The sequence below is a fragment of the Patiria miniata genome, unplaced genomic scaffold (genome assembly GCF_015706575.1).
Source record: "Patiria miniata isolate m_02_andy unplaced genomic scaffold, ASM1570657v1 HiC_scaffold_13, whole genome shotgun sequence".
Lineage (NCBI taxonomy): Eukaryota > Metazoa > Echinodermata > Asteroidea > Valvatida > Asterinidae > Patiria > Patiria miniata.
The window spans coordinates 12,788,918-12,849,865 of NW_024037051.1; the positions used below are offsets into that span (position 1 = coordinate 12,788,918).

General features: G+C 39.8%; 2 protein-coding genes across 2 annotated transcripts; one reads left to right on the forward strand and one right to left on the reverse strand.

Annotated features, from left to right (window-relative positions):
- Positions 1-2,067: 2,067 nt before the first annotated feature.
- Positions 2,068-26,403, reverse strand: LOC119721333 (probable cytosolic oligopeptidase A). The gene is made up of 18 exons (XM_038191365.1): positions 26,218-26,403; positions 23,713-24,044; positions 22,992-23,200; positions 21,452-21,612; positions 20,235-20,351; positions 18,709-18,885; positions 17,321-17,455; positions 15,409-15,516; positions 14,401-14,497; positions 12,932-12,998; positions 12,061-12,144; positions 9,769-9,887; positions 7,988-8,192; positions 7,219-7,294; positions 6,082-6,148; positions 5,023-5,103; positions 4,638-4,717; positions 2,068-3,746 (listed from the first exon to the last, which is right to left on the reverse strand). The coding sequence occupies exons 1-18, from the start codon at positions 26,268-26,270 to the stop codon at positions 3,629-3,631; spliced, it is 2,286 nt and encodes a 761-aa protein (XP_038047293.1). The 5' UTR covers positions 26,271-26,403; the 3' UTR covers positions 2,068-3,628.
- Positions 26,404-28,152: 1,749 nt separating this feature from the next.
- LOC119721334 lies at positions 28,153-50,641 on the forward strand. Its single transcript, XM_038191367.1, has 3 exons — positions 28,153-28,401; positions 45,150-45,462; positions 46,964-50,641. Exons 1-3 carry the CDS (start codon positions 28,374-28,376, stop codon positions 47,166-47,168), a joined length of 546 nt encoding a protein of 181 aa, XP_038047295.1. The 5' UTR covers positions 28,153-28,373; the 3' UTR covers positions 47,169-50,641.
- Positions 50,642-60,948: the final 10,307 nt, after the last annotated feature.

The window sequence follows — 60,948 nt, forward strand, 5'->3', positions numbered from 1 at the left end:
AAAATTTAATTTTCTGCCAAAATTCCTCAAATTACTCAAAAATTAATTTGCAAGGGGTTAGCCTTGCATTTTTATGAAAATTTGGCAAAAATTTGATTTTCTTCCAAAATTCCTCGAATCATTAAAAAATAAATTTGCAAGGGGTTAGCCTTGCATTTTTATTAAAACCTGGCCAAAATTTGATTTTCTTTCAAAATCTCTCAAAATTTATTTGCAAGGGGTAAGCCTTGCATATTTATGAAAATGTGGCCACAATTTGATTTCCTTCCAAAAGACCTCAAATCACTCGCACATTTATTTGCAAGGGGTTAGCCTTGCATTTTTATGAAAATTTGGCCAAAATTTGATATTCTATCAAAATATCTAAAATTACTCAAGAATTAATTTGCAAGGGGTAAGCCTTGCATTTTTAAGGAAAATTTGGCCAAAATCTGATTTTCGGCCAAAATTCCTCAAATTACTCAAAAATTTATTTGCAAGGGGTTAGCCTTGCATTTTTATGAAAACTTGGCCAAAATTTGATTTTCTTTCAAAATATTTAAAATCACTCAAAAATTAATTTGCAAGAGGTTAGCCTTGCATTTTTATAAAAATTTGGCCAAAGTTTTATTTTCTTCCAAATTTTCTCAAATCACTAAAAAAAATTATTTGCAAGGGGTTAGCCTTGCATTTTAATGAAAATTAGATTTTCTTCCAAAATAGCTAAAATCAATGGAAAAAAACCTTCATTTGCAAGGGGTTAGCCTTGCATTTTTATGAAAAGTTGGCCAAAATGTGATTTTATTCCAAAAGACCTCAAATCACTCAAAAATATAATTTGCAATAGGTTAGCCTTGCATTTTAATGAAATTTTGCCAAAATTTAATTTTCTGCCAAAATTCCTCAAATTACTCAAAAATTAATTTGCAAGGGGTTAGCCTTGCATTTTTATGAAAATTTGGCCACCATTTGATTTCCTTCCAAAAGACCTCAAATCACTCGCACATTTATTTGCAAGGGGCTAGCCTTGCATTTTTATGAAAATTTGCCAAAATTTAATTTTCTGCCAAAATTCCTCAAATTACTCAAAAATTAATTTGCAAGGGGTTAGCCTTGCATTTCTATGAAAACTTGGCCAAAATTTGATTTTCTTTCAAAAGATCTAAAATCTCTCAAAAATGAGTGAGCCTTGTATTGTTATGAACATTTGGCCAAAAGTTGATTTTCTGCCAAAATATCTGAAACCTCTAAAAATTAATTTGCAAGGGGTTAGCCTTGTATTTTTATGGAAATTTGGCCAAAATTTGATTTTCTGCCAAAATTCCTCAAATATTAATTTGCAAGGGGTTAGCCTTGCATTTTAATAAAAATTTGATTTTCTTCCAAAATATCTAAAATAAAAGAAAAACTGCTGTTGGGAGCTGTAACATTGATGTAGACCTCTTGGCGAAAGGGTCTTGCTGGTTGAAGCGCTTTGGTTTCACTGTTCATTTATAATATACTTTGGATGGGCGCCCTCTGTTGTCCAAAATCTTTACTTATTGCTTTTAGATGTCACATGATAGTCTGGTGCCGACGATGATTTTTCGGTACTGTACATTATCATTGGTTATACTTAGTATTTTTTTAAGTTGCCATTGGCTATTTTTTTTTTCATCACGTCTGAAGATTTTAAGTACATTTAATGAAGCAATTGAACTGATGGTAGTGGTGCAATGGGAAAGAATGTAGTATCCAGACGCCACTTCTTTGGTTGTGTACAAAGTGTATGGCGAGTTGAGTGCATTTTCTAAGTATTTTCGAACAAAAATTGGAAATGTTTGTGAGTCCCAGATTCATGTCTTTTTTCAACATTTTTACAATGACTGATTCATTGATATTATGATGAAAAAAAATGGCGTCGGGATGCAACATTCTTTCCATGAAATATTGTACTTGAAGGTTAGCGTTTCCTGACGTCAAATTGCCTTCACATTTGCACCTCAAAGACACAAGGTGCAAAATATTGGACACTGTCACCACACACCTAAAAAAGTGAAAATCTCATAAAACAACCCGCGGAGAACAAAAACTGAAAAAGAAAAAGGCTGTTGTCAGTTTTTGAGAATTCTTTTAATTGAAAAATTCACTGTTGTTTACAAAAATCGTTAAATAAACTGATTGAGAAAATTACAATAAATTTTTCTTGTGCCTTTCTGCTTTTTGTTCTATTAACAAATGACATTTGCTGTTTGAAAAATTGACTATTACGTTTTTCACTGATTAACAGATTTGATACATGTACATGGAATAACATAAGGGCTGGGACAAATAACCGGGCCGATTTCACGAAACGCTGAGATATGTCTTAGGAAGTCTTGCTCGTCTTAACTCGCGACTCATCCTAGGATCAATGTCACTAAACTTAAGACGCGTTCAAACATGTCCTAACTTCCTTAGCAACGCGGCTGAACTCGTCTTAACTTAAGATCGGTCTGAGGTTCGTCTTATCTCATTAATGCCTGCGTTATTTTGTATATCGTCTGGAAATCAATGCAGTGTCTTCTCGTTAATGACGAGTATCAGCCTACAGTTATACATGTAGTTTTGAGGAAGAAAACCGCTGTAGAAACAGATTTGAAAAGATTTTTAATATGTGAGTAGTGTTAATAAAAATAGCTTATTTACAAAATATAATTATATGCCAACACCTACCGGTAGTCGACTTTTTAATATAGAGTGATGAAATGGGAGCAAGAATGACTCCATTGTATCTTGTGTAGAACTACCTTGCATGTGAATTTTAATTTTTCTGGGGAAAGTTTGTGTTATATGCGTGCGGGAAGTTGGTTTTTCAGGTTTCTTTTCAACGACTGTTGAAACATGAAGCAGCTATCAAATTGGTAGTTTTGATGCGTCTTGCTTAAGATGGGTGTAGAGAAATCGGTCTTAGGACGTGTCTTAGCTAAGATCAATCTTAAGAGCGGGGACTCGTCTTAAGTCCTAAGATGAGTCGTAAGATAAGACAAGTTTCGTGAAATCGGCTCCAGGCTCTGTATACCCGAACTAAATGATGGGGGCCATTCATTAGATCAGGTATCAATCAGTTTATCCCATTAGCAACTGTAGTACATTGTAATACATTGTGTTTATTCACTGAAGAATCCATAACGTCATTGAGTACTTAGGCGGTTTCCGGCCCAAGAGTGAGTAACACACGGCACGGTTTCGAGCGCTACAGTGACTAATGGATTAAAGTAAAATTTAACAAAACTGCTGTGTTAATCAAGAGAAAAAAAATTGCGTACAGTTCCCATCCAGTTTCAATTTATCAGACTGTCGTTGACGGGGATCAGCACTATAGGTGAGCGCAGACATCCGGGAGCTTCTAATATTGCCTTGTATATAGCTCCCAGACCTATTTACTTAAAACTCAATGGTTCTTGAGACTGGAGCACTGAATGGTTTACTCATTGCAACCAGTGAAAACTGGTGCACAAAATACACGTTTTCAATGGCTCATGTACATCTCCCTCACCTATACTTGCTGCCATCTGAAAGATGACTTACGCCCAACTTTACTTTATTATTGCACAATTGGAAATAATAAGTAACGTCTACTTGTATTAAATAAACCAATACCTTTAGTCATAGTTATATTTCTTTGGGTTCATACCAATCCGTACGTCTTGAGTAGGGGCTCTGGTGAGGCGTCACGACCTCTGAACTTTTTAAAGACGTCTTGTGGATGAGTGCCACCTCCCAGGGCCAAGATGGTGTCTCGGAATCTGGACAGGAAATAGCATCAGAAATTGGCTTTAAGAATTCTAAATTAAAAGATTTATTTATTATAAAATGCAGCAACCAAGTAGCCAGAAGTGGCCACTTGCCCATAGTGTCCCCAAAGGGCCAGTTTTTTCAAGCTTAAATCTTAGGGGGAAAGAAGCAACGGATGACGTTTTAAAATTGTGATCACACATGTCACCACAACATCAGAAAAATGTAAAAACATTGGAAAAATATAGTATTTCAGCTTATAAATAAAGTGTATTTAGACATAAATTAAATAGTGAGAAAGATGTGGTCACTAAATGGTGGAGGTTATTTTACTCGAGATATGGGCTCCGTGCACAAGTACCCCTTCAACGGCCAGAAAAGAAGAGTTGGGGAGACCTAGACTGGTTCCTGGTCCATCCACTGTGTATTTCGAATGATCCAAATTGGGGGTGAGGATTAATCTGCGATTCCATCGCAAGTTAAATTCAAACGTATTTGCGCGCCGACGACGCCTGACGCTCACGCACGAAGACGCTATGGCTTAGCTTTGTGCACATTCAGGATAAATAAGTCGTGCTTACTTCGCGCGCGAACCAGTCCAGTTTGCAAACGCAGTGTCCCGTCCAAGTGGCTCTCAAAAGTGTTAAAAACGCGCCCTCTTTTGATGGCGCACGGAACCCATAGTCGTTTCAAATAGACTTCTGATGGTTGACAATTCCAAATCACTTTAGCGTTATACTTCAGCACTGTAATTTGCTTTGAATTTAAAAGTGTCTTAAATCGCTTCATTTAACTGGGACAAAATGGTCACGAACTATAAGATGCAGAGCACAAATGTAGAAATTTCATACATTTTCATGATTTTTGTGTCTGTGGTGTAAGCAACTTTGTTAATTAAATACCTTCTTCCAACTTGGGCTACACTCTCCCTGTTATCCAGGCCAACTTCTTCAAAGGCACTGAAGGCATCCGCTGCCATTACCTACAATTAGCAAAAACATATTGTTTTCATTATAAATAATAAAAAAAAAAAACTATTTCAGCTATGGAATCACTGCATTGCGTTGCGTTATAAATTCAAAGAAAGAAATAAGAATGAAAAGTAATAAGGTGTTGTGAAGTCCTTTATTAAAGTGGCAAATTCTGAAAGTTAGAAGGCCCTTTATCCTTTTTTTAAAAACCTGATTAAGTTTCTGCTTTGATCGAAACGTCAACCCTAACTTTTACAAATTCACACGTTAAGTATAATGATCATCCACTGAGTCTGCAGTACATTCTGTGTCTTACCTCCGCCCATTTGTAGGAGTAGTACCCAGCAGCATAGCCTGAAGCAAAGATGTGCTGGAAAGCGCACGGGAACCTATCCTCCTGCAGGCAGAAAGAAAATAGAACATGCAGAAAATAATACAAAACATACTCAAGGTAAGGACCTTGAGTGACTCGCAATTTATATACAGAGCTTTCCAGTCCCACAATATACAAGTTGTTCTCCGGCATCATTTACCTAAGAACTTAACAACGCATTCTGACTTAAAGAGGTTGGGGAATGCTCGAAGACATTTCCGTCATTTTTCGGGTATATGTAGCCTAAGGTGTGATGAAATAAAAACGACTATTGTGTCTGTCATGAGAGCTGTTTTTCAGGTCCAGTTTCGACCTGAACGTGCAATTTGTGTAAAAGTAGTCGTTGGGGGCAGCAAACAAAACATAGTAAATCGTGACGTAATAAACAGGACTCGTTTATACTACGCTGCACGTTCGGGTCGAAACAGGACCTGAAAAACAGCTCTCAAAAGTACCTTTTGTACTCATTTCATGACAGACACAATAGTCGTTTTTATTTCATCACACCTTAGGCTACATATACGCGAAAAATGACGGAAATGTCTTCGGGCATTCCACAACCTCTTTCAACTAATTTTGCTCTTTAGTCCCTGCAGCGTCCAAAACCACCCTGCCTAGCGCCGAAATCACCCAAGCAAATGAAAGAGGGCTCCCTTTTACCTAGCAACGACGTCCCATGGGCGGGACATTTAGCTGGTTGATGCGCACCGTTCCTTGTGTGTGACGCATGTACACCAGGGGATTCGTACTATGTACACGCAGTGGTACATGGTACGGTTTCGCATCGCGGCAAAATTGCAGTCGGGCAAGATGGCGTCGGTCGGTCACCCCCAACTGTACCTTCTTTGCCGGTGAGGGGGTGCTTGTGAACAGAGCGGATAGACTGCTGGCCATAGCTAAGTAATTCAAAAGCAGGCAACATTTCACTTAGCAGACTTTGGAGGACTGTAACCCTTACTGATGAATTATTTAGGAATTGGGTTCCTGAAATTGAGTGTTTACCTGCAGTGGTTTCATGATTGTGTATTCATCAGCTACTCGTCTCATAACATCCATCCAATGATCAGTACTGCAATCACACACAAAAATACATGTTGATTCAAATTCCTTTTTAAAATAATGTACTGTCGACATGTAATACAGCACCAGGATAAGTTCTGTATAAATAGCTCCATTGATTAATAATACGGCATGCACTTTCCAATTCTCTAAAAATTAAATATGGGAAAATCAGGTGTGATTGACACATGTCTATTTTAAGATGGAAGCCCAGTAATTAAGTAAGGGAATCATGTTTGTGACTGGATCCTACTGGGTCATAAGGATTTTTTTATTTACTATATTTGATAAAGCAGTAGAAACAGACTTTGTCATTCATTTTGATATTTTTCTCAGTTTGATTCAATGTACGCAGGTACTATGTGAGTATAAATGCCGAATTTGAGCAAAAATGTTGAGAATTTCTGATTGATTTCCATAGGAAAGATTTGTAAAGAGGCCAGTTGCTCAAAAACAGGTGTTGGAGCTTCCATCTCATTTTATGGGGTTTGGTCCATAGAGCTATATTAAATTACTGATTGATATCTGCTGCGTGCATCCATATTTGTGCACAAACCTATGGAAATAATTTGCATATCTGCTTTTGCAGGTGCGTTACCAAAGTTGATACGCTAAAAACCAAAAAGGACGATCAGTAAATGAGCGTTTCATTTTGCTCTATGCAAACAGCACAGCGCATGCATGAGCCATAGGAGATGGTTTTTGCTGTGACACGCTTAAGTTGCTGTGACACGCTTAAGTTGACATGACACGCTTAAGTTGTTTACGCATGTTCTACTTGTGTGTTTAAAATTCAATCCATCTAATTTCATTGTGTTCTACAAACACGCACATGAATTCAAAATGTCTGAGCACAGGAGGACTTCAAAGCGTCTCCGTGTGCAAGAGTGAGAGGAGTTAGTGCCCTAGTAATAGCTCTATGGTTGGGTCTCATCTGTCGTATCAGGAAAAATGTTTGCTGATTCTTTCCTCAGCATGGTTTGAAAAAAAAATGTAATTTCATGATTCTCAGATTGGTAATAAACTTTCCATTTATCACAAAGTAGTCCTGTAAGATGTAAGTCAACACAGCCATCTCACCTTGTGTGTAGTTCTATATCCATGGCAGAGAAGTACAGTTGTCGCAGCATGGCAGAGCCGGCCATGTACTTACGAGCTAAAATACAAATTCAGAAAGAAATATCAATATTTAGTTTTGGATACAGCTAACGGAGTGGCTAAGGGATTGTACCCCACCCAACGTTTTGTAGAGATCTAAACTAGTGGGGCCAGGTGGAATTTCTGACATCTGCGCGACATCGCGTACCGAGCCAATCTCCATAAAAGGAGTTGCTTACGTCTTACTCACGAGCTGGACACTCCATTATATAGCTAGAGGGGTGTTGCGATAAACATAAAGTAAAATTAGATTTGAAGGTTTGCATGGTGGAAAGATACTAAGACAAGATAAGTTTGCGTAGCACCATGTGAATAAATCTCTTTTGTGAGTATGTGTGGTTCTGAAAAGAACCGGAGGGACTCAACGTTTCGAACAGTATGCTCTGCCCGTCGTCAGGAGAATAAGGGATTCCAACGATGATGCGATGTTTTAAGGATGGGTGCGGTGAGGCGTGAGAAGGATGCAAACTGGTGAAGCTCGAAACCGGTGAAGCTGAGAAGGATGCAAGTCAACTCATGAAAGTTTTGATTTTTTGACCAAAAAAGTATTTATGAATGGGGTTTCAGCTCGGGTAATTATCAGCATTCCAGACTCCAACCAGTCTGAAACAAAATGTTTAACACCTCCCAAGCACACGTTTACTCCCTTATTAAAATGGATATTTCCAAAACTAAACTTTTAAGCTGTTACCTTTGACAAGCTGATCAAACAGTGCGCCCGGCAGCATGTCCCCAGTCTGGTAATGCCCACTGACTGTCTTCATGGTGCCTGCATCATACATCCAATTCTCCATGAACTGAGAGGGTAACTCCACCGCGTCCCATTCCACGTTGTTGATCCCGGCCGCGCCGGCGTACGGGACCGTGGTCAACATGTGTTGTAGACCGTGACCAAACTGAAGGAAGAAACAAATGAAATTTTCAGTAATGATAAACCCTTCGTGAGGTTTGTATTTGGGATTTGATCTTCACCGACATGATTTCACAAGTACTGTTTAGACCGTGTTACATTTGTTTACATATTGGATGTTGTGGCCACATGATGGCAAATTTTAGCAAATCGTTCTCTTCTCTGCATGTATATATCTCTGAAAATATAAATGGTTTAAAGGTGTTGACATATATACTGTTAAAGAGACATTACGGCCTGAAATGTGCCCAATTGGGCTACAAAAGAACAAAACACATTTTAAATGAAATAATATTAATTGGAAAGAGTATTTAAATATGGGAATAAACATCCACACAACCATCCTTTATTCTTGCGAGAACAGTGCAACAACGAATTTCGGGGGTCACAATTTTGACTCTGAAAAATCGAGCTGTTGAGTGCTAGTTGTAAATCTTGCCGCATTCTGCGGGCATGTAAGAAACAACATTTGCGTATTGGTACCATGTGCATTATGTGACACAAACACGTGTACATTACATTGAATAGAGACTGCTTGAAATACGTATGCTCATGCCACAAAATGTCCGCCATGTCTGAAGTAAACAACCAGGTTTTTGTTGTCTTTTCTCGGGAACGTTAAGACATTAGGTTTGTTTCCTTTCAACCAGACCTTTGTAATAGGATAACTTAACAATCCAAAACATGATATTGTTGGGGATTTCAGGCCGTAATGCCCCCTTCAGTGTGGGCCAGATAACATGCAAAAGATGCTTTAATGTTCAGGATGCCTGTCGGTTGCCAGTCAGCATGACATCACTAGTAACATGGTCTACAAAGAATCTGCCACTGTCATGATGTTGTGGACAATTTGTTTGAAAAACTGACAATATCTGGCATTTGAATAGCACAGTTTACATGTGTGCCACAATTGACCTATCGCCGTTTGCGAGTTAGCTACGCCCCTTAGACAACCCTAAGGAGTTTTTGTACACTAAGTTTTGTTTGTCTCAGATTTTGCGCGTTCCGCGGCCATTTGTACATGTACATTCCGCGGCCATTTGTACATCATGTAATTGGACAATATTTTACAAGCTGTGTTGACGCGATTCTACCGCGATAGGTCAATAACTTTCAGTTTATTCCACGAATCCAAGGCCCAATGCCGTCGATCTGCCTACCATTACGAAAGACTCTTTAACACTGATGCAATGAAATTTGCACTGGTTCAATGGAAAGCATATTTCACATCTTTGCAAGGATTTCGGTTTGGACATTCATAGATCCCTTTTACCAAGGATTTGGTGGCAATAGCGTTGAGTACTTAATTTCTGTGCGGCTACTGAAAGTGCAGAACGGTGATCATTAGCCTAGAACTGTGTTTAGCAGTGCCATAAAATTGGGCACAGTGCATTTAGCTCATCTGGCTGTTAAACCTGGTCAAACGTTTTTTTGTGTGTTGAATGCTTCTCGGTTATGTTTTTTCTGGAACACTCGGTTAATATAAATATGACAACTACGTTTTGTTCCCCCCCCCCCACCCCATCCCCAAAGCCAAACCCTATGACTACTTTTCATATTACCTCATGGAACAGTGTTTCCACTTCCCGGAACGTCATAAGGGATGGTTTGTCCTTTAGGGGTGGAGTCTGGTTGCACACGAGGTAGGCGACGGGTTTGCGATTCAGAAGCTCACTCTTACCTGTGTGAGGTAGCAACACACAAAATATCTTAACATTAGTTAAGATACAATGCTTTGCAGGGGAGAAAATATATTGGAACAAGGTTGACACAATTTTATGAAGATCATCACAATATCTTTATCAGCATTTCAGATAATGTGGCTTGTTTGTTCTGTACTTTTTAAGAATTTTTTTTTAAGAAATGCTCTAATTCATACATATTTATTCCCATTCATAAATACCTTTTCGGTAAAAAAAAATCATATGATTCATTCAAAACATCCCGATTTTGTTCAACAAATTCACTTTATGCTTTTTGAAACATCCCTCTTGCAAAATAATGGAGTGTTCAGCTGGCGAGTAAGATGTAAACAACCCTTTTATGGAGATTGACGCGCGCGTATCATGTTCTGCGCGATGTCGCGCAGAACGCACCTGGCGAGTTGCGTTTTGAATTTAGAACTATAAAATTCTGACTCCCTGGTAGTGTTGCGCATGCCTACGTGAGGATTGTGAACGTTCAACCAATGAAACGGTAAGAGGCACTGGATTTTTAGGAGTCCACATTTTATTGTGACCCTGGAAAAGTGTTTAAGACCAGCTAGCCATGTCTCTATCATCCGTTTAAGACCGGCCACGTGACGGGCTCTCGACCAATAGGAATGCGTAAACTGTCTTAGGTATTTATGAATGATTATTACAGAACCGATAGTTGTCCATCATACAGTTTAATGTTCAGAAATGTAAAAAAAACTCTCACCAATAATTTCATCAGAACCACAGTTCTCTAAAGGATTCACAATCAATTACTTCACTTCAGAGAAATATTTTTAATTGTAATTGAGAAAAACCTGCGAACAGACTTCAAAACAGTATCGCAGTATCACACATGAGCCAGATTGGGAACAATAGTTCACCATAATTGAACTATTAACTTTACTAGAACGAAGGATGGTCGGCCTGCTCTAGTGGACTATTTGGAATCGGACCACTGAGCATGGTTGCATCACTGGTTACCAATAGCCATGTTCATCATAAAGCACAACGGGGAGCCAGGACCTAGAAGTTTTGTGATGACATTTTGACCATCGTTTGACTGGTGGTGTTTGCACGTTGCTATTAGTGTGCAGGTGTAAGTTACGTCACAAATCAACATCTAGTTGACAAATGATTTTCGCCCGAACTTGTTCATTATAACACTCAGGTGTCTCACCGATCCACATTCTTTGGGCTTCTTTCCCCACTGTGTTTGATATCCTACTTGGAGGACTAAGAAAAAATGAGTGATATGGGCTCCATGCAAAACTGTTGATGGCACTGTCTGGACAACTCACAAGGGCTACTCAAGAACATGTGGGCTTGGTTTAATTGGCTTTTTCGCAAATTTGCTGATTTTTTTTTACTTCTTCTTTTTGTTCCACCCAAAATCCCATAGCCACTTTTGGCATTTATCTTTTTCATGCATCATTCAAATTAAGCATATGCATTGTCCATATAGGAAAGTTGTGTCCCGAAGAGTGACGTCATCGTGACGTCATCATGGGTCACGTGACGTCATCGCAAACGTGCATATTTTGAAGTCCTATATCTACAGAACTGTAAGTCCGATTGGGTTGAAACTCGGTGTTTATGTAGACCGAGATGTGTTACAGATCAAAATTGAGCTGACATCATCATGACGACATCGTGCGATTTTATATGATTTGTTGCATTTTTGGACCTTTAAACCATATCTCACGAACGCAACATGCTAAATTCAAATTTTCTTTTGTATTATGTTCGTTATGTAATAAGTATATGCACAAAAATTTTGAAAAATGGGTGAAGTCATGGTGACGTCATCAAAAATGCGATTTTTTTTTTTTTTGATTTTTTTTTAAACACATACAAGGGAATGTCGCATTGTCATGAAACTTGGTGGATTGCTAGATAATGATACGAGTATGCAAAATCCAAAATGACGTCACTATGATGTCATCGGTTGATTTTTTATGATTTACTTAATATTTAACATTTTATTCTGCTTCCAAAATTGTACACTTCCTTTCATCGGATTGACTACAAAACAAAATCCACAATTACAAAATGTAACTAATAAATAAGCATCATGCGAAAAAGCCCTATGTTCTGTTGCAAACAGACATAGTATCTCTATTTTTTTTAATCTTTCAACTTCTCCAAAGAACCACTCACCAAAGCAAACATTCATCCAAGCCCCGCCCCTTTTCTCAGCTGGTCGGGTGTAAGGGTCAAGATAGAAGGAAGCTATATGTTCTCCTACAAGGAAGGAAAATGGATTTTCAGTCAGTCATGATTTGTTTTATTCCAGCTTTTCGTATTCAACTGTAATACCTGTAGTAAAATGCATAAACAAAACATCATAAAACATAATGCATCATCGTTGGCCTATATTTATGTTACTACAAAAATTCACTTTAGGCCAAAAAAAAAAATAAGTCGGTCTCTGGTCAGCGCGCGCGTCGATTTTAATCATGCGCGTCAATCTTTTTTTTTTCCAAAATGTTCTGCGGTAGCTCCAACAGCACCCCTCTGTTTCCGCACCTCCTCAATTTTGTTTTACCAAAGAGCACCAAGGAATGGGAAATTGCACCAAGGCAAATGATCAAAAGCACCAAGGCAAATTATGGAGGACACCAATGTACATGAGGACACCAAAAAAGCAAAATAGTACCCACCTTGTCTGTACAATCCAAGCTAGAAGAAAAAAAAAAAAGTAAAAAAAAAAAAAAAAAACGCGTGGCCGCGTCAATTCCGGAACTTTGGTCTGACCAGAGACCGAATATATTTTTTTTTGGCCTTATTATCTTTTTGTTGTACCTGCATTAGTTCAACCAATGACATTCGCCATCAGAATATTCCTATTTAACTCAATTTATGTGTGTGAGTGTGTGTGTGTGTGGTAATCAAATAAACCACGATGGGTAACATAGGGCTGGACAGCTCAGTTGGTAGAGCACTGGAACGGCAAACCGGGACAGTCCCAGGTTCAAACCCCGCTCCAGTCAATATCTTTGTTCAACTTGATAATTTATAATGTGGATACCTGTCTCATTGTGTACATTGAAAAATCTGACGTCATCATGCCAAGTTTCTGCGTCGCCATCTGCAGGCTGTGTGAAGATCAAAACCAAACAATCCAGGAGTTATTCTCATGGTTGAAAAATGGCTTCGCTCAGTGGCGCCCAAGGGGAAGGGGGGCCTTGGGGGACCTTGGTGATATGTATGTGGCCTATTTTCGAGTAGTATAGTAGTGTGTAAGTGGTGCCACCACCGTCAAAATAGTCCGTCCCCACCAAAAAAAACCAATTTTTTTTGGCTGCCACAAATTTTGGGAAACATTTTTTGAAAAAATTTTTACTTCTAAAAAATTTGAAAAAAAAAAATGGTTAGCCCCCCCCCCAACCAAATCCTGGGTGTGCCACTGGCTAAGCTCAAGCAAAACTCACAACTGAAAATTTGTGAAGAACAATCCCACAAAATACGGTGCAAGGAACACCATAGGCAGCTTTTATGGTAAAATAAAAGATATTTCGGTAGGTAAGGCATGTAACTACTAAGATATTTTACCTCTCATTAATGTAACCATGTCAACCTCGGTAATGTTTCTCGTAATGCCTCCTATTTGTTTTTCTTACAGCCATACAATACAGGGTGAGTTAAAAAAAAGCGAAACCCAAATGTCGGGACCATTGTTTTAGTGAAGTTCTGCACGTAACACTTTCAAAATCTAGGATACGAAAGCATAGGCTTTTTTTTAGTACAAGAATCATTCAAATCACTCAGGTACTTTTCAAGTTACGGAATTTTAAACACAACCATCGTTTTGAAGTTCTGTCCACGGATCACAAGAAGGCAAGTGTTCTTTCAGCAAAATGAAAACAAATCACATAGGGATATGTGTGAATTGTTTTCATTTTGCTGAAAGAACACACACTTTTTTGTGATCCGTGGACAGAACTTTCAAACGGTGGTTGTGTTTCAAATTCCGTAACTTGAAAAGTACATGAGTGATTTGAATGATTCTTGTACTAAAAGAAAGCTTATGAATTGGGCTTTCATATCCTAGATTTCAAAGAACTTCACTAAAACAATAGTCCCGACATTTGGGTTTCGCTTTCTTTGACTCGACCTGTATCGTCAAAATAACTGGTGCACTGAATAACCGTAACATCCTCAAGACAACAGCATGGGAAAAATATAAAATTGCAAACAAACATCTAGCAGTTATGGAACACAATTTATAGGTATTTTCTTTCTTGTCATAGTTTTTGGAGACCAGCCAGACAAACTTCTGAGACTAGTCCAAAAGAAGCAGGACATCAAATTGTCCAACTGAAAACTGAGAAAGAGGACTGCAAAAAGACTCAAGAGCTTTCATGATATGCTCTGAAAACACACTCATTCTTTGATTTAGTAATAACCACTGGATTAGTTGGAAAAGCAGAAGAAAATATCCACTCCTGAAACATTTGGTGATTGTTTTTATCTCTGAAGATCCCACTGTATTCATACCTTGATTTGTACATTGAAGAGGAACGAGGTCAGTTTGAACATTCCTTCCAGGACGTGTGGCAAAGGGAAGTAGGGCCGTAAATCCTCGTCATTAAATCTAAACAGTCAGGGATAATGTAGAGAATGAATGTTACACCGATAGAAATTCTAAATGTTTCTAATTTTTAAAAATCCTTCAGTTAATTAACCTCCACTTGGACAGGCGTTGACATAATGAAAGTACCTCTGACTCTAAAAAAAAAGATAACTTACTTTAGTTTTCCATAGGTTACAAACAGAAAACAATAAGCAATCAAAACAATTCACTTTTATTATTAAGTGCTGAATTTCGTGAACGAAGCTCCACAAGGTTCATACTTAATCAACAACGTAAAGCAGTGGAAAAATGTAATGTGCGTTTCAGTTTCAGTGAGTGAAAAAAAAAGCGAAATCCAAATGTCGGGACTGTTGGTTTAGTGAAGTTCTAAATGTAGCACTTTCAAAATCTAGGATATGAAAGCCCAATTCATAAGCTTTCTTTTAGTACAAGAATCATTCAAATCACTCATGTACTTTTCAAGTTACGGAATTTTAAACACAACCACCGTTTAAAGTTCTGTCCACGGATCACTGAAAATGTGTACGCTCTTTCAGCAAAACAAAAAAAATTCACACACATCCCTATGTGATTTGTTTTCGTTTTGCTGAAAGAATGCTTACCTTTTTGTGATCCGCTGATAGAACTTTTAAACAGGTGTTGTGTTTAAAATCCCTTGAAAAACTTAAAATTACATGAGTGATTTGAGTGATTCTTGTACTAAAAGAAAGCTTATGAATTGGGCTTTCATATCCTAGATTTTGAAAGTGCTGCGTGTATAACTTCACTAAAAGAATTGTCCCGAAATATGAGTTTTCCTTTTTTTCCACTCACCCTGTATAAATTTATAACGGTTCTCAAATTTTAAATTAATATTTTCGTGCATAAGGTTTATTATTTTGAGACTTGAGTCAATGTGGAGTTTGTCTTACTTGAATAAGTGTTCTCTTTGTCTTTCACTCCAAAATGCTGCATCCCAAAGTTGGATCTTGCCGTCAAATCCCTGAGATGAGGCAAAGTCTTGAAGCTGTTTTAAATCTCTGCAATGACAATTCAATGGGACAGTTTCAAAACCGAGACCGAGGGAAGATCAGCTCTGTTTTCGTTATAAAAATCAAGTGACCCAAAACACAGGAAAGACATCAGAAGTACATGTATATCTGAACGAATGCATTACATCTTTAATCAAGTGGCAATTTGATGAAATCAAAAGCAATGCGCCGTATTCTTAAACGCATGAGGGCGCTGTCAAGGAAATCTAATTTTACGTCTGGGGGTTGTGAAGCAACGTACGTGGACGCACTTATGTTTGACGGTGTATGCGTGAAGCTAGCAGGGTCATGTGAAATGTCGAAGTGCATAAAGACTAAAGTGTGGTGAGTATCTCTGAAAAATGTATAGATAGTTTTTAATAAATTGTAAAAGCTTGTGTACTCTTCATTTTTTGTGCTTACTTTCGAAAGTACTACTTGTATTAGGCCTATTAACGACCCCCAGATGTAAAATTAGATTTCCTTGACAGCGCCCTCATGCGTTCAAGAATATGGCGCATTGAACATCACGGTACAATGCAAGAGCACCCTTTTCCTAGCTTTTTCAGACTTCAAATGAACTTGGATATTAATTCTGGCAGATTTTGCAGGATTGGGGAAGGTAGATTTAAACCGTTTTTACTTTTAATTCTTTTGGCACTGAATCAACTGCCAGAATAAGCCAGTTCGATGTTCCACTGCACACGTGCACATCAAGATTTGCCAATTTTTCTTTTGGGATAAACATTTCATCGTATGGGTGCAAAAGCATAGCGGGGTTCCAGCAAATTTGAAGAGATCATTTTGTTCTGAAGTATAACATTTTGGTATAAAAAAATTTGGACAGCGAAGTGTTTCTAGGTGTCTTGTGTGTCAATACTTTAGTGCAAACGAAAGTTCAATCTCTTTGCGATTGCACGGAACATTGCACAGAATGCAGATTTGGTTACCACGTCCCCCACAGCCCTGTGTGCATTTATCTGCCGCAGTTATCCCCCCAAAAAAATCGTGGAATCTTGCTGTGCACCAGACTAATTTGGAATACCGAACCGGCTCATTAGAATGTGCTACGATGTTCAAGCCAATATATGTACACATCATCTCCAGCGGTTTCGATTTAGAGCCCAAACATCAGCTACCCATATAAGAGAAGTGTTAATGGCCTTTGCTTTTTTCAAAGAATGTGCAATTGGATTCCTGCATGGAGGTGGCTTTGGATGATTCGGGACAGTTTCATGCACAACTTTTACAATTTTTTAAGAGGTTGCCCGCAGGGGAGGCAGAACCTGGGGGAGGGGGGGGGGGGGCACTTGCCCCCCAGATTTACCCAGGTGCCCCTCTTGCAGGCATAAATGTGCCCACTCAAACATTAAATGTGCCCCCTGGAGATGAAAACAAAACTTGCCCTAAAATTTCGGATAATTTGTTTTCAGTACCCATTTCCCAAAATGGTATAGAGAGTTCTGATATGAACGAGGAATATGAAAACCAAGCGCCAAACCCTTACAATGCGCCCTGAAAATGGGCACATAATGCGTAGTTTGCATAATGGGCGGTTTTGAAGAGTGCCCCCTATTTTGGAAGATGCCCCCCCCCCCCCCCCACACTTTGAGTTTACGGAGGCCAAGTGTCTGGTGAAAAAACGTGTCGAACAGTTCAGCACGATGGAAGCAAGTGCCCCTTTTTGGTTCCCCCCCCCCCCACCCCAGTTTAAAAACCGATCCGCCGCCGCTGGTTGCCTGTGAAGTGAGGGGTGTAAAAAGTGGCATGTGGGTTGCAAGAGCCTGTACACAAGAAAGGGAACATACTGCACCTTTGTGCAGCTTCCTTGCTCTTGTCCCTGAGTCCGTGTATCAATGACCACACATTGTCAACGTTTGCTGCCATCTTGGTAGACAGTGACATCTCAGCATAGTTGGAATAGCCCAGGATCTCAGCCTTCTCTTTCCTTTACAAAAAAACAAATTCACAAAATTTGCGAATCCATTTCAATACAAAGATCTGGTTAAACATCGATGCAAGAACTGAAGTCAAGTCTATCCTGTGTCAGATATGATTGGAGGTTTACCATGTTAGAGATTACAATTTTGGAACTTTTTTTACGGAAACACCCATGTGAAGTGACTGCCAGAAAAGGAGAGTTGGGGGAAGACCTAGACTGGTTCCCGGTCCATCCACTGCGGATTTCAAATGATCCGAAGTTATTGGGGCGGGGATTAGTCTGGGAGACCATCGCAAGTTAAATTTGAACATATTTGCGCTCTGAGGACACTCACGCCAAGATGATGTGAATGATACCTTTGCACATTCAGGAAGTCGTGCACGCGAACCAGTACAGTACAGTACGCACACGCTGTTTGTTTCGTCCAAGAAGCTCTCAAAAGTGGTAAAAAACGCGCCCTCTTTTGTTGATGCACAGGGCCCATAGAGGTGGACTGTTTCCCCTCGCCCATGGTTGTTGTCCGAAATTTGTCTGTAAGGAATCCAATGATTTTTTTGGGGGGGGAGAGTTGCAGAACTTTGTCTCAATCAAAAGTCAGATCACAAGAAACAGGGGATGAACAATGACAGAGGAATGCCTATATCAGAGTTCAGTTGAATAGGGTGTGCTTTGTGACATCCACACTATTAAGTAGGAGCTTTTTGGTTTCTGTCCACTTGAGTATCAACACTAACTGCCTACTGTCTTTACTAAGTACTGGACCAAGTCTGTCAAAATCCATCATTCACTCTGCTTCCAATACATGACATAAAGCAAACCACCACTGAAGCATTGGCGGACATTGATGGACTATTAAGCACACATGGCTTATATGACAACAGCAGTACAGGATGCTGGGCAAAATCAATCCCACACCCTAGCACTGCTTCAGGCCTCCAGGCCCAAGTCCATCATACTCTATCAAAATTTGAAACCAGGCCTGCAGGACCAAGTCCCCTAAAATCCACCAAAAGGGGGGATGAATTTTGATGGAGTTGGGAAGGCTAGGGTTAAAGCTTGTGAACTTCTTTGTCACAACCTCCTCAATATAAATGAGTAAACAGTGCTTTGTTGGAAGAGAGCAAATCCCAATCTTTAAAAGTCAATATCTCCGCAATGCCAAACTTTCTCCAGTTGGCACTTGTATCATAACTAGCTAGGACAGGGCCATATCTTGGAGAAAAATTACACACAAAGAAATTGAGAGTGGAATTAATTACCTCAATGTTCTGATCTCCTGGATGATGTCGGTATTGTCGTTGTCCCCATGTGAGGCCCTGGTGATATAGGCTTTGTACAGCTTCTCTCTCAGCTCACGGTTTGTACTGTGCTTCATGAACGGCTCAAAGCAAGGCAGGTCAAGGGTCACCTTCCACGGGCCATTCTCTGGATCTGGTCTGCATCACAACAATTGAAGAGACAATCGGTTACAAACAGATCAGAATGCTTTATGTCATTTTCGAAGAGTCACACACTAACCCATAATTCCACTTAATCTAAATGGAAACTTTTGACTGATGCTGCACCATGCTATGTGCAATGTCACATGCGTTCTTGATTTAACCCTAACCCTCTTCAATCCTCCAAAATCCTCCTGCCGGTTTTGGATGAGTTTAGAGGATTGAGGATGAATGGCAAAGATGTATTGCTTTTTTGTGGAGGATGCATTACGTCAAGCCAGAAAGCCATATCTTGCATTTTTTTCAGCCATGCATAAATCAGCCCTGTGTTTTTCTCGCATTTCATCCGCACTGCTTTTTAACGCAATTCGCACTGCCTCATACCATAGCAGTAATTGGCAGAGGATTTTGGAGGATTGAGGCAGTGGTCACCCTCCACGGATTAAATTCCAAAATAACGGATATAGAGGGGATATGGAGGATTGAGGCTGAATCCAATATTTTCTTGGTGGCGATTGGAGGATTTTGCAGGATTGAGGTTGCATCCTAGCCAGAGGAGCTAGGGGTTAGGGTTAAAGTGTGATTTAAACATGTGGTGCATGTTGGTAGTCCTTTGGTTGAAGTAACATCAGGTAACAACTGCGCTCAGATTTGTTGCCTAATGCACCGTGTATAACGTTTGGTAATGTCTGCAAATAATGGATGTCAACTTTTTTTCCCCTGAAGCACTTCGGATAAAGCAACTGAGATTGCAACTGGTCCATGTTGTGAACTGCTCTATGAATTCTCATAGCCACTTCGCAACAGTTATAAAGAAACAAATTTAAGACTGGATGTAACAATGGAGAGATTTGCTGAACACCTCTGCATCAGGACGATTTCAGAGCAGTGTCTGCAGTGCAGTTAGGCTTATATAAGTTATCTCGCGAGCGCGAGTGGAACACGGAATAATGTAGTGCGTCTTTTTCACAAGTGGTATGTGGGACACAGACGCACTACATGTTCCGTGTTCCACGAGGGCGAGCGTAATCACGAATTATCTTCAAGCAAGCTTGACGCACAGTAAAGATGGAACACGCACGCTGTACACGATCTTTTCAGCGGTAATGCGGTTATCCTATTACACTTGCGTTTTGTACGAAATGGCGCGCGCATCTTAGAAAAGCGCAATACGCGGAGTGCGGCATGGTTATATGTAGCACGGCTTGTTGCCATGGATCGACCAATCAGGATCAAGGATTCAAGTTTACTTGAAGATAAAAGTAAATATGGGTCTAACAATGCAACAAACACCAAACGGACTGAAAAGCAGGAGAAGAAAGCTGAAGGGTAAAGATGTCACTTACTTGTCTGGGTTAGCGCCAGCCGCCATCTGCTGTAACAATGAGACTGGTAGTCCATCAACATCCTTCTTCTCTGTCAGAGTCAGACTGAAGGCTTTAGTTGCATCCAATACATTATTGCTGAAAGTACGCAACAAACTTGGCAGATAATTTCATCGGTCACTCAAGAAAGTGGTGTATCGTTGATAGTTGCTGCACCACAAACTTACATATTGGGTGCACATACCTTTGTAGTCTTTGCATGATCGGTCAAAAGGTCTCTCTCAAATGGTGTCACTTCCTACAGATTGTCACGTGCAACGTCATTTTGGGCGTCAAATTTTTGTGACACGCATCGGCTGCGGCGTATCTTAAAGAAATATCGAGCAACATGTGTGCGTGTTTAGAACATTTTGCACACTGCGCGCACATGCACCTGATGGTGTTGAATACGCAGTTGTAATTTTCCTACAAAGATGGCTGTCTATGAGAGGGTTCTATTGAAGTGTGTGGAAAGTATCCTATTAGTCACTTTGTGGCGCACCCATGATTTCACTATCACCAATTTAATAAGAAATATGGGTGGTCTTAAAGACAGTTTTACATATCTATTTCCACAAGCGCATTAATTATAAAAAGACCATATTCAGCTCTTTGTTCTGATATTACACTCATTTTCAAATCCTGATGAATTTGGATATATTTATGAAGATATATTTTAAGGGGCCTGTAACTCAATAAAAAAACCTTCAAAAATTCCAAATGTCACAAATGAAACATGCATATCATTTTATATCTTATTATCTAAATTGTATTAAAAACATTTTTTTTTATGTTTATTGTTTATTTCTAACAATGTTCTACAGTTCAGTTACTTGTAACTGAAAAATTACACACACAAAAATCACTTGTCTGAGTATGTCCGACACCGTGTTGTTTCGAGCCGATTTCTACTGCAAAAAAACAGTTGCATGAATAAATTTTTGTTTAAATCATTGTAGCAACTGACTGATACATTTTATCAGAATCATAATCTACTTTATGACGATAATTTTATTATGAACACTGTTGAATGGTCCAAGATGTACGTCCGACAGTGTGGAACTGCCCAAATAATAAAATTTACATCTTTCCTGGCAAAATTTCTTTATAGAAAGTTTACTGTTGAAAGCATGATACCTAAAAAATGAATGCTGAAGTATGAGCAAACTGTCAAAATTTGTGGGAAATTGCCAAAATACCTGAACTTCGTTGCTATAGTAGCCAGCCTGAGCCTGATCTCATTGAAACGTTCTTTAGTCACACCAGTCAACTCCACGCCACCTAGCCTGGCCTGGCGTATTGCCGATTTCAATATCCTTAACTGGATAGTGTCCAGGCTAGCATCGGAGCCATTCAAATTCTGCAATGCGGAGAAAACTCAAGTCACAATACTACAGCAGTACATGTATACTATGGAGTCACGTTTGTGTGTTGTACTAGGTTTAAGTTTGATCAAGAAAAAAAATATGGATTTAACTGAAGTACTACAACTGTGAAGTTGATCTCCCCAAATTTTTCAAACGAAAATTGTAAACTAATTTTTTCTTGAGCTCATATGCATGTTTTTAACATGTTGCAGTAGTGAAGTATATACTTGTTATCAGACTGAGACATCAAAAATCAACTTTGACAACAAACTTCAAAATTATCCAAAAGCGTTCTTGCACCCCCAAAGCACTTATAAAAAAATGTTTTCATCATGAAAATAATTCAGGGGCGAGCAAACAAACTCAAAAAAACAATTTCAAACTACTTCTCTTCTAAAGCCCCCCCCCCCCCCCCAAGACCTTTCCGATTTTTACCGGTTCACAGATCATCAGGCTATCGGACGTACAGATCGGCGAGGTGAGCGGTGAAAATTGTTTTGACCATTCCAACCGTACACCGGGCAACCGGATCAAAGCAAACATGTTTGAGTTTTTTCGCATCCGATTTCACCGGATCTGATGTCTCCAGATAGGCGTGTGGGCAGCATTCTGATTTCACCAGACGCAAGATTTATGTTAACCAATCAGATTCACGAAGGAAGTCACATGATTCAAAATCACCGTGCGACCAATTATAGAACGTAATTAGGCATATGCCCGGGTAACATTGTGGTCTCTGCAACGGTGAAAAAAAAACGTACCAGTGATCTGGTGAACTGGTAAAATTTGTAAGGTGTGAGAAGGGCTTCAGCAATGGAGCACCTTCCAAAATCACTCTAATTAGAGTTTTGCTGAGTGGGGTTTGCATCCTCCTATGCCCTCCGTAGGGAGGTTATCAACATATCCTGACCAACTCACAAAAAAAAAATCACTCACAGAGCAGTGGTTAATCTTTTAACCCTAACCACCCCAACTCCATCAAAATTCATCCCCCCATTTTGGTGGATTTTGGGGGACTTGGTCCAGGAGGCCTGGCGTGACTAAATATTGATGGAGTATGATGGACTTGGGCCTAATGGCCTGACGCAGTGCTAGGGGTATCCGATTGATTTTGCCTAGCTTCCTGTACTGCTCTTGTGATAAAAGCCATGTGCAGCAAGTCCATGAATGTCAACCAGTGCGTCAGTGGTGGATTCCATTATGTCATGTACAGTTTTGTATAAGACACACTAGTGATTGATGGATTTTGATGGAATTGGTCCAGTTCCAATTAAAAGACGCTGGGGATAATCGTAAGTATTGGTACTCTCAATTCACTGTATACAGTATACAGTATCGGCAGTAATAAAATGTTCCTATTTTGTTTGTTTACCTTGATAGCCTGGTAGAGAGGTTTGCTCTGTGTCACCTTACTGGTTGCCTTGACAACCAGCGGCTGCACCTGTTGGTGAGCCTCTCGGAGCTCTTGGCTGTTCTTGACAGCATTCAGGTGGTTGACCACGCCCCAGCCGTACTCAAACGGTGCCTCAAGCCGCTCCAACGGATCAGACACCTTGGACCAGGAGATGTCATCACCAAGAGCTGAAAATTGGAATAGATTGAAACAACAGAATGGATTTATAAGTGTTTGTTAAGAAGTGTTTATAAACACCGTATACTGCGTGCAGTCCGGAGTGATTGTGAGAAAAAAATTTCACTCGAATTGGACTCAAACCCAAGACCTCCTGCTTAGCAGTGCAGACGTCTAACCAATCTTCCACAGAGTTTGCCGGAGTAAGCTGGCTGGTTTGAATCTGGCATAGAAGTGGGTATTGCAACCAAACTATCCATTAAAGATGGAATAGCAGCAGATGGGAGTTCTGGGGTACTTGCATTGTTCTCCCTTTATCCCTCTTCTTTAGAATTTCACTTCTGGGGTACCGTTTTTCTGAGGGTGAGTAGCGGGGTAGCATTGTTCCCTAAACTTCCCCTTGTGCGAGTACCCCACAAGTAGCTGTGGTAAGTACGGGGATACAGTCATAAGGTCATACAGAATTTAACTGGTAAGTGTCCACCAAAAACTTTGTTTAGGCGACACACAAATGATAAGTCACCTTCGTACTGTGTCTCCAAAACCTCCAGTCCTTTCTCAAAGTCCCCGACGATCTTGTGGATGCCGGGCACAACATGGCCGACCTCGATGGACCGGAAGCTGGGCAGCCCCTCGTCATATCGCAGCAGTGGGTTGCCTTCTCTGCTCTGGGCGTCCGTGGAGCACTGTGCCCGGGCTGCAGGACCAGGACTGAGGCGTTGAGCGTACCTGGAGATGAAGAGATGGGAGTCACTTATGGCCGGGCAGGTTGGGTGGGGCGGTGACGAGGATGCGGAGCTTGTTTTAAGAAGGGGGCGTAGGAGTAAGACTATGAAGAGTTGTCCTATCCATGTCCTGTAAATGCAGTGATACACTGGGAATTCATACATGTACATGACTTAAAAAGGCTGCACCCATCTTTACGACTAATGGAGTTTATTGACCCTTAGTGACCTTTGACCTTTCTTACGATTAATAAATTATGATTATAAATTATGATTAAACCTCATTCACCGGGCTCTCGGACTACTTTTAGGAAAGATCACCTGCGCTACTGCCAGAAGCCTAAGAAGGCCCAGTTAAGAACAAGTTTCTTGTCTAGGCTTTTAAAGTTTTAAAAATTAAGGAGGTGGCCCCTATTTTTCCCCCCGAAAAATGGTAAGTTTTCCAAGATGGCAGATGGATTCTTCCACTTTCTCTACTCTTTTGCCGATGCAAAATTGGGAAAGATTCCCATATCTGGCCATCACTTTTCACCCTGTGCACAAACCCTATGGGACTGGTCTGAAAACTTCTAAATGTTTTCTCAGTAAAACTTTTTAGGGCTTTTTAGGACATTTCTGATGGCTGATAGGTCATTTAAGGGAAAAATAAGTGATGGCCAGATATGGGAATCTTCCCCAAAATTGTGTCCAAAGGAGCTGTCACCATTTCTACATAGCCTAGCTATAGTCGGAGTAACTTGGACCCAACTTATCGCCTTTTTTAACATTTGGACATGGTCTGGCGATAGTGGGGTCCAAGCTAATACCGCGACCTGGACAACACCGTCATTGACCGTCCCAAAAACCAACATTTTCCAACAAAAAACATCAGATTTCACCTTCAAAACGGCCTCCAAATTACTAGATATGCCACCTGAGGTACAAGTAGACATCGATAATTAAGATGGTTGTACTAAAGTTTACTTACGATCCGGAAAATAAGTGAAATTTTCCGTTCATTTCGGAGAGCTCCCCTCGCAATCTTGAACACATTAAATTTCCGATCGTGTTTAATGTTTGAACAACGCAATTTCTTCTACATGCCCAGCGTACATTCGATGGTCCCCGTATCCCGAGTGCAATTCCGTTACCGAGCGCGCGCGATGCATCGATTATGATAATGCGTCACGTTTGTAAACACATACATGTGCATTTCGAACTGTAAAAGGGAATCGGGAACCAGCTTGAACTGGTATCCGCCATAAAAGCTGTGCTAGTTCCCGACTCCCTATTATCGTTTGAAATGCACATGTGTTTACAAACGTGATCCAGTCTACTCATTATCATAATCGATGCATCGCGCGCGCTCGGTAACGGAATTGCACTCGGGATACGGGGACCATCGAATGTACGCTGGGCATGTAGAAGAAATCGCGTCATTCAAACATTAAACACGATCGGAAATTTAACGTGTTCAAGATCGTGAGGGGAGCTCTCCGAAATGAACGGAAAATTTCACTTATTTTCCGGATCATAAGTAAACTTCAGTACAACCATCTTAATTATCGATGTCTACTTGTACCTCAGGTGGCATATCTAGTAATTTGGAGGCCGTTTGAAGGTGAAATCTGATGTTTTTTGTTGGAAAATGTTGGTTTTGGGACGGTCAATGACGGTGTTGTCCAGGTCGCGGTATTAGCTTGGACCCCACTATCGCCAGACCATGTCCAAATGTTAAAAAAGGCGATAAGTTGGGTCCAAGTTACTCGGACTAGCCTAGCTACAACTTTGTTGACAAAAAAAGACAAATTATGCAAAATATATTTGCAAAGGTGTGAATTAAAAAAAAAAAATTAAAACGAGTTGGGCAGAAAAAAAGGAAAAGTGCAGGAGTGAGAAACGGGTTAATTTTTTACTTGGCCTAATGCCATACATGCCATATGGCCTATAACTTATAACCACCCAGTTAGTAAACTGGTGCGCTAGCCTAGTACTTTTTACTAGTTTTAGTAGAGAATTCATTTTTTGAAGATTTGGCTTGAATCGCATAGGCTAATTGTTCATGCTAGGCTAGTAGTACGACCAATCCATGCCAAAACTTCAATAATAGCTTACTTCCTCCATTCGTCATGTTCGTAAACATGTTTAATAATGAACTATCCTCAGCATGCTCAAGCTCAGCTCAGTTGTCAGTGCGGTACTTAAGTTAAACATTGTTATAAAATGTTAAAGTAAACCTTTTGAGTTTTACAATTTTTCCATGTCCCAACTATGAAATGTCTTAATTTATAAAATATTAAAATCATAAGCAAAATATATCTTACCAGCTAAGAGAATACTGAAGTCGTGTTAGTCGGTGAGCAGCCCTCATTATCATTGTAATTTGTAGACCACAAGTAGATCATTTGTTTACATCGATGCAGCCTTTTCGCAGCGCAAAACACGTGTGTGAATGAGAGTGGTATCTAACCTTCCCTCATGGTCTCCGGAGGACCTTGATGCCTTTATCATAGGCACCAGTCTTGGTTTGGGGAAGTTGCAAAACATCGCGAGCGCCCTCTACAGAAAGTGGTAAAATTATGCACTTCGACTGAGTTTCATTGAATCACACAATCTTACCTTACTCCACCTATTTCCAGAACACTGTCCGTCGGTGATATAACACGCAATCTGTTAACAGTTTTCAATGATTATTGAACAGTCGGTCGGTCTCGACTCTCTGTCGGTTGCCATCGAGACCAATTTGCGCCCGCGTGATCGCACGGCCTCAACCGTCACAGTTTCGGTCATAACATGCAGGTCATCACTCGATCTTGGACAGTCTCCCAGAATTGCCGGGCAGTTTCTTGCATAGGCGTAGCCAGCGGGGGAAAGGGGGGTATTTACCCCCCCCCCCCCCATTTTTTTTTTCGTAAAGACCCCCCAAGCGACCCCCCCCCCCCCCTCGCGCCGCCCATGATTATTGCATGCCTGTACATGATGGGATTCTGGTTAATAACCCAAAACGGAAACGCTATATCACGGGAAGTAGGCCTACACACGACCAAGACTAACGAGAAGGTTTAAATACCCGATACTTATAAAGTAAATATAAAAATAAAGATCGATATTTATAAAGTACAACCAAAAAGATAAGCAGCAGTTTTATCCACGAAAACGGAAAGCTAGTGTAGCTCTAGAAACCCATTAATAATGGGATGAGCAACGCCATCTCAACGAAGAAGACGGCCGGGGATCTTCATCAATACTTTACTCCATTCATATTTCAACCTTGACCCCACTTTAATCCAAAGCACCACCTTTTCAGATGTACTGTTATTAGAGTCCAAGCTTCCTTTGCAAGCAGATCCGTATAATAGGTCAATTTATGACCTAATGATCCTGGCCAAATCTCGCTGCCCCCCCCCCCAACGGCCCCGTTCAATGTTTTCTCTCATTGCGCGGTGTGTGCTCCATCAGCTGAAGAGAACAACATTGACCGGGGGAGCAGGGGGAGTAGGTGGTTGACCGTAGCAGGCTCAGGAAGTGTCCCAACCATTTTGGCCGGGATTGTAGCTCTTTCGGCGAAAGCCTTGTTTTGTAGTATATACAGGCTGGACCCCATGACCCAGACATCAATCTCATGTCCACCAAGTCATGAGTTGATGAGAGAAAATATGGATGTCAGGGAGGTCTTTCACGTTACGCCCCGTTTATCCATTCGGGCAAGTGGAACTCCCTTAATGATGTAACGACTGTTTCCCGAACTCAATTGCCTCCTGAAATATAAACACATAAAGAAAGCAACATATTTTTTTACACCATGCATAAAAAAACCCATAAAAGTCTCTTTGAAAAAATCCGCTCCTGACTTAAATCTTCGGGAAGGTAAGAGCAACTATTATGTATGTATGATGATACCCCAAACGAAGTTGAGTCGTTTGGCCAGTCATCATCCACGTTCTCCATATCCACGTTCTCCAGGCAAAGTACTGAAAAGCTGACTAGGCTGACAAAGTTTTCCTTTGTCACTGACCATTCCTATTACTGATCGATGATCACTCTTGTTATTTGATTATGATTGTGATTTACTCAATAACAACTGCGATAGAAAACGACCACCTGCAGTCATTCAGGCAATTTAGAAAAGAATCACACATAAAACGGCCGCCGGGTTAATCTCCAGAGCAACGCATCACCGCGCGAGGCGCAGATCCGTTACCATCGCAATGAGCCGCGCTTTGCTGCCTCCTCCCCATCGACCATTATGCTAGATTGGTGCGTACACACAATGCATACACTAGTCTCTGCTCACACTTTATTACCCACCCCTCCCTGGGAGTAGTAGTCCAACCACCGTAGCGCAGTGTAGACAGCGTAGCGAACGTTCCACCCTGCATGCCGCGTTAGAGATAATATCGGCTCCATCATTCATCTGGCATCATCATTGTAGTAACTCTGCCGTTTCTCAGCTTGGGATTTAGAATATTATAGACCCGACATGACGCTACTGTTTAACTGGCCAAGGCGTGAGTATAATGATTTTGTCATGAGCATTTCGAATAAATTTCTACATTGTTCGTGTTGCTAAAAATGTACCATGCAGCCTTTGTGTTTACCTGGGCTATAAGTATAAACTGTTGCATCTTTGCTTCGGCATTCGTTTGGCGCGCCACCGTGGTGTATATAATCATATTTCCCGGACTAAACCAATCTGAAGAGGTAATTGGTATGCGTCTTACATCCATGCAGGCCCTATGATGTTCACCGAACTAGTACTCCGGAAACGTCTGATGCTAAGGTCACACATTCCCGAATTAGCTGTGAATAACCAGAAATAAACCAAGAATTGAAATTGGTTCCCGAAGCGCCCGACAATTTTGAACATGTTCTAATATTATGTCAGACATGTTCTAATTTTGAACATGTTCTAAAAAAAAGAGACTAGTGTATGTTCTAATTTGTCGGGGAGCCTCCCGATCTTTTACGATATTATTTCACCGACAGAATTAACAGTATCATCCCGAGGCAGCCAAAAACCATCCAAGATTTACTCAAGAAGTGCTATTCTTGGAGATTCGGCTTAAAAAATCGGGAATGCGTGAACCTGGCATTACACATCTATGGACTAAACGTGTTCAGGCGCACGAAAATCGTGGTTCGTCTGCACTGTTAGTTGAAAGCGGTGACAAAATGTTTCCTTCCGTTCGGACAGCAAAACTCATAGAAAAAAAAATATGTCTCTCTCAGACAAAAACCTAATTTGTGAGGCGTTCTGACAAAATGTGACAGAACTGGGCACAGGTCGAAATGAGGGTTTGCAGGTATTAGGGAAGAGAATACAATTCTCCTTACAATACTGTTTGTTGCACTTCAATCAGACATTCCATTCACTATTCAAATATCGCATTTGTCGACTTGTCAAAAAACTAAAATTAAATTAAATTTTTCTTAAATATTGAGAAAAAGCCCTTTAAATTTTGATTGTTTTATAGTCATGAAAATGAAATATGCCAATTGTGTTTCCTTAAAAACACTTTTTTTTACGCCACGATTTGTATACTATTTCTTTTTTGAATATTATGTCAGACATATCAAAGATTGCGAAATCAACAATCTGAAAATCGAAGAAAAACAAATCACCCCCATTTTTTTTTGGGGGGGGGGTGAAGGGGGCAAATTCTCCACTACAGCCTGTGCCCATCAGTTATGTCTCATTTTGCCAGAACGCCTCACATAATTAGGCGGTTTAATGTTTCCAATCACCCGGTCAGCGTTTCACTGATAGAAGCACGTATAGTTCAATTTGTCAAAGCTATTAACTTTTCATTATTTTTTTTCTGAAATAAATCATCATACATTATTATTAATTCTTTCTGATGAGATATCTATTTGTAAGACCACAGTGTAAATTATCGATGTCATATACACTGTAGCTGACAAACAGTTTACCAATAAAGAAAATGCTGTTCTCAAAATCCACTTTATGGCACACATTGACGATATTATGTTGGCCTTACACCCTACTTGTAGGCCTAATTGGACATCATTATGATTGGAATTTCCGATTGTAAACCTTTTTCCCCGGAGAGAATGACATGTATTTTCCCCCTAATCCGAAATAACCTTGCATTACAGCCCGTCTAAAAAAAAATGGTACAATCGAAAACGATTTTTTTTTCAATATTAAATCTCAACATATAAAGTAAGTCGTTTTGAGCATCACATTAAAGAAAAAAGACCAGGCTTTCCAATACTTTTTGTTTCATCTCATTTGCTTTTGTCAATCCAGAGATAACTCTAGTTTACTGCGGAACACAAAAATCGAGTTTGTTTCTTTTGCCAAGTTGCAATCTTTGTGAGCTTCAAGACAGCATGGCACAGTACTCCAATTGATTATATCTCTGAATTGACAAAAGCAAATAAGATCAAACAAACACTATAGGAAAGCCCAGTCTTTGTTCTTTAATATTATACCAAGTAAGAATGACTTATTTTGAAATTTCATATTTAACCAATTTTTTTCTGATTGTACCATTTTTTTGAGACAGGCTGTAGTTCGGCAGACAATCAGGTGGAACTCCCCCCCCCCCCCCAAAAAAAATCGTCATTTCTTGGGACAAAAATATATAAGACGCAACTGTACTTGCCCTTACGTTTATGTCGATATAGACAAAATAATGTAGCAATATTGGTATTGCTTTTTATATCAGAAACTTTCCAACTTTACTTCCCCGACTCGACATGATCGGTCAGATGTGTATGCACTTAATATGTGCCAAAATAATCATACTGAACGAGGACGGATCCAAGGGGGTGGTTGGTGTGGCCAACCACCCCTCCCCCTCCGATCGACTGATCTTATTTATTAACATAATAATGAAAATGAATAAAACTTCTGAAAAAAATGCTTGCTGTCTGGATTGACCTGAAATATATACACATTTTACAAAATTAGACGGCCTAACGTTTCGATTCTAGCAGAATCTATTTTGTTTGATATATTTACGGAATAGGAAAAAAATCCTAATTTCTTCAAGTATTGCACATACGGTGCTTTTGATCATTATTTGAGCTGACTGCAACGCCTCAGCTATCCCCTCCCTTAAAAATGTGGACTTCAACAAGCCAGCCTTTTGGGGAAATCCTCAATCCGCCACTGCAGACGCTCGTTCCTGTTGAAGTGAAACCATAACCCGTACCTAAAATACTTGGTAAACATTCATCACCCGATGGCTAATGGTTTTAAATGAGCACCACGTCGATGGCTTAATCAACCCACGCATTTTATACATTCAGTGGCAATATAGTACACGCCACCGTATATACCAATACATTATCCTCGCAATGAATTTGACGGAGTCGTTTAAACTAGGATAATAAATTGTTAAAATATTATTACTACATGTATTTATATTTAAACGGAATATACAACATTTGCAAACATCGAAAAATAAAACTACCAAGTTTTTACGAAATACCTTTCTAGGATGTTGGTAAATGACAGTCTAAAGCATCCTGTAAAATTATGGCACCTGGTGTGAAGTCATTTTCAAGAAAATGGTATTTTGTATACGTTTCCAGCGATGGTCGGCCGACCACCGTTGGAAAAATCTAACTATTTTGCAACTACTGCTCCAAATTTACCATATTTTATTCAATTCAAATTTTGTTTGCTATTGGTTACATATTCATGAACGGGTATAGGCCAGCTAGACTTGTTCCCTTACCTTACAATTTTCCGGCATCTGGAAATTGGTCCATTTTATCTTTAGTGGAGTCAGGGAACCAGATTACTTAAATAATTTTGTTTTTCTTGGTTTTTCAAGCATTTTCGAACACAAAACTTCAAACATGTCAGTTAAACAATATTTGATCTATTATACTAACCCCTCAAATAGTTCATTTCTGAAAATTACAGCAAAAGCCAATGATGTATATTCCTCTTAAATGAGCACCGCGTCGACGGCTTAATCAACCCACGCATTTTATACATTCGGTGGCAATATAGTACACGCCACCGTATATACCAATACATTATCCTCGCAATGAATTTGACGGAGTCGTTTAAACTAGGATAATAAATTGTTAAATTACTACATGTATTTATATTTAACTACATTTGCACAGGATAACTGCGGCATCACAACGATATGCTCTGTATAAAACAAGTGCCGAGTGCACATAGCACAATTAAGCTCTGGCCGTGTTGCAAGATGTCTTGCATGAAAGTCTTGCATGACATCGATCAAAATGATCCCTGCCAGAGCTGAAACAATGCGACGCCGAAAAATGCGACGCCGATGGCACATATGGAACACCATGATATGTTTGGTCAATTTTCGGGACAGACAGACAGACCATCAAGTGACATGTAAAAGTTCCTGCCACAGCTTAAAATTGAACTACACGGAAAGCACATGCATGGTTTCGTAAAAAAATATACACATCACAAACATTCCAAGCAAAACGAAAGATTAAACTAAAAAGTAAGATAAAATTAACAATCATTTACAAAAAAAATATGTTCTAACATAATTTAAACTGCGTTTACTAAGACATCCTTATATAGGCTCAAGGCATGTGATCCCACAATACAAAAGAGATTTTAAAAAAATATAAGGGGGAAAATGACATTACAAAACTTTCAGAATGATGGAAAACATTGTATACGCTATTAAAAAGAACGGCTTTTCGCCCCTCCCTAATAACATGCATATGAAATTCTGGCCCCGCCCACGCGCTATGCATTTCGTTTATTTACATGCAAGTATATGAACTAGACTATATGTCTGCGTATGCCATGGTTTAATCCGGTGTTTTCGAGCTAATTGCAGGGCCACCATATAATGTCACGGTACTTTTAGGAGACACGCAAGGCACAGGTGCTGAACGAATCAACATATAGATTGGCAATTATTTAAACTCATAGTGCCCCCGTGTTCTGCTCTGTACAACCCATTCGACACGCGCCGCATGAAATCATGTACAAAGTGGTTGATTGTTAGATGGTGATTGCCGTGTTATGATGGTTATTCGTGCTCTGATAAGCATTTCTGTCCGAGAAAAAATAACATGTATGATTCCTCGTCTGTTAAATGTGTATTTTTTTTTTTTTTTTTTCAGATTGTTTATAGTAGTATATTTTAATTAGGTAAGTACGTGTAGAAAGTGTATTTGTACGGGTTACACTCGTCTGTTATTGGATTTGACTTCATGAAACATAGTGTATGGAATAGCCGCTTGCACACAAGCATCTGTTATGATACTCGCGTAGTTTCGGCGATTTATGCAAATTTAACGAGACTACGTCTTGACCCCAAGATTCTGACCATTCAGCGGGCACCTTCTATCCCGGGTCCCGGAATGTCAGCGTCGCCATTGTAGTAGGCATAGATCGTATAACGCCACGCGCATGGTAGGTAAGTCTTCCAAGCTGGATGGCAAAAACTGAGAAAAACACGACCCAGTGCTGGGTCGGCACGATCATCAACCGTATACGCGGCACAAGAGACCATTATGCCATTATTTTGATAAAGAATTTGCGGTTATTTTACGTGAAAATAATCCCTTGTCTAGTTTACAACGCACGGCGTGGTTGCCTACCACTCGCCTACTGCCATACAGTGGTGGCCGATCGCAGCCTCGAAGGGAAACCGGATGGTCACGTGGTAAACTGACGTCACACGATCGGAACCTATTGAGATTTTGCTATTATTTTATTTTCAGTATTAAAGGAATCGCGATATTAAAACAAAAACCGATGCCCCTCTTGTAAAACAGAGCATGTTGAATATCTGTTTACATTATTACGATTTGTTACGTAATACCAAATTACACTGACGACTATTAATTAACGTTATATCTTACTGCCATTACACTTTCATGTACTTAATTCAAGAATGCGGCATTGCAAAGTATACGCGGTTCAAACAATGATCATGAATAAAATAAAAGATCCGAACGCTTTCCACAATGACAAGTATTTTCATGATAGCTTGTCGTGTACAATGTACATAATTCATAAGTTATTAGTTGGTAAATGCCAGCCTAAAGCATCCTTTAAAATTATGGCACCTGGTGTCAAGTCATTTTCAAGAAAATTGTATTTTGTATACATTTCCAACGGTGGTCGGCCGACCACCGTTGGAAAAACCTAACTATTTTTCAACTACTGCTCCAAATTTACAATTTTTTTCAGTCCAAATTTTGTTTGCTATTGGTTACATGTTCATGAACGGGTGCAGGCCAGCTAGACTGGTTCCCTTACCTTACAATTTTCTGACATCTATAAATTGATCCATTTTATCTTTAGTGGAGTCAGGGAACCAGACTACTTAAACATTTTTGTTTTTCTTGGTTTTTCAAGCATTTTCGAACACAAAACTTCAAACATGTCAGTTAAACAATATTTGATCTATTATACTAACCCCTCAAATATTTCATTTCTGAAAATTGCAGCAAAAGCCAATGATGAATATTCCCTTTAAAATAACGCATATTGCTGTAAAGTAAAAACAAAAACAAATGTGTAACAATATATTGTAGGCTATAATTGAAAGACTGTCGGCACTCTCTTTTGTTGATTATTGAGGCCAATTTTATGCAATTTTCACGGTAGTCAGATAGTGACGTGTATCTAGTTAAGCGCAACCCGCCGCATATTTTGTGTGTTTGGTCGTATTCATTACCACCGTGATACGTGAGATTGATTATCAGTCGGTTCTGATATACACTCTGCAAACTGTGAATTTTTTTTTTTCATTTGCGTACAGGCCGAGAGCAGGCGAGTATAAAATTTCGACAATACCTTAATATTGCCAAAGCAAACAAGATAATGGTATACCAAGGAATAATCATGCGTAGGCGGGATAATATTATATTTGTCATATCTCATTTACAAAGTATATTTGCAATATCATTATATCTCATTACATACGATGGGCATACGATAAAGGTGTTTTTTTTTACAAAGAAAATTAATAAAATAAACCAGTCTTCGTAAAGTAAAGTTGACGAGAAGATGAGTCGACAAAATAGCCCAACTGTGCGCCATGTATGGGTGCTTCCCATACGCTAAAGCTGTCAAAATATATATTAAAGGCAGCTGGAAACTCCTAATTAAGTTAGGGTTACCTGAAACTATACACAAATCGTAGACGTTTGAGGAGCCGACGTTTCCAACCTATAGTAGAATCTTCCTCAGAGGCATCTTGAGCTGTAACCGAAACACCAATCGCATAACATTTCTTGAGACCACCACGTCTTTTCGTAGGCCTATGCAGTTTTTGTAAAATTGAAAAAAAAAAAAAAATCGGAAAACATCTATCTAAACGTCAAGTTATCCTTTCAGTTCCGTCGAATTTATTACTAAGGGAATAACTATGTGCTTGGTCGGTTTTAAACAAGTACGTTTAGGTCCCATTATCGGCGACCAGGCACCTAGCCGGTTTTAAACGTAGGCCTAGGCCCCACTTGTTTAATATCAGTCAAAAAGTCAAAACAAATCAAAATTATATATTTCCAACGAATTTGTTCAACAATTTTACTTCAGGTTTCGTGCAACACCCCTCTGGCTATGTTTCTGGTATGTGCCTCGCGCGAATAGTACTAAAAAATCTCCTTATATGGAGATCGCCGCGAGTGATGCGTATACTGCGCGATGTGGCGCAGAACACAGCAACGGTGTCATAATGAAAATCAGACTCCTATGAAAATCGGACTCCTTTATCCTATTATTGGTAAAACCCTCACCTGACCGGTCACTCTAATATCACTTATGGCCACATGCGCAATACCAAAGAGTCCTAAATTCACGCTACACAGGACAAAAAGTGTTTACAACCACGCAGTCGGTGTTTTATCAACCGTTTAAAACCACCCACGTGACGGGCTATCGACCAATAGGAATACTGTCTTGGGTGTTTATGAATATCTTTTGAACAAGCTGTCCCGTGCACTATTTTAGTACCCTCTATTAAAGCAAGTAAGGTGCCCTGCTCCTCAATTAACCAAATACGGACAGATGGCTCTTGTCATCTCAGATTTTCTGTTTTCTTGGTGAAATCGTGACAGCGGCGCCTAATAACTCAACCCCCTGGGCGGATATCTATACGGAATGACGAAAAGAAGAATCATTGGAATTAGTGTGACAGAGTGAGAGGATTATTATCCCAACAAGTTCTATCTTTACCATGTTTGCCATAGTTTACGCATCAAAGAAGTTTATGCCCAATGCACACAACGAAGGAAGAAGCTAAACAGCCGTTTTTGTTGCATTTTTGTATGCGTGAGGAACGAACTGACGTTTTTCCTGATTAAAACAAAATTGCCCGTCTTGCTTTATTTTTCTCTAATAACATCAAATTGCTTAAATTTCGGATCGGACCAAAACATTCCTTTAGTCAACGTTGACAATCAAAAAGTAAGCGACATATACATAATTATAATGGTTACCTTTTTAAATATACTGTGACGCATTCTGTGCATTCCTTGAGCCAATATCGCGGAGTGCTATGGACACAAATTTGAGCGCAGAAAATGCTTCGCTTCATCATCAAAAATGGGTTTGCAGCCAGAACACAATCACAAGGGCACTCAAGTTTCCTTATGGTTACAACCATAATCTCCATAGAACCTGCTGTGGTATTACTCATAGGAGGAATAATGGCGCCTTTAACATAGCTCAAAAAGCTGTACATTACCATTTTACCCCTGATCAGTGGGCCCACACAACATTTCTTATATAACATTTAAATTCCCCGTGGAGCATACAACTTGATGCAACAATTTTATTTCAGCAACAGCAAATTTAAGCACAGTGACCACATTCTGCCCTCACAGGTTTCCATTTTACTCCTGGGTAGGTAGGCCGGTTACAGCCCGATAGTCCGAAGGTTCGATAGTCCGAAGGTTCTTTAGTCCGAAGGGTCATTATTCCGAAGGTTCGTTAGTCCGAAGGTTCAATAGTCCGAAGGTTCGATAATCAGAAGGTTCGATAGTCCGAAGGGCCCATTAGTCCGAAAATAGAATAAGGTTCGATAGTCCGAATATACGGTAAGGTTCGATAGTCCGAATTGAGAATAAGGTTCGATAGTCCGAATGGGCAATGCGGTTCGTCAGTATGACACTTCGGACTATCGCACCTTACTGTTGATTCGGACTATCGGACCTTATTGTCGATTCGGACTATCGGACCTTATTGTCGATTCGGACTATCGGACCTTATAGTCTTTTCGGACTATCGAACCTTTTTGTCAATTCGGAATAATGAACCTTTGGACTACTGAACCTTATTTTCGCTTCGGACTATTGAACCTTCGAACTGATTAACCTTATTCTAAATTCGGACTATCGAACCTTCGGATAAATGAACCTTCGGACTATTGTATCAAATGTTCGGATTATCGAACCGTATTTCATTTTCGGACAAACGAACCCCCTCCTACGGAAATTTTGTGCATTCGTATTATCGAACCTTCGGACTATCGGGCGGCCCCCAGGTAGGCCTACTCTCTGAAAACAATGGGAGAAAATGTAACGCGAGAAAGGAACAATGTATCCCCGTTCTCAGACGTGTGCTGTCTGCGTTGTTTCATGAGCACCGTTTTCTCAATCGATCTGACATACCAATTGGACTCGATATCATAAAGAACAGGTGCCTGACTTATGGTTCAATTTATTCTCGAGATTACAAACGTAGACATAGCTGGTGAGAAGGGGAAATCGTAAGTCTAAATGCAGAAACTGCCGCAAAATGGAGACACGAGGATATCGTTTTAATCAAGATGTCCGTTATCAATCAAAGTATGAAAATGATTGGATCTGCCACCGGACATAAATGAATGGACGACCCTTAATTGAAATGCTACGCAGAGGGCCCTTCGACCGTGAGATTACCAGTGAAGATTGAACGGTTCCATTATAACTCTGCGACGGGGGAAACAGGGCAAGGATTTGCGTCGCACACGCGAAAGAGGAAACAATCACTCCCCACCCTGGAGAGAGAACATTAATTCACAGTCGAAGAAAAAGTCATTTTGGTGGTTCTTATAGTTTACGATACGGCCGCACTCGAATTTGGAAGTACCTAAGATACTTTGTCATTCTCAAAACATCTGACTTATATACGCCATTTCATTCCAGTGTCGGGGAACTGTATCCATTTATTCCGAAGCATGATTTCTGTTTTGCCTCATGCATGGGGACCATCAGTATTTACAAGAGGTGATTTAAGTATATATTCAGGCATTTATTACTCAAATCGGGCACATTCCTGGATTTGATGGTACATAACAGAATGCGGACGGCAAGAAAATGTAAAGAGATTTGGAAAGGACGACGTTCTGAAGTGTGCGACAATGGTGCACAGAAAGTTCAACCACTGTCGGGTACATTGTGAGCTATTGCAAATAGTCTTGTTTCAAGTTTTAAATATCAGCGCTGCACAATAACAGAGACAAATCTATCTTTTAAATACTGCACTAAACACTAAAAAATTGTTAATAATTCATACATGCTACTGATCGCATGCAAGTCCTCATCTTAGTTTCTGACAAGCTGTTGAGTTTTTGCCTCTCCCAGATAATTAAGACTTCAGGGCAGACTTGTGAAGTCAAGCCATCACAAGTCAAGTCGGTCACAAGTCATTCAGTCCGAAGTGAGGTGACAAGCTTTATTTCAAATGAACTGTGACTCGCATAACTGACTCGTGATTGAGTCTTGATAGGACTTTGCATCGGAGGCCATCCAATGTTCCGGTGGGATGGAGACTGAAGTATTGTTCAAGATTCAATTTTTCTCCTCCAAATTTGCACTTATAAAAAAATACAGTTATAGACATCATAGAGCAAGGAAACAGACATATTCCATAAATTCAGCATCCCATAAATTCAGCATCGCTTTTAATTTCCTTCATGATGTGCAGGTGGCAACCATTTCTGTTGATAACACATGAAAGACCCCTTTTGGCATCGTTAGCTCTCTCTCGTTCTTCAGGTGCGCCCTTTGCATGTATCACTAGTTACCATGTCCTGATTGCAAATTTTGATGTACAGGTGTCCCCCAAAAGTTGTGCAAGCAGATATCCTTTAATTTCTCAAAAAATATTTAATATGAGTACTTCATCTTGATGGAGCATGTTAATCATACTCTTGTGTATAATCAGTGAAAATGCCATGAAAACCAGAGATCTAACAGATTGTAAAAGGCTGTGGGTTTTTTCACATTTCAATGGGATTTACACAGCTGCAAGAGTTTGATGTACAGGGTGTCCCACAAAAAGTTGTGCAAGCAGATATCCTTTAATTTCTAAAAAAAAAAAAAAACTATACTTATGAGTATTTCATCTTGATGGAGCATATTAATCACACTCTTGTGTATAATCAGTGAAAATGCCATGAATATCTGTTCATGCAAACCAGAGATCTAACAGATTATAAAAGGATATGGGTTTTTTTACCCATTCCAATGGGATTTACACAGTTAGTGATATCAGTGCATCAGATTTTCATGGGCCTTTTCACTCTGATGTAAATTAAATTAACTCAGTGTAAATCCCATCACATTGGAATGGGTGAAAAACCCATAGCCTTTTATAATCTGTTACATCTCTGGTTTGCTTGAGCGGATTTCCATGACATTTTTATTAAATATACACACGAGTAAAATTAATATGTTCCATCACGATAAAATACTCATGTTAACCCTAAAAAGGCCAGGTTATTTTGACCATCTCTCAGCCGGGGAGGGGGGGGGGCGGAATCCGCCCCCCCCCTTAAGATCTCGGCCACCGAGTGACGAAAAATTTTGAAACTCGGTGCATGCATAGAGCAACTCATCATAAACATACCCTGGAAATTTCATGACTATAGGTAAAAGGGTTTTGGAATTATGGCTAATTAACTATACATATGTACGAATGGTAATGCTGCTCTGTGTACACGACGTATCTGGGAAATTTCAGTTTTCACGGCGCGTAGCGCCGGAAATTTTTTTCGCTACGCGGCAACCCGTGGTCCGATTTGTAAGTTTTGGTATCAGAAGATGCGCAAGGCTCCAGGCTAAAAAGTCAGAACAGCTCGGGTCGCAATTTTTTTTTAAGGCTATCGCGGAAAAAGTTGGGGGGGGGGGCGGATTCCGCCCGGGCCCTTTTAGGGTTAAGTATTGAGAAATTAAGGAATATCTGCTTGCACACTTTTTTTTTTGAGGGGGGGGGGGGGCACCACTGCGCGGGACACGGGCAACATTAGCGACCCCACGTACAGCGGCAGATTGTCAGCGAAAAGGTCGCGGTTAAGTGGAGTGGCGATTTTGAAAATGCCATCGAGTTCGATAACGACGCTTTACATCCGTCCGTGTTTAGTCAGGCAGATATAGGTACAATGGATGTAACACTTTAATGACTCACTCAAAGGTTACAACTTGCAACTGATCTCGTAATGGTTTTCGCTACGAAAGCTTATCATGCCCTTGCCTCTACTTTACCTGCATTAGCAGTGCTACTTAATTCCACTGAGTTGACTTGAGATTGAAAGCACTATCTCTACTTTATGTCTAGGTGAATAATTAAACGTATATACAGGCGGAGAAAAAGCTTGAAAAAGGTAACATGATCGGATTTCTTAAAAAAAAAAAAAAAAAGGACGAAAATGTCCATGTGCATTTTTTAAAAATATAATTTAGAAAACCGGGGAAATTAAAAGAAAATCACCACACCCACGTAAACATTCATTGAGTATGTTACACACATCTTACCCTACTTCAACAAAATAGGTATTAGTGATTAAATTAATGTATATCTTGTCACGAAGTCATAGATTTCGGAAAGTATATATAGCGTGACTGAATGATTTTTTTTTTTTTTTTTTTTTTTTTTACATAGGCCTACTCAAAAGATGGCTGAATTTTTAAAACTTCAAGATAAAGCTTCAGGGGAAGGGGTGGTTGGGATGGCACCCCTACCCCCTCCGACTGACAACTGTTAAATTATTTACAAAATGGAAAATATTCAAAATGTCCCTATAATAAGTTCCTTGAATAAAAATTAACAACATCACTTAATATTGCAAATCCTGAGCCATGCCTTCAGACTTTTTTTGGGGGGGGGGGGGGGGTGTCTTTTTATGCGTTGAACACCCCAGCCCTCCCCCACCTTGCGAGATCCTGGATCCGCCCCTTCTTGGATACTTCAGGCCTCTTCCTTAGACGAACTGTATATTTCAAGTCACTCTGGACGGTGAGCATGCAGTTTCAGCAGCTATTACCTATTTATCAAACTAATGGCAAAACAGGAAAACAAAGCAACATAAAAACAAACAAACTATAGGGGGGCCTAATAAAAAACCAGAGCATCTCGTTCAATTACTTTCTCGATGAGTCAGTGTACTTTCTGCTTTCCCGCGGGGTAATGAATTCATGCCTTTCCATAATGAAAACGGATACGAACTGCCCTAGTTTAAATTTGATACACGAACGAAACTCCCATGAGCATTACATTAAACTATGAATGGCACGAGATACATTGCACTATATGACCCAAATTTGTTCATATGTTTTACTTGAAATACATGTATGTACATGTAGTGAAAGGTACATGTGGGATCGAAGTCGTTCCATGATAAAATGGCAAATAGAGGCATTATGATGCCATAACAAAAACACTTGTTTCATCACATTTTAAGTGTTGCGATTGTGTGACCTGTCTTGAAACGGATTCACATCAACAGCCACAGACGGAACTATTTATTTCTCCATGGTCAAACCACGACCAAAAAACAAATAATTTCTTACTATGCTAAATTCCTCCAGGGGGAGTGTGACTTTAGTGGTAAGGCTTAGTGAATCATGCTCAGAGAGTCAGGGTTCGAATCCAGCTGCTGGCATGGCCATAATAAATTGGCTTCGGACAAGCCACTCCACCCCCATGATTGGCTCTCTCCACCCAGGAGTATACCAAAACTGTGATGAACACTCCTCCCATCTAGTCTATGTAATCGACCATGGCGAAAGCATACAGGAGACTGGGCTCTGCGGATAACCATGATAACGGGCGATACTCAGACTACCTCCAATCCAGCTGGGGGAATAGAAATGTTCTGTCGTTCCATGCCACTGACACCACAAAATAAACACAGCCGACCTTATGGGCCATAATATTGCCTCGTCATAGAGTTTGCTTACTCCATTCCTGTTGACTGGTGCTTTAATTTTATACCATTGATGATCGAGGCTAACTTGCATGCTTGTCTGCATTTACAGACCTGCAACCTTGTCTTTTTTCCCCTCAAACGTCAGGGTGACCTTTACAAAACCGACTTCCCTCCCGCGGTAACCTTTCGAATTCCATTCCAATTTGTCACGATTACTGGATGAGTTTTAGCGGCCAAGGATGGCTGACTGCGGTAATGCGTCGAGTCGATCGGCCTTGATCTTGCCGCGTTTCCCAAAGTCGGCCATTGGGACTGTAAATTGGACAACGAATGTCATGGCGTCGAGAAAGGTGAAGGTGCAACCTCGTCTCTGTGGCGTCGAGCAGTACACTAACACTCTATAGCTGCTCTTTCGCCCATGACTTTGGATCATTATTTTGTTAACGTCCAACAATCGTCGGTATTATAATTTAGGTGCGGAATAGTCGGGTGCCTTTACAATACTCTTTATCTTTAAATGTGGTGTAAAGGGCACATTCCTTGTGACGTCGGATTGGGGGGTGGGGGATTTTTTTTCCAAGTTGCGGATCGATAATCACACCTTATACGCGATATAAACCCATTCCACGTTATGACAGTATTCGGCAGTTTTGGGGCGTTAATTACCCTCCCAGAGTCCTGGTACTAAAAAGCTCGAGTTTAAAATGAAGCATGCAGGCGAGGTCTAGGAACGAGGTTGACAAAATGGGCATTTCTCTGATCTAAATAAATTAACAGAGGAAACATGTGGCTAGATGGGCCTAGGTGATTAAAAAAAGACACATAAAATACAACATGACACGATAACACGGACCATGCAAATATGTTTTTTAACCAATTTGTTTGATAATAATGTAGTCCTCTAACACAAAAAGGACAGTGCTACATACAATTCATGACAAGGGGTTCAAAATATTCTACAATGTACTACCGTACCATTTGATATTTTGATATCCACCAAATGGAACGATGAAATAACCCCTTGTGATTTGTATGGCGTCCCCTGCGTTCAATTTATTGTATGAAGGCCCGAAGCCCAAGCACATGCTTTATGGTTATGGCCATTATTAACGGGGCGCAAACGGTCATTATACGGCAGGCGCACAGAGCGCTCAATTAGTTTCACGACGTGACATTTCGATGTTGCCAGCTATTTTCAAACCGGGAGAATATCACCGATCTCGATTTGTCTTGGGGCGTTATACAAGTCCACTGTTTGAGCATTCATGGGGAAAGGCAATAGGCCTTCACCTTACCGTATGAGAACTTGTCATTAAGGCAGGGTTACAAAAGAACACATACAACTCTCTCCCTTTTCCCCTTTTCTTGTAGCCTTTAGTCAAGTCCCACGCGCTTACCCAGACACGTGACGCACTCCAGATGCTGACACGTAAAAAGACTAGCACGAGCGGCGTAGGAGCGAGGGCCTTTACCATCTCGTGGAGAACGCTTATGTTTTTCTTTACATTTTGTCTACCGATTTGGTAGACATGCATAATGCATTACCCGTTGTGAATTGACCAATGAAAATGCAGAATTACTAACGTAAATCAGCCGTCGTCTGGCGCGCCATGGCGCGCACGCGTGCTGTTGCTGGTAACCGCAAACCACCGTTAGATGATTGGTTTATATTGCTTGATTAATATTACGTGAATAAATGAATAAGTGATTAGTTCCACGAGATAGTAAAGGCCCTCGCGGCTTTGCCGCTCGTGCTAGTCTTTTTACGTGCCAGCATCCGGGGTGCGTCCGGGTATAGGCGCGTGGGACTTGACTAAAGGCTACTTTTCTTGGGGATGGCGTCAATTGTGTGAGGCCATACCACCACCTTAGGCCTATGTATTTCTCCCCAACTCCACTGAATGGAGGTACTAAACGTGACACAAGTGGTGCAATAAGTGGTGAATTAAACAATGATGTCATGTTTGGAGAATAAAACATCGAGATGCAAAAGTACCACACCCGAGATATACCATGGAGAAAAAAGTATAGAAAGTCATGTTTTTGAATACCAAATAACTGAGAATTAATTCGAGATTTAAGTTTATTGTGCAATAATAATATCTTCATTTTGAAAGTTGTTTGCACCTATACACAAGTGTATTGTGCGGTCAAACCAACAAATTAACACCACTATGGATTAAACATACAGCCAGAACAAGGCCTAAGAAAGGAAAAACCAAAGGTGGATTTTGTTTCAATTTGAGCTCTTTACATGATAAAGAGCTAGGTGCTTTGACGCATTTAAGATGGTGCGTACTATACAGATTTAAATCAAATATGTGCAACCGAATGAGGTTTGCTATTGACTCCAAACGAGTGTTTGCACGATTTTACCCAAGAAACTACAGGGTGCCCCAAAAAAGTTGTGCAAGCAGATATCCTTTAATTTCTACTCTTGTGTATATTCAATAGAAATGCCATGGAAATCCGTTCATGGAAACCCGAGATCTGACCCAGGCTTTGGGTTTTCACCCATTCCAATGGATGGGATTTACACAGTTAACTAAATTTAGATCACTTTGTCAGTCTAATAACTGAAGTGTTGAATCCAACACTGGCATGAGTTGGGTGAGTGACCAAACTCTGAGAGTGTTGCATCCAGCATTTTAAATGTTAAATCCAATTTAAGTGTTGATTCAACATTTTGTCAAAGTGTTAACTTTTAAAGTGTTGAATCAACATTTAAAATGTTGAATTAACGGTTTAAGCGTTGGATGTAACATTTAAAATGCTAGACTCAACACTTGAAAGTGGGGTCACTAACCGAACTCAGGCAAGTATTGGATTCAACACTTCAGTTTTTAATGAAAAAGGACCATGACAATCTAATGCACTGATATCACATTGGAATGGGTGAAAAACCCATAGCCTTTTACAATCTGTAGGAGCTCTGGTTTGCACGAACGGAGTTCCATGGCATTTTTATACACAGGAGTATAATTAATATGCTCCAGCAAAATTAAAGGATATCTGCTTGCACAACTTTTTTTGTGGGGGGCACCCTGCATTGGACCCGTTAACGTGGCCTACCCTGCACAAGAAAGAAGTACAAAATGCAAAAGTTATCACTGTCTTCCGACACACAGGGACCCCTTACCTGAACCAGCTGGACCGGGCCCAGAGGGACTCCCGCCTGGGTCTACCATGCGACGGTCGCTGTCATTCCCAGCACCGACCCACCTACGCCCCGACCATCATGCGTTCCTTCACCGCCCCGGCCGCCATCGTGGCTCCCAGCGCGCTGGGCCTGTGCACGGACCGTCCCGTGGCCGGCGGACTCTGCCCCGTCTGCCGGTCCGGTATCGTCAACGGAAACCGTACCTCTGGACTCTTGTGTTGTAAGATAAACCACAGTCCGGCCTGTCCTTCGTGTGGTGTGGTGTTCGACGACGTCGACGAGTAAGTTCATTTCATTGTTTGCAAATCTCACAAGTCTATAATGGCGGACTTTGTTGCGACTCACATGCACATGTGTATTGGCAGTCTTTCCTGTGAATCCAACACGTACGTTCACACTACTACAACCAAACAACTTTCTTGACTTTTAGCATCCAAACTTTTCCCGCCATTTTTAACAAACACTCCATTCCTATTGGCCAGTCTTCGACAAGGCTTGATTTGCATATTTTTCGCAAAGTCTTGTGGGTAATTATTGTATGCGCGACAGCAGAAGCTTTCGACCACTGTGAACGAAACGCGTAAACCCCTTTTATTTCATTAAGTAAAACCTCCCCGAAGGTTTAAAATACATGGCACACAAAAAGTACGCTGGCTGGTCACGGCCAATTATAGTCTGTATCAATGTTTCATACATAAAGAGCTGTGCTGTAAATGTACGTAAAAATTAAATGGAGTTTGCGAAGGGCGAGTGCCGTTTCCGAATTCCATAGAAACAGCCTTGACAACTGGCAAATTTGGGTATTTTTCATAAAATATAAAAGAAAAGTACACCCGCGTTTTTACCTTCATCAAATTTTTTTCATCGAGTACTGCTCTCTTAATAACAGAACAACTTTGTGCTCACTTTGTGCAATGCCAGCAATTTTGCAAATTGATGAGTCCACATTGTAAAAAAAAAAATAGGTTTAATCCGAGCATTTGGACAAAAAGGTACACTGAATAATAATGTGCAAACTGAAGACTCCAACTCAAGTGTGTTTGTTGGAACATTTTTACATTTTTCGTATAAGCCTATGCAGCAGGCTGCACATCCAGTGACTTATAAACTCTAGCCCAATAAATGTCACTCAAATTCTTCAATTCCTCTGATTTCTTAGGCCGATAATATACGGACAGCAATGCATACTACATTTTTCTGAAAAGTTGTGTTTCCTAGCCTTTTTTTCCCATTTGATATCCGCAATGGAAGCTACTATACCTGGTTAATATCCAAGGAAAATGAAAACTTCAAAGGTGCATGACCCATGACCTATGACCTCGAGAAAATCTTGCCGTCATTTTGGACACACTCAAGTTCAAATTTCTCCTGAAAATGACAGGTTAATTTGACATCCAGAGATACAGTATTCGATTACCTGGTTATTTATCAGGTGAGTAGCTTCCATATTGCATATCAAATGAAAACCAGTCTAGATTTCAAAATCAGGAAATTTCAGGAATTTTAGCTTCCATCGCCGTGTGTCGCTCAAAATAACGAGAAGTCCAGTATTTGAGACACATGGGGCGATGTGTTCAGTAACTCGAACTCCTTTGCAACGTACATGTAATCAGTCGAGAGCTGACTTTCTGGATTCCTTCTCTGTCATCTTATATTTCAGTATGCTTAGGGACTCAGAAAAGGACTCGAAAACACCAGGCTGAATGTGACTAATTTGTGGATTGTTTTAATTGAATCACATATCAGAAACTTGCACTCCCTTGCATTGTTTTTAATTGGCAGCGAGCGAGTTGAGCACCGATCTGCCACAAACGACAACACCAGCAAGCAGGGGTCAAACCAGCATGTCAAAGGTCAACGGACTAAGGCCCCCAAGGGAGGCCACACCAAAAATAATAGACACCAGCAGGACCTGTTGCTCAAACCCCAAAACGTGGAACTTACTAGCGCCAAGAAAAAGCTCTCTGGGAAAAAGACGGATAAATGAAAAGGAAAAGAGGGTGATCAATGTTGAAACGTAAGAAATTTATTGGATGCATTCAAGCGAGCGTCTTGCTCGCACGCAAAGTTGCCAGCTCCTCCCCGGCAAGTTGTCAGCCAAACACGGAAGGATGTTTGCACGAGTGAAAAATTGATGAATTGCAAGATACAGGGTGTGAAATGATGCAACTATATTCATAGGTGCACTCAAACAAAAAAAATCTGTTGACGTGATGATATGCCATGTCGAAGGGTATAAGCGCTTCATCATTACGATTCATGTCACTTGGCGAGACAGAATTTCTTTGCTTGTCGTGTGCATCTCGCAAGACATACATCACGTCCCCATCGACTGGAATGTCGTCATGTGTCACATGGTTGAAATGGACGTGCACACGCATGGGAGTAGGCATCACCAAGGCAACAGGATTTCTGGGCAGTCGTAATCTGAATTGAGGTGGAAATGGTATGCTGAAGTTCATGAGATATATTCTCCATACACGATATTCTAAGGATACATTTTGTACAGCACCAGCATATGGAACCAACACAAATATGAGGGTTTTCCAGCAAGCTTGAGAGCTAGATAACAGTAAAAAGCAGAATGAGGTAAATGTGTGTTTATTACATTGCTTGTTGCATGTAAATTTAAAAAAAATATTGTTTTTAAAACCAATGTCCTATATGGGAAAACAAGAAATTGAAAAATGCATTGCTGTGCTACGCTTCTGTTTTCAACATGTAAATTTGGATCATTTTATAAATGAATGTGTTGTGGGTCGCAGAAAAAATTGAAATCCCTACATCTTGAGTGATTGAATTGTCTTGAGAACCAGGCAAACAGAAACATGCACAGTGTATTTACAAGTCTTTTGTTCCCCAGAATTGGGCATTAACATCACACAGTAGACCTCCTGGTAACATTTAAATTTCATACCAAAAATGATTTCTGCATGTTTAAATTGAAAATGTTTATCTAACAGCATATGGATCTGAAAATGGAGAAGCACAATTTTCCATATATTGCTTCTCTTTATTGGTTGAATTTCAAATCCAGCAGGACTATTATGTACCAATAGTCCTGCTATGGACTATTATGTCCCAAACTGTATTTGACATTTCCAAGTAAAAAGTATTTCTTAAAGGTGACAAAATGCTCAAAAGCACTAGCATATTATGAACTATGAAAATTGGCACAAACTTGTGCCAAGTTCACAGAAGATTTGTTCAGCAGCAACAAGTTAGTGGTCAATATGTCACAAAAGGTATCAAACTTATTACTGACTGGCTTTACATTTATATTTTTGCACATAAGTTTGGTACACTAGCATATATGAACTGTGAAAATAAACACCTAAATTGTGCCAAGTACGCAGAAGAATTTGTCAGCAAAAACAGGTTACTGGTCAATATGTCACATAAGGTATAGAAGTTTTTATTGACCGGTATTCCCACTGATATTTGCCCATGCACATATAAATTTGGTGCACTGGCATATTGTGAACTACTGTGAACTATGAAAATAAACACAGAAATGTGCCAATACAACTAAGATTTTTTGAAAAAAAAACTGGTATATGTCACAAAAGGTATATAGGCTATTATTGACTGGCTTTCCGCTGATATTTCCCTCTGCACATAAGTTTGGTGGGCAATGTATTTCTGATCAGCAGCTCCATATAAAAGTGGGTTTTGGAGCCATTTTCATGGCCCTGCTTAACAGTTAGCCGAAAGGTTGTGCTTACTATAGCAGAAAATTGTGCTAACCCAATAAGCACTATTTCATGTGCTAACGGTTGTGCTGGCACGGAGATTTCTATTGATACATCAGCAATTTAAGCAACTTTTCCCCCTGAGGTAAGCGTTGCCTGTTTACTGCTTATGGTCTCCATGAAATAGATGGCAGCTCTTGTTAGCAAAAAAATTGTGTGCTTAGCAGTGATATGAAATTGGGTCCTGGTTACTGAAATATGATTCCCCAGACATCCAATTAAATACTGCAGACACTCCCCATAGCCATACCGAAGGAGCAATATGTCAAAAATACAGTCATCTATTATCTTGGTCAAGCACTTCCACGAAATCAGGTGCTGGCAATAAACGCTAAATGGCAATTAGGCAAGCAGGCAATAAGGAACACGCAATCCAGTTGGCATTCAGTCACTAATTGGAAAGGCAAATGCAGCACCAGTAAGTTATACTTTAAAAATCAAAGGTCGGGAAACCAGCCATAACTGCTTACAGTTTCAGATGAGGCTGTCAGGTTGTTTAAATGATTGCATATTAAACTGTGATGGTTAAAAGGTGTTTAGCATTGACAAAATGTCATAAACCGAGGAAGGTATGTAGGTTGACAGGGGGCAAGGGAAATTATAATCTTGTTGGTGAACACAGCAATCACCTTTCAGTGCATGGGTTCTGGGCCCTCTGAAGGACCCAATTTTTTTCTCCCCTCTTTACGAAACCAAGGGTTCAACAGACTGTGGCTCAGCAGCCTAAAACCCCTAATAGGTGAACCAAGAACATTTTTCAGTGTTAGAATTGGGAGGAAAACTACGGATTAACAATCAAAGAAATCTCACGGATTTAGGTGGGGACTAAAAACCCAAGCCACGTGCCGGCCTGGGTGGGAGTCATGCCTGGGTCACAGGGGGAAGATGGGGAAGGAACTACTGGGCTAATCTCATTTCAGGTTTTAAGATAATCCACGGAAGTGTACAATTGACATTTTCCAAGAAAAAATCACTGGGAATCTGAACTACCTCTGGATTATTCAAATTGAAAGGTCTTCTGGGTTTTTTTTTATAATAATGTTGAACTGGTTTTGTTTTAAATGTTAGTGTTTGGAGCTGTTAAACACTGTTAAAAAAAGGGTGGGCAAAACACTGTTGGCAATGTTATTTGTCCAACATTCGTATGAATTTGCCTCATTGTTGGTAAATTAAGGTGATAAACATGACCAACTATTAAGAAGAATTTGCCAGAGTGTTGACCGTATTGACCAACATTGGGCAAACTACCAACCCATTTTTTTTTGTTAAACAGTGAATAGGGCATCTTCAATATCATAAAATACATATTTGCATGCAAGTATAATAATTTATCTTAATCACTGTCAGTGCGGTTAATGAAACATGAAACAGTTGACCGACAGCATTATGGAATGATTAATATTGAAGACACCTTGTGGATGACTTAAAAAAGAAACCCGACTGACATATGGACTGACGTTGATTGGACGGAATTGAAAACATGTGTGTGTAAGATTGCCAATTAGAGTCGGAACAATTGCTGTTAATGATGAGGGTTGTAGATATCCAGATAACCACACAGTCCATGCAAAATTAGTCATGCTTGTCACCTGATGGGTTTAACAGAGGGCAGCTACATGTAGCTCAACCAACAGCACTTTCATGCATTTAAAGGGAAAGAATGTTGCAACCTGACGCTGCTTTTGTCTTCATATATCATCTTAATAAAGGTCAGTCATTGCAAAAATGATGATAAGACACGAATCTGGGACTGAGAAACATTTCCCATTTTGTTAGGAAATACTTAAAACATTTTCTTGACTCTCCATAGACTTTGTACACAACCGCTGAAGTGGCTAGGTTGCAACATTCTTTTCCATTTGAGTACAATGTCTTTGAACACGATAACAGTCCCAAATGCTTGTAGTTTTCCAAGTCGTGTTGGATGCCTTTGAAACTGGGAATTTAGGGATGTTTAACACACATGGGAGACATTTGAATCAACACTACTGTGTAGGGTTTAACTTTATATTGGCCAAAATGGTGGATTGGACCTTTTTTCCTCTGAGATATTCAATTGTTGACAACGCTCATCGCGGCAAAGAATTATCTCAACAGTGAATTTATGAGAAACAGGGCTACAAAAATCACTTTGTATTCATCACTTACAAATTATTTTGGTTGCAATGACAAATATTTCAGAATGAAATGCACAATTTGTAGTTGAATGATTTTTAAATCCTCCTATTGATTGATCATTCACAGACAGTCAAACATTTCAACTTCCCTTGCAATGCATTTGTATACAGGCTAGTAAAAAAACCCAGTCAGATCACCTTTGTGTAAACACTGTGACTAGTCAAATTCCATCAACAGACAAAAGAGGTAATTGGTAGGTACAGCTGGCATATCAATCAACTCCAGTCAAACCATCGCTATTTCAAATAAACAAGGGAATTCTTAACTGTTGAAAACAGTCACTTGACTGATTTTGACTGCAGTGATGGCGTAGCAGAATTTTGTCAGCCAGAGAGGGAGGGGTTTACATAAAAACCTAAAAATTGGCAATCCCCTTTATTGTGAGATTCCTCCGAGTGATTTAAAATTCCTTTTTTGGGTTGCCTGTTGCAAAACAGCCTCGTCGCTTCGCATGCAAGTGTGTGCATAGCTCATCAAGGGCCCAGGGACGTTGTAACACCAGAAGTGTTTTGCAGAGAGTTGTTTTGAACGGTAATTAACCTTTGATGCAAGTCATCTGATAATGTCACAGGAACTCGTCCGGCAAGAAGATGTCAGATGGGATATCACAGATCAAGATACGAGTGCTCGCGGCCGTATCATTTTCAATTCTGCGATGGGGGATGACACTGAAGTAGGCCATGCAAACACAATATCAAAAAAAAAATACATCATACGACAAGTTTCTTTTGTTGTAATGTAATTGCTTTCTGCAATTTTTTACTTCTCGGCAAGTTATTGGTCATCAATATGTTTACAGCTTATAATTCCGTAAATTATATCCTTTTGTACACAATTACAACTGAGACAAGCTACTATCTAGAAATCTAATACAGTACATCAGAGATCATTTTCATACAGTAATAAAATCCATTTTTACAAAATGTCCATAAAATAAGAAATAATATGTACCTGATTATTATCACTCTCTTATTTCCAAAAACTGAAAACTGACTCTGTTCGAGTGAAACTTCCCTCGCAGGGACTGAAACTATGGACCAGATGTCGAGTGAAATTCATTCAATCGAGAAGATCAAGTTTTCACTCGAGTTTCCACTGGATTGACTCTTTTTTAAAAGATTATTTTTTAATCCAAAATCAAAGTGATTTTCAGTCTAAATCCTCTAGTCCCTAGTTTAAAGCTACAGTCCATCATTTGCAGCTATCCAAAAAGTAACTGACATTATTGTTGAAAAACATACTTGGTTGAAAGACAGTAAGGGAACTAAACTCCCTGTGAAATAATTTGTCAGATCAGTGTGCGACATCGCGTAGCTGCAATCGGCTCAGTGAGAACGGGTCTCTGATGCTGAATTAAGGCCCAATTCAAAACATGATTCAGCAACTTTTGATTTGAAATCGAGATCCTAGAATGTTGATTTTTCTCGAAATACACAGCTGAAGCTGAAGCTGAGCTGAAACTTCATCAGGTTAGTTGTTCAGCACCCTTCTTTAGATTTCGAGCACTTTTGTTGCTTCAAATGAACAAAATGCACAAATTACAAATGATGGACTGTACCTTTAACTCTTTTGGAAATTAGAGAGCACATGTTATTCATACAAATAACTATACACAAGCATTCTGATTACACGTTCATTTTAAATTCATTTGAGAACCGGGTAGTTTCATTTCCCCATATGGGCAATTCCAGTGGTATGTAATGTCCGTGACAGAGCTTTTAAGAGTTCAGTGAATAAACCTGAAATGTACTTTTCAAATCGCATACATCCATCATCTAGTAATGGTCAAAGAGATTACAGACTAGGAGTTTGGGATCATTTCTCTGAATTATTAATTAGATAGCATGGTTAATGGGCCCCGTCACGGACATTACACTTCCTTTCATAACGCTGGTATTGTCCATATACCAATACTTAAGCCGCTGTACATGTATGGAGCTAATCTACACATACCACTGGGAGAATTTTTTTATTGGGGGGGGGGGTGAAAAGTAAAACACCAATTAATCAAAATTTATCAACGTCTGCAAATTAATAAGACCTCTTTAGATCTCTGCTCCGGCAGTTGCTCACACATATTGTACCCACATGCTTTGTACACATGCATGCTTTTGAGCCGGCCGCTAATTTTTTGCAAACCTGTAAAAAAAAAAATTTAAAAAAAAATTCCCCTGCCAATATTTACTACTCAGTCTGTAATTAATGACCATCGTAAATTGCTCAGCTGATGGTCTGTGCAATCATCAAGTGCACTGGACTCCATCAGTTTGCGGCCTAAACGGCAATAAATGGTTTGGGCAATTTTTGCATTGGCTGGTAATTGCATGTGTACTGGTATATATCAAGGGTGTTGTTCATTACAAGTAAATATTGTATAATACGGCTGCATCAAAATGACTTGGCTATGGCTAAGTGTAAGTTAACACACGCGTCTATGGGAAGTGGCTTCCGCTGTTTTGCCATAGATGCATGTGAAATAGCTAGCCGTAGCAAAGCCACTGGGATCAAAGCATGTATGCATACTATACGTACATGTACATGTAATACACCTTTACATTTTTATGAACCAGTGCATGTGAAAGTCATGATGTTTCATAGGTCTACCGGTGTCATATGAAAATCGGACTCGTATGAAAATCGGACTGTTTCCCTTTTATTGGGTAAACCCTCTCACGTGACCGGTCCCTCTCCTAATTATCTATGCATGAGCATGCGCAATACCACCAATGAGTCCGTATTTCATAAAACCTTAATTCATGCTACAACGGTACTAACATATTTTGTTTTTTAAAGACTTTATTAACAAAATCATTATTACTATCAGTCAGCAGGTCAGCTTGCATCTTGAGAAGCAAAGGATAGCACCCTAGAATTGTTCTTTTTCAGCGTTAATGTTTTTGGTTTTGAAATATAAAGCTATATTTATGGACATGTGCCATATTTTCAATGGGGAGCGCAGATAAAATCCTGCAATCAGGCACACTATATTAACTAAAAGTGTACAAATGCACCCTTCTCACGACTATTTATTTAGGGGAGACTGTTCGCATGTATGTCACATTCCTACAGTTTGCTAGGGCAAAATTTTTTGTATGGAATTTTTTACTGACTTGTGATTGATTCTGGAATGGTGCACAAAGGGGCCTGTAAATACCTTAACAGGTTGATGCCCTGCTGGATATAATTTTTTTTTTACAAATTTTTAAAGGTGCTTAATTCTGTGTTTGGTTACCCAGAAGAGACAGTGATTTAGAAATTATGTAAGATGGTGTGTGGAAGTAATTGTTAAAAAACTAAAGTTGGTTACAAAGGAACAATTCCATATAGTGGTCTTCGGATGAAGGGCCAATTCTGGCGTCATTTCTGAAACTCAAACCATTTCTGAAACTGGCGCTATTTCTAAAACTGCACGGCGCCATTCTGAAACCTTGACTTAAGCTTCACATTTTGCCTTCAAGCTTGAATTCCCATAGCCATGTACTACTTTGTAAATGCAAATTAGACCTAAATTACTGATGCGTCTTCATGCACGAGAGGCCTTAAAACAACATGACAGGCAAGCTGAAGCCACGTCTACCGTCAGACTTGATGTCAAGTGTTGTTGTGTTTTGCCTGCCAACTCAGCCGTTATTTACCGGTGCGACAGTGTGTGATGTGTTTCTTATCCTCTGCCGGTTTTAAAACTTGTCTGATTAAAGTTGATGAACATGCGAATTGGCATCAAGGAAGAATAAAGGTTCTCGCATGTTGGTTATATATTTCATGCTGTGGTAGAGGAGGCAAATGAAACAAAACCTGGCCACATTTTGCCTTCAAGCTTGAATTCCCATAGCCATGTATTACTTTGTAAATTAGACCTAAATTACTGAGATGCATTTTAATGCACGAGAGGCTTTAAAACAACACGACAGGCAGAGCTGAATTAAGCCACGTTTACCGTCAGACTTGATGTCAAGTGTTGTTGTGTTTTGCCTGTCAACTCACCCGTTATTTACCGGTGCGGCGGTGTGTAATGTGTTTCTTATCCTCTGCCGGTTTTAAAATTTGTCTGGTTAAAGTTGAACATGCAAATTGGCATCAAGGAAGAATAACCGTTCTCGCATGTTGGTTATATATTGCATGCTGTGGCAGAGGCGGCAAATGAAACAAAACCTGGCCACATTTTGCCTTCAAGCTTGAATTCCCATAGCCATGTATTACTTTGTAAATTAGACCTAAATTACTGAGATGCATTTTAATGCACGAGAGGCTTTAAAACAACACGACAGGCAGAGCTGAATTAAGCCACGTTTACCGTCAGACTTGATGTCAAGTGTTGTTGTGTTTTGCCTGCCAACTCACCCGTTATTTACCGGTGCGGCGGTGTGTAATGTGTTTCTTATCCTCTGCCGGTTTTAAAATTTGTCTGGTTAAAGTTGAACATGCAAATTGGCATCAAGGAAGAATAACCGTTCTCGCATGTTGGTTATATATTGCATGCTGTGGCAGAGGCGGCAAATGAAACAAAACCTGGCCACATTTTGCCTTCAAGCTTGAATTCCCATAGCCATGTATTACTTTGTAAATTAGACCTAAATTACTGAGATGCATTTTAATGCACGAGAGGCCTTAAAACAACATGACAGGCAGTGCTGAATTAAGCCACGTTTACCGTCAGACTTGATGTCAAGTGTTGTGTTTTGCCTGCCAACTCGGCCGTTATTTACCGGTGCGACGGTGTCTAATGTGTTTCTTATCCTCTGCCGGTTTCAAAATTTGTCCGATTAAAGTTGATGAACATGCAAATTGGCATCAAGGCAGAATAACGGTTCTCGCATGTTGGTTATATATTGCATGCTGTGGCAGAGAGGGCAAATGAAACAAAACCTGGTCAATTAACTGCTGGTAATCAAGTGTACATCCACCGCTGGAACCACAGCTTAAGCCAGGGTTTCAGAAATGGCTAACCAACCAGGGTTTTCTGGTTTGCTTAATTCATGAGGGAAGGGGGAAAAAACAAAGCAAAGTTGTGATTCATATAGTTCAGGTGCTTTAAAAAAATAATGGACGTGGAAACACTGAGATTGGAAATGTACCTGATTTATAAATGAGATATAGTCATTACTATTTTTGTATGCATTGTTTATCAAAAAGGAAAGTTCGCACAAAATCCTGATTAGGCAGAAGTTTTTATTCATTCAATCACTGTGCTACTTACTTTCCTATTAAGAAGCATGTTTTTAATATAAATCATTACAAAGCAGGAATGCAGCGTCTTTTAATGAAGTCAAAGAATAATTCACGAAAATCAATGTACAAAGTCATTAATGTGATGTAAGGAGTAAAGAATCTCCAAAAGTAATCTTTGAAAGTTGTGTGTATTGAGAAGGCAGGCCTTCGTTGCAACACTAAATAAATAAAGGTTATTGTTTTAATTTGAAGCAACGTGTACAAAAATGAAAAATATTAATGTTGTATACTTGTAAATACTTGCATATTGTGAAGAAAACAGACCAAAGGGTTTTGGTCCATGGATGGTTAAAAAGAAATGATTAAAGGGAATGTACATCATTGGCTTTTGCTGTAATTTTCAGAAATGAACTATTTGAGGGGTTAGTATAATAGATCAAATATTGTTACACTGACATGTTTGTAGTTTTGTGTTCGAGAATGCTGAAAAACCAAGAAAAACAAAAATGTTCAAGTAGTCTGGTTCCCTGACTCCACTAAAGATGAAATGGATCAATTTATAGATGCCGGACAATTGTAAGGTAGGGAAACCAGTCTAGCTGGCGTGCACCCATTCATGAACATGTAACCAATAGCAAACAAAATTTGGACTGAAAAAAGGGCAAATTTGGAGCAGTAGTTGAAAAATAGTTCGGTTTTTCCAACGGTGATCAGCCGACCACTGTTGGAAATTGATACAAAAATACCACTTTTCTTGAAAATCACTTCACACCAGGTGCTATAATTTGACAGGATGCTTTGGACTGTCATTTACCAACATCCTAGTAAGGTATTCGTAAAAAATTGGTAGTTTTGTTTTTTAATGTTTGCAAATGTTGTATATTCCCTTTAAGTGGTTGATCTGATGATCTCAGCCAAATTTAACAGACTTTAGGGCTTTTCACAACAGACCTTTATCAGGGTACGCCATCTTGAAAGTCAAAGCGAGGCATAACACAAACATGGCGGTGTAAATAGTGTGTGCGGTGAACAAGTGACTCTCGCAAAGTTACAGCAGATAGACACTCTCACTTCTAAATGGATGCAAAGCTCAAATTTCCTGAAACATCAATCAACACTCTAGGTAGGGCACGTCTCATTGTATTTTGAAGAAGGATCTGATAAAGGTGTATGGGCTCCGTGCACAAGTACCCCATCAACGACAAGAAAAGGAGAGTTGGGGTGACCTAGACTGGTTCCCGATCCATCCACTACGTATTTCGAATGTATCCAAAGTTATTGGAGGCAGGGATTAGTCTCGCAGATCATCTCAAGTTGAATTTGAACGTATAAATTTGCGCGCCGAAGACGCCTGATGCTCACGCGAAGACGTGGTGGCTAATAGCTTTTGCACATTCAGGAAGTAGTGCGTACTTCGCGTGCGAACCAATTAATACAGTACGTGCACGCAGTATATCCCGTCGATCCATGGAGCTCTCAAAAGATGTAAAAACGCGCCCTCTTTTGTTTGCGCACGGAGCCCATAGTGCTTTATATGAGTAAACTGCAACTCTGGTGGGGACCCGGGTCGAGAGGCTCTAATCCAGTAGCAAATTTTTAAAAAACCTACAGCCGACTTGTGTAAAAAGGTAAAGGTCCCATAGCCACTAGGGGCAGTGGGATGTTAGAGGTCCACTGTGTCTTGGGCGCGGCATATGAGTGGCGGGGCCCAGTCCTCTCCTCTCGCCGTCTTACCTTCCCTGAACGAATCAGGTACCCATTTAACTGTTGGGTCGTCAGAGAGAGTTTTCCCAGTATTTGGTCCGAATGGGATTCGAACCGCCAACCTTCCACTCCGTAGCTCCGCGCTCTAACCGCTCGGCTACGAGGCCCCTCGTAGCCGACGCAGTTAATTGTGAACAAGTAGCATTACTTGTATAGGGGACCTGCAGGGGCCAATTTCATAGAGCTGCTTATGCACAAAATTTGCTTAAGCACAAAAACGTCTTGCTTAATAAATTCAGGTTACCGGCCAAAACTCCATGCGATTGTTATGCTAAGTAAACAACAGCTAAATACCAGTCACAAGCAATGTACATCACATGGAATTTTGGCCGGTAACCTAATTTTACTAAGCAATGTTTTTTCGTGCTTAAGCAAATTTTCTGCTTAAGCAGCTCTATGAAATTGGGCCCTGCTCATAGTGAACCTGGGTTGATTTCAACACGGGTAGGCAATACGACCAAGTGTAAAAAGGACTAAACTTAGCTCTGCACTCTATCCATTTAACCCTATAACCACACACCCCCCACCCCTTCAAAGTCCAACTGCATGTTTTGTTGGAATATGTTGGAGTGAGTACTGCACTAGTAAACTAATTATGCTTTACATGGGGTCAGGCATACCACAATGATCAGAGTCCAGCAGTTTAGGTATATGAGTTCCCATAGGGTGTTGGATTTTGCAAGAGTGAGGAAGGTTCTTAGTAAATCACTTACAGGAGGTTAGGGTTAATATTGAATTATTGATGATTTTACTTTTGAATAAGATGAAAATTGCTTTTCTTTTCCATTTCACGGGCATTTTGGGCCTGAGCAAATGATCCATGCCTTAATTTTTCTTTGATGAAAAAATTGTTGACATTAAAGGAAAAAAAAACCAGAAAAAGGTTGCCATGGGATTTGCAATTGGTGAAAATTATTTTGATCATTTCAGTGGTCGGACTTTTGTCCATGACCGTGGAGTGTAAGTGAAGAGCGCGTTCTGTATTGCATTAAGTTTCCAATGATAATGAATTTCAATGTGCCTGTTCTTGTACATAAAATTAAATTAATCCACCAAAAAACATTTGGAAGCAACTCTCAGCACTGTCATTTGTTGATCTTGTGTATTGTGTAACTATGTAAGTGTTAGTGGTCATTGTAAAGCTCGTTTAGTGAATTTTTTTTATGAATTATGTTGAATTTTGATTTTAAATGAAATACCCTGGTTTGGTGTGTAGTATTACGTGCAATATTTTGTGTTATCATGAGTCTGTTTTAGTACAGTGTCTTGGTTTACTGTGACTGTTTAACAGTGTTACACTGGATTTGTGTGTTAATTATTGTAAATTGTAACTTATTTGGAAGATTTGTAAAATTCTCAGTGTTTATTTTTTTTGTACAAGAATCAGTGCAATTGACTCGTATGGATAAATGTATGTTTCCACACTTGAGCCTACTTTTTAAATTTAACGATACATTGTCTCCAACATTTTGGAGTGGGTGGGTAAATGTCCATAGCCCACCCTTGAAAAAAAATGATAAATTGAGAATATGCTACAGAAAATACAAGGATTTGGGGGAAAATATGTGCTTTGCCCCCCCCCCCCCCCGCATTAGAAAAAAATCCTGGCGACGCCCATGCCTCTCATTCTCTTTTTTTGAAAAAAAATCCACGTATCATGTATCTGAATGTTCTAATATTCCAGCTGCACGCCATCTATTAAACCATTAATTAACTTCAGAGCTATGGCTGAATGAAAAAAAAAGAGAAAACATCCCTGACCTAGTATTGCGCCGAGCTACAAAAAAAATATCAGGGCCTGGAGTATAACATGGCCCTGTTTTATTTATCAAGCCGAGCATGCCAAATTCCAATTCACTCGACTGCATTAAATGCCACGGTGCCAATTTCTCATCCCGTTGCCATGGCAACAGGACAGTGTCCTCCGAGAGACAAGAGAGAGAGACAGAAAAAGAGACGCACATCAAATAAAATTCCAAGGCCTGCCGGTGGCCGATTAAAAATTTATTGTCTTCAATTATGGATGGTATGTTTGCATTGGCATTTAAGCGCACACGAAAAAAAAAAATCTGTGAGCATTGAAACAATGGTGCTTGATTTTTCTTTTAATTGAGGGGGAAAAGGGCGATTGCATTGTGTGGTAAAATATTGTAAATTATGTAATTGTTTGTTTTTTTTTCAAAATAATTTTTGGTTGATTTGCGATTTTGAGTGTTCACTATAATAAAAAGCTATTGATTGTGCATTATGTGAAAAACAAATACTGCCTGGTTTGTTTGATTATGTTTTCATCGGTGCATAATGATCTAGGTCACGAGCACACAGCATCGGCTTCAGTTTCAAGCGAAGGAACTCAATTGAATTGTCGTTTCTGAAGGAAAACACCTCCAAAACCCGAGTGTATATTCTACCCTGGGGCACAACTTTGAATTTCTCAGTCAATTTACATCAGGCCAATGGTGAGGGCCATTTCATGTCACTGAAAAAAAAGCTCTATTTTTCATGAGGGGGAAAATATGTCCACTGGAAGCTGACGATAAATTTATACTTCATTTTGGCTCAAAACACACATACTGGAATTTGATTTATTGTGGTGTCATTTCTTTGTTCTCGTGTACTAAAGTTTTCGAGTTTGAAGTGTAGTTTCAAAATGCTCCTATTTTAACCGGAATTAATTTCCTGGGCTGAAATTCGGAGTTAATATCCCCTTTCTTAAACTCTTCCATTTGCGACCGATCAACCGACCTTGGAAATTCCTAGTTTTTGAGTAAAATCCATATATCTATTTTGTGATAACCTTGTGGAGACTATTTACCTATAGAAATTGCCCTGTGGAGACGTATACAATCTTTTGTTCCCTATTATGCACATGTCTCCACAGGGTACCGTGTACCAGATCACAAG

Excerpts from the sequence above, each read along its gene's own strand:
- LOC119721333 (XM_038191365.1), bottom strand. The coding sequence starts at position 26,270 with ATGATAATGAGGGCTGCTCACCGACTAACACGACTTCAGTATTCTCTT. Across the intron at positions 15,517-17,320 it reads AGCAAGGAAGCTGCACAAAG|AGATTTAAAACAGCTTCAAG; the intron begins GTGCAGTATGTT and ends TTGTCATTGCAG. Across the intron at positions 5,104-6,081 it reads CAATCATGAAACCACTGCAG|GAGGATAGGTTCCCGTGCGC; the intron begins GTAAACACTCAA and ends TTCTGCCTGCAG.
- LOC119721334 (XM_038191367.1), top strand. The coding sequence starts at position 28,374 with ATGACGCTACTGTTTAACTGGCCAAGGC. Across the intron at positions 28,402-45,149 it reads ACTGTTTAACTGGCCAAGGC|GGACCCCTTACCTGAACCAG; the intron begins GTGAGTATAATG and ends TCCGACACACAG. Across the intron at positions 45,463-46,963 it reads GTGTTCGACGACGTCGACGA|CGAGCGAGTTGAGCACCGAT; the intron begins GTAAGTTCATTT and ends TTTAATTGGCAG.